The sequence below is a fragment of the Triticum aestivum genome, chromosome 4A (assembly GCF_018294505.1).
Source record: "Triticum aestivum cultivar Chinese Spring chromosome 4A, IWGSC CS RefSeq v2.1, whole genome shotgun sequence".
Classification (NCBI taxonomy): Eukaryota; Viridiplantae; Streptophyta; class Magnoliopsida; order Poales; family Poaceae; genus Triticum; species Triticum aestivum.
The window spans coordinates 600903461-600975549 of NC_057803.1; the positions used below are offsets into that span (position 1 = coordinate 600903461).

Consider the following 72089-nt stretch of genomic DNA (forward strand, 5'->3'; position numbering starts at 1 on the left):
GATGCGGCCGTGAGAAACAGCAGGAGCGGCTGCGTGCGAGAAAGCTGGGACTTGCGAGCGAGAGACCTCGAGTGCTTTGGATCGATCGTATCCTTACTTTTTTTTTTTGAGAAAGATCGTATCCTTACTAGGCTGCAGGTAGGCTTTCCTTCGATGCATAGGTCAGGTGGGCTTTCCTTCGATGCATAGGTAAAATCAAAAGTGTAAAAAACCTGGGCGGGCCATGGCCCAGTTTGGCCCCAACAAAGCTCCGCCCATGCTAGTATGGTAGCACGCCTCACTTATTGACATGCACACACATATAGAGAAACTCGTGATACTTAGTAGTGGTTGGGGCCGTCATTGCGGACCGCTTAATAGGAAGCCATGCGTGTGTTTCCCCATCTTAAGAAAAAGGGAAAAAACCTCACGCTTATCTCAAGGTAAAGGTTTAAAACATTCTCGCATCACGTGGACATCACATCCATCTCAAAAAGAAAAAGAAAAAATATAGGGAAAAATTTCTCAAAAAAAATCTCACTTACATAGTCCAAACATAATCTCCAAGATAAAAAGTCAAAAACTTTCTCAACGGGACCAACCAACATGGGCCATGTGGCATAGCTGGCTCGCCATCCTTCTAGTGCGCCTTAATGGGTTTAATTAAAATATGATTGTGACCTTTAAAAAAATGTTTGCACAATGTAAAAAAGTAATGTCATAATTTCAAATAATGTTTCATAACATTCAGAAAAATATTTCTGACATTTATAAAAAAATTCGTGTGTTCCAAATTTTTAGAAAAAAATTATACAATGTAAAAAATGTTCGAATAATATCAAAAAATGACAATGTGTAAGCTGATGGAAAACATGGTAATTCGACACGGCTGAGGGTCTGGCCCAAGCTGAAACTCAAAAAAAAAATGTTTAGCATGTATGCCAAAAAAGTACAATTTGATTAGAAAAAGTCTACAGGTATTTGGAAGAAAAAACTAAAATAAAATAATAATTTTCACCTGCAAAAAACAAACAAAAAAAAGCGCCTGTAAACGAAGAAAAGAAATACACAGAGAAGATTTTATCACAGGTTTGAACCGGCTTATACAACCTTATTAAAATCACTCTACAGTGTTGGGCCGGCCATTAGCTGCTCGCCAAAGGCGAGATGAGGGTAAGTAATGTCACCGTAAGCGAGACATAGCCCTCGCGGACGTCTGGCCCAAGATGAAACTGAAAAAAAAATGCCCTGCGCTTCGGCCGAGCGAGCCGATCCCCAAATCGGGGACAACGCCGGCCGCCGGCCATTGTTCCTTCCTTGGGGCATCCACCTACCCACGGAGATCTCTCGACGTGGCGTCGCCGCGGAGTGCCGTGCCGATGAGCTGGAGCGGGAGGCCGCCGGCGACCGGGGAGGATGCGGGATATGGCAGCGTCTCCGTCGCGGCCTCCCGCCCGAGTGCGCGCGGTGCGGAAGCCGGAGGAGGAGGAGGAAGAAGAAGCCGTTGGCCACTGTTGGCGGTAAGAGCATCAGCCGTGGTGCACTGCTTTTCTTTTGCCCCCACCTACCTATTTTGGGGTAATTCACAAGATATAAACAGGGAACATGCCCGTGCTTCCCAGAAGGCTGAGAAATGGTGCGCTTGGCTCGGTTCCTGGAGCAAACATATCGGCTCGGCCGAATAGACTGACGGCCAGGAGACCGAAGAATATCAATCATTCACTGCTGCCTGAAAGTAACATCCTCCCACTAGTATAGAGAGCTATAGCAGCAGCAAGAGCTTGTGCCTGCAAAACCGACTTCACATTCGATGCAGTTACTTGAATGAAAATTGTGCTGTGGGTATTCTTTGTGTTGCTAGAAAGAAATCACACCCAATCCTGCTATATTGGAACAGAGTAATCCTAAATACTTCTCGAGCAGGCAAAGATTGATAATTCTAGACAAAGACTGTAGGGGACAATATAGATTTCTTTTAGCGAGCCGGTGTGCGAAAATACACAGCCGGACCTGTGTCTAGGCGCACCCGAATTGGCATAATAATAATGTATAAAAAATCAACAAGTATTGTCTAGTGTATTACTCCTGTGTAAAGTTTCGCGACAAAATGACTTTCATGGTATTCGGAACAAAGAAAAACAAAACCGATACCATATTAAACTTACCATTCGCACACTTTCTACTTGCAACATTTTGTCCTTTTTTGCCAACAATACCACAAGTCATTTTGTTCTGACGTGAGTAATACACTAGACAATGCTTGTTCTGACAAAGTTTCACATTTTTTTTTATTTTCTTACTATTTTCTATTTCCAAAAATCCGCTCCAGCCAATGTGGAGCTATATTGGTATGAAGGAGTATGGAATGAGAAAAAGGAATCTGCGGCCCCGCACCAAAAAAAGCTAAAAAGAAGCAAAGCTACCAGCACCAGATTATCCAAAGGTCTTTGCTTTACCTCAGAAAAAGAGCATCAATTCAGACACAAGTAATCTATATTTATATGCCTTGAGCTTCCTTTGCCTCATCTCATCAAAGAAGAAAAGAAAGAATATATTCATTGCCACCTCTCCATCATATATTCTTGCTTGCTAGCCTGCCTTGCCTTGGAGCTAGTGGCATTCCGTTGGGTTTCTGGACTCTCCTCCTGTATATTGCTGCAGAGCATCTCCCTCCTCCCCGGTCTCCTCCAACACTTGACGGCACCAGCCTACGCCTGCAATCAGCCATCTCCGGCGTGCCCAAACAGCTCGATCAGCTGCCTCCCTGTTCGTCGGCACGTGAATCTTTCTTTCTGCATGCTCCTTCCCCTGACAAGAACGATCATTGCTTGCTAGTGGCAGTGGCTAACCGCAAACAGTTTTTTTTTTCCTTTTTCTTTTCTACATGCAGCAAGCAAAGTTGTTGGTTCCAGCGGCGCAACGCAGCTATGGAGGTGGCCGTCAGCGCAGCACGGTGGGTGGTGACCAAGGCACTTGCCCCGGTGACAGATGGCCTGCTGGAGGCGTGGGCGGCCAGCTCCGGGCTCGGCCCCAACATCGACGCCCTCAAGATGCAGCTGCTCTACGCCCAGGGGATGCTCAACAACGCCCAGGGGCGGCAGGGCAGGGACATCACCAACCCTGCTCTCAAGGGGCTGCTGCACAAGCTGAGGCAGCTGGCGTATGTCGCCGATGACCTGGGCTGCCTCCAGGACGCACTGGAAGGCACCTACCACGCAGCAGCCGGCGTGGATGACCTGGGCTGCCTCCAGGCCCTCGCCCTCAACGCTCGCCACACGGCTAGATCTGTTGCCGGCAAGATCAAGTCCATGAGCTCCTGCTCGCGTGCTGCTAGCCCACTTGATGCCCAAGAAGATATTGGTGGGAGCCGTGGATGCTCATGTGCCGGCGGATGCATGCCCAAGGTTTCCTCTGGTGCTGTTCAAGCTGCTGTTGGTAAACACTTCCCATGCTGCTACTCTTCTCCTCATACCAGTGAGTTAGTCGAATCGTCCAACGTGCCAGCTGCAAGCAAATGGCGGCTCCTCTGTGGCGCCTGCCCACCCAAGGCACCGACACAGAGAGTTCGCAACACAGAGGAAACACCAAAACTGAAGTTTGATAGGGTGGAAATGTCCAAGAGAATGGTAGACATGGTAGAGCAGCTGAAGCATGTATGTGCTATGGTCTCCACCATTCTCAATCTGGAGCTACTAAGCTTAAGCCGTATTCCTAACCCAGTCAACATTCCTATGGATCGACCCAAAACTACCCCACAAATTATAGAGCCTCAGCTATATGGGAGGGATACCCAGAAAAAGGAAATCATAGATGGCATCACTCATGGTGAATATTCTTCCAAACAACTTACTGTCCTTCCAATTGTTGGGCCGGGGGGTGTTGGGAAGACAACCTTTACACAACACATATTTGAAGAAGTGAAGAGCTGTTTCCAGGTTAGAATTTGGATATGTGTGTCTCTCAACTTCACTGCTGATAGGTTGGCACAAGAGATTTTGGAGCAGATCCCCAAAGATAACAGTAGTGAAAGCAAAAATGGTAGTAGCAAAGAAGAGCAAATTGAACAAAGGTTAAGATCAAAAAGTTTCTTACTTGTCTTGGATGATGTGTGGAAATATCATGATGATGAGTGGAAAAAACTAGTAGCTCCGTTCAAAAAGGCGGGGACAGAAGGCAATATGGTTATAGTCACAACTCGAATTCCAGGGGTAGCAGACATGGTCAGGACAGTTGACCATTCTATAGAAATGGAACATCTTGGTCCTCAAGATATGTTGTCTTTCTTTGAAGCATGTGTATTTGGTGACCAACAACAACCATGGCAAGAACATCCTGAATTACAAGATGTTGGGCACAAAATAGTGGAAAAATTGAAGGGTTTTCCTCTTGCTGCAAAAACTGTGGGTAGATTGCTCAGAAACCAGCTCACATTTGACCATTGGACAAGAGTTTTGGAAAGTAAAGAGTGGGAGTCACAAGCTAGCGATAATGACATTATGCCAGCCCTCAAGCTTAGCTATGATTATCTCCCTTTCCATCTGCAACAGTGTCTTTCCTACTGTGCATTGTTTCCTGAAGATTATGAATTTCATGCAGAAGAGTTGGTTCATCTGTGGATTGGACTTGGTATTTTACACTCATCAGATGATCAGAAGAAAAGAATTGAAGATGTTGGATTGTGTTACTTAACTGACTTGGTTAATCAGGGGTTTTTCAAAAAGAATGTATCGAGCCTTGGCAGTCCTCGTTACACCATCCATGATCTACTACTTGAGTTAGTAGTGAAGGTCTCATCATATGAGTGTCTTAGCATATCCAGCTCTAATGTGATGTCCATACAAATTCCCCCATCTGTACGTCATTTGTCTATCATTGTAGATGATGCGGACGTCAAGGACACGGTGACTTTTGAAGACTACAAGAGGGGTTTGTGTGCATTGCAAAAAAGATTTGAAGTTCAAAACCTACACACGTTGATGTTATTTGGAGAATACCATGCAAATTTTTCAAGGGTTTTTCATGGTTTATTTTTGGAAGCCAGAGCCCTTCGCACTGTCTTTTTTTCTGGAGCATCATATAATGTGGAGGATGTGTTGCCAAGCTTTTCAAAGCTTGTTCATCTTCGCTACTTAAGGATCAAGTCAGCTGGTTTTTATGATGAAGCCTTGTGCATATCTAGTGTGTCGTGCAGATTTTATCACTTGGAAGTAATTGATCTACAAGGATGGAAGGGCCGCTTCGGTTCAACAAGATAATATTAGCAACCTTGTAAAATTGTGCCATTTTGTTGTGCCCCGAGAAGAACTTCACTCTGACATATTTGAGGTGGGAAAACTAAAATTCATCAATGAGTTGAGGGCATTTAGAGTGGGACAAGAAGGTAACATGTCTGAACTGAGTCAAATAGGGAAACTGGCAAATATTGGAGGATTACTTGGCATTTACAATCTTGAAAAGGTGCAGTCAGAAGAAGAAGCAACTGAATCAAAACTGATACAAAAAAGCCACATGAAAGAGCTAATATTAGACTGGGATGTTCAGCGATCTAACAGGGATCCTAAATTTGAAGAAAATATCCTTGAAAGTCTTGTACCACACAGCAATCTTCAATGCTTAAGCATTAGAGGGCATGGAGGCACTGCCTGTCCAAGATGGCTAGGTTCAAACCTCTCAGTCAAGAATCTGGAATCTCTTTCTCTGGATGATTTGTCTTGGGGAAACCTTCCACGTATAGGAGAGGTGTGGATGGTCAATGATCTTGGTGTTGAGTATCAGGACTGCATCTTAGGCCAAACATTTCAAAATTTGAAAAGGCTAGAATTGGTTAAGATACCAAGATTGAGAAAATGGGTTGAGGACAATACTTCTCATTTGTTCCCTCAGCTAGAAGAACTCACCATTAAAGATTGCTCTGAACTCACTGAGCTGCGATCTTCCCATCATAATAGTGGTCTGCCACAGCAAGAGAAGGACATGGCTTGGTTTCCTAGACTAAAGTCTCTCAGGATAGAAGACTGCCCAAAGCTATTGTCATTTCCTCAAATCCCTTGGACTTCTAGCCCTTGCTCTGCTGTGATAAAACGGGTGGACGCTGGTCTTGAGAAGCTAGTTTACGAAAAAAAGAGCGGAGCAGACTCAAGTTGTTCGCTGGAAGTGAAGGGAAAAGATAACCGAGACAGTTTGTTTTTGAATAAGTTGGTTTTCTCTAATCTAACTTATCTGAAAAAGTTGTTCATTGAAAATTGCTCTCCTCTGCTGCTTGATAACCTCCTAATGCTAACATCTCTCGAGTTCCTCTCAATATGTGATTCAAGCAATGTATTATCCCAGGTTGAAAGTGTGAGCCATGGCGGATGCCTGCTATCTGTTAAAAAGATAAGTGTCAGACGATGTGGTTGCAATGGTAAGGAATTGGCACAACTGCTCTCACTTCTGCCGGAGCTCACCGAAATGACAATAGTGGATTGTCAGGAGATAAAATGGCTAGGTGTGGCGGGGCAATTATCAGCATCTTCTTCTTCTGCTGCTGAACAATTGAATCATGGGCAAATCGGACAGCAGCAGCAAGAGTCGAAAGGAGGAGTAGACGTAGTGCTGCTCTTGCCTCCCCAGCTACAGAAGTTAAACATCCAAGCGCTCCCAGAGCTGAGCTTGCTCTCCTATTCACTGGAAGGTGGCAACGAAGGAGGTGGGCTCCAAGGTCTCTGCTCCCTTCAGTTTTTGACAATATGGGATTGCCCCAAGTTACTCCACTCCTATTCATACTCTAATATTCCTTTTCCAACCTCCCTGCAAATATTAATTTTGAGTGGTTGTGGGGAGTTCAGAGGCAAGGGCATAGGCCCTCTCCTCGCCCAAGGCCACCTCACATCGTTAAGCATCCTTAAAACCCCCAACTTCTTCGTTGGTTCTGAGCCACTTGACAAGGAGCTTCTACCCTGCTCCTCTGCACATCAGGAGCTTGAGCTGAAGACAGATGATATTGCAAGGTTCATTCCTGCTCATATCTGCAGCCTCCTCTCTTCCTCCCTCACCACCCTAACTATTGCTTGGAACAAAGATGACGATCGCTTCACACAGCAAGCGGAGGCCCTTGAGCTCCTCACCTCCCTCCGGACGCTCGAGTTTAGATCTTGCGAGAAGCTGCAGTGCCTCCCAGCAGGTCTACATAGACTTGCCAGCCTCAAGACATTATGGATAGGGTCCTGTCAAGTCATGCGGTCGTTACCAGAGGACGGCCTCCCGAGTTCTCTGAAAAAATTGGTGATCGGCGACTGTCCTGCCATCAAGTTGCTACCCAAGGGCAGCCTCCCAAGTTCGCTGCAAGTATTAGATATATGGTACTGCCCTGCCCTGGTGTCTCTGCCCAAAAACGGCCTCCCAAGCTCTCTGCAAAAATTGGAAATCTGGAACTGCCCTGCCTTAAAGTCGCTGCCGGAGGATGGCCTCCCAAGATCTCTGCAGGTAATAACGATTAGAGGGAGTACTGCAATCAATTCGCTGCCCAAGGGTGGCCTCCCAAGATCACTGCAAGTATTGGATGTCCATTATTGTGACAATGAGGAGCTAAAGAGGAATTGCCGTAAGTTAAGAGGAACCATCCCAAAGATCATAATTTAACCTGACCAAAGGTAACAGCTGCTCATTCCTACTTCCTACTCACTAATTTCCCCTGCCTTTGCCTAACCTCTGAAGCATCCGAGTGGTTATTCTCTGTTTTGTTCAGTTCATTCAAATTGCTGCCATTCCACCTGTATAACTCACTCCCATACACACCTGTACTTTCAAAAACTATAGCATGCCCAGATCATTTGTTTTTTGGGTATGCTTTCCCTTGTTACCAGGTTATTTGAAGTTCTGAAGAATGTTTGTTTCAATATCGTGCAGGGCTCTGTGTCTTTTAGCCTTGTAGATATTCTATTTATCCATGCACATCTGGCGCACGAGGCTTGTGTGGTATCTTTCTGTGCATAAATCAGGTAACTACATTTAAATGTACGTCTTCTCCTGCTGTATGTTCAGTTCATCGAAGCAAACTGCAGTTCACTTGCATAACCACTCAAGCATTATCTGTTTTGTTCAGTTCACCGAATTTACTGCAGTTTCACTTGAATGGACCTCTTGTTTTAATGTACCCTGCACATCAGTTCTTCAACTTGTATGTTCTTCTAGCCTCTTAGAATCCAAGAACGTCTCCAAGTTGCCAATGGAAGCATTCAGGTAACAATTTGCATCTTCCATCCTGTACATAAATCTGGTCAGTATATGCAGTATCATCCCATACACCCGTTGTTCCATAAATTATAGCATGCCCAAATCATTTTGTTGGGTTTTGGTTTGCCTTCTTACCAGATTATTTAAAGTTTTAATCAATGTTTGTTTCAATCTATCATGCAGCTTTGCCTCGGAGTTGTAATTCTCTGAATTCGCACAACCACACACAGTTCTCATATCATTGATTGAGTCGCACCCTCCTCCTGTATACATGACTGGCCAGCACACGACTTGTAGTGTGTCTTTTCCTAAGTGGCAAGACTGGTGTGACTCAATTTGTGGGTAAAGATGTACACCCTTTGCAAAGGTATTGAATCTGTTTGAATATCCACTACTGCATGGGATAAAACCGATTTCGTTAGTTATTCTAAGCCTAGCCACTTTTAAGTCACTTTACAGAAGGCCATTCCGGGGCGCGCGAAAACCTATGGATAGTGCCATAATTCGCCGAGGCTACAGATGATTAGGCGCAGTCCTGGTGGTCAGTATGTGTGTTAATCCATTGTTAATTAGTTGTGTGCCTGTGACTCTGCAACCAATCATGATTCTATATACAAAGAATTGCTAATCTTGCAATTTCCGCGCTATTATGAAATATCAGGTACACGTTTCAGAGAAGTTAATGAGCAATCTAATTCCTAAGAAGGTATGAGCTCTATTTGGTTCCCTTAGGCATAGTGTTAATTCATTTTATCACTTGTTTATGCTAAAGTCGTCTTGATGTGGAGATTACACCATGATATATATATTAAGATGAGTAAAGCCAGGAATCTAATGGGTTGAGTTCTCTAGCTCCTAAAGTATTCTATTCAGAGCCTCCATATTAAAATGAACAAAACGAAAATGGTAAAACTTCTTTTGCTGTTAAAAACGAAAAATGAAAAAGAAAAGTGTTGTTACTTTCCGATAGGGCAGCACATTCCATTTCCCAGCTAGTTACCAGCCATAAGCACTTCACTAATGTCTAACAGTTGGATTTTCTCATCAACCCTGAGCCACCCATGCCAAAAACTGGGCCAGTAATCATCAGAAACTATCTGTATTCAGTCTACAGCCACTGACCATAGTGCACTCCCATATGGTTGCATTTGGTTATTTGTTGAATTCTTCACTTTGTTGTTCGTTTACTGCGCTAAGAGGTTTTCTGTAACAGAGCAACAACTCCGACACACTGCTTTCCGTATCTGGGTCGATGCAGAAGTTGGAAAGGTGGACGCGAAGCTTACTTGCTACTCCCTCATCAACTCCATCAGCCCACAAGTCAGTTCTTGTGGCTGACCTGAAATTGGCAGATTTCAAGCAGTTCCTAGCAAATAAAGGCCTGCAGGTAGGCCTCTGTACTGTGTACCTTAGTCACTCCATCCTTCATATTTTACTTTTAGAGCGGGCATCAAACCAATATATTTGGTTATATGCCCTGAAACCATTGAAATTTAGTGCTAAGAAATTCTTTCCAGGTTGAGTTTGGTGGGGCTACTCTACGGTGCGGCGAATATTTCACGGTGTGCAAGATTGGTGATTTTCCAAAAGGTAACTTACTACTGGAACTGCCATACATTTTGCAGTGATCAGTCTACAATCATGATAACCCGCCTTTCTATTTATGCCGCGCTCAGTCTATGTATAATATTAGTTGGTGTGCCTGTGACAGGTGTGATGGTGCATTGCAGGGGAGCGCGGATTCTCAGAAGATTGTGATCGAGGGCCCGTTGTGTGAGGACAAGATTCCGATTAATTTAATCCATATGAAAACATGACATCTGTGCTAGCAAGATTAAATGCACACTGTAATGTACACATGTGAGGGTGTACTCATAGAGCATGCATATCTATGAACATAAAGTACTGCAAACACATACCTTCAGTAGGGAAAGTAGGGGCAGCGGCAACATTTGCATCACCCATGGTGTGGTCCAGGAAGTAGTCGAAGTCGTGGACAGACGTAACCGAGCAGTCGCGCCAAGATGCTCTCCGAAACCTTATCGCCCTTCACCCGGTGCAGGATCACACAGGGCACAACGACGTTCCCCGAAAACCTCCCCTTCACCCGGTGCAGGATCACAAAAGGGCGAGGCTCCAGAGGCCTCGGGAGCAGCAGCAAGAGAAACAACGGTATATAGTTGGTCGGGGTAGAAGAAGTGGGAGTAAGCCCACAACTGAGTCTGTAACAGGCCAAATAAAATGCACACACGGCATATGTCTGAGCTCAGCTCTTCTCGTTCACAAAAACACGAGGCGCAAAGCAGGCGGAGGAGGAGCGTGTGTATCACTCCTCTTCTCCTGCTCTAATAGGATGTGGAGGAGAATTCCTTATATATTGTCCACACCCGGGATAGGACTAAACTCCCGACCATGTCATGAAATCACTAGTGGGCGTTTCAGACTTTCCAGGAAATAATTGATATATGGGCCTAAAGCCCATCCATATTTCAACATCAACACCTATTAGGAACACCCATTAGTCACAAATCATATTTTCAGAATTGGTTTGTAGAGCTCCAAAATCAAATATTTATCTATTTCTTTATGTATTCTCATTTCTGATATTAAAAAAACTCACTCAAAAATTATCCCAATCTTTTCGCAAAATAAAAACAAATTTTGAATTTTGAACACAAAAAAAATTGACATTGTTTTTTCCATTCCTCCATGAAACCATCACAATCACTGTATTCTTCTTTTTCCTAAAACACGCAGGAGAGCTGCATATCATTCCATTTAAGATAAATATAGAAGTACAGAGGATTGCCATACAAAAATCACTGTATTCTCAAAATGGACAATATACTTATTTGAAGAAAAAAACTTCACATTAAACAAATCATTTTCTATATTCAATATTCCAATACAGAAATCTTAAATTGAACATCGCAAATTGCCAATCCTCTACTGAACCACCAGAACCAACCATAATCTCAAATTGGACAATGTACACATCTACAAAAACTATTCTCATGTAAAAACAACCCACTCTCACCATTCAGAATTTTGATTCAAAATTTGCCAGTCTTTTTCAGCATTGCTGCTATTTTTCAGACGTGGTGGGATAGGACTAATTACATGTATGCTCTGATTCAAATTGAGGTATCCTGGCCCCTGTATTTTGCACGCACATTTCTAGCACAAGGATATATATGGAGAACAACGCACAATGAACAAATAATGAACAATATCCTATCAAAATAATTTACAACGCAAGAGCAAAAAGAAGGGACTTTACATACACGATCAGCGTCATGAAGAAGGAGAGGGGCTGCGCAGCACTATCTGTCCACCCTCGTCCTTGTCAAACACCTGCTCTATCAGGTCGTTCCAGCTCACCCGTGGCTGCTGCCTCGACGACGCTGGTGGCGGGAAGCTCTCGCTCCTCTCAGGCCGTGGGCCGTCGTCGAACGTGCCGTAGATCGACGCCATTCCCGATACCGACAGCGTGGCAGCCCTGCGCAACGCCGCCTTGTGCTCCTCCACGTGTTCCCTCGGCACCGCCGTCTCGTCCCGCTCCATCCGCTGGTTCGATGGTGCCGCCATCGCGCGCTCCTTCTCCAGCATCAGCTGTTCATGTCCACATGTCATATGAGCAATGATATGTGATATGACATTATTATTATTTACTGTTTCAGTCTGGAAATTGCTGCAGATACATGGCATGATGCGTGCTACTTGAATTTGAAGTTGAACAAAATTTCCACACCTTCCTAGACGCTTTAACAATCTTACATTTTGATGTTGACATATCTACACTCAAAACTACCTTGTACTCTAGATTGTGCACAACTTGAACCCAGTACGTGCTTCACAACACGGCCTGATCTACTCTAGATGGCATGCACTCCTTGAGAAAACAAGTGCTGGATTGCGTATTTGAAAGCTACCAAACATGCAAACTAGAATTTGGTAAAACAGAATTTTATTTTACTTCTCTGTCAGAAACACCAACATGACATAAATATGATGTGTATATACACAAGACTTACATCCAGAGCTCTCTGGCCTTCCCGCTCGATCCAAACAATGGCATGATCCATTGTGGCGTTACAGGATAGAACGACATGCTCAAATCTACCATCTACCGGCACAGCTGTTTTGACTACCGGTGGATATCTTCCGCACCTGCATGGATATCACCAAGAAACTGTGTTTAAGAAAATATCGGAAGTCTCCAATAGCAAAAACATAGTAATCATTAGTGAGAAAAATTCTGAAGAAATCAGCATCGTGTTAGATAGTTTTAGGCATTATAAAACAGTAGTGTGGGCTGTGTCATAAATAGTGTTTGAATAAGTGAATTACATACTGACAACATGAAGGTTCTCATAGGATACTAGGGAACAGAGGATTTTTTTTTTAATACCAGTAGCATAATATTCTCTCTACTTCTGACATTTGTGAGAACCTCTGTTATTGCTCATGAAGTGTTTCGTAAAGAAAGATACTCTGCAACAATGTTATATTTCAGGTCCCTAAAATAGTTTTTCTACATTCTAGATCAACAGTAAAGGGAAAACAAAGGTACCTGAAACTTTTCCTTTCCACAATGTGATATATCCGACCTGGTGCATAGAGCCTCCTTGGATCCTTTAACATAGCATCTTCAGGTATGCACGTGTCCTTTAAACATCTCAAACATAGGAGACATGGCAGACTGCCCAAGAAGAGAAGATGGCCCAATTTTAAAATTGCTTCAACCCACAAAGCTGGAAGAAAATAATCACATTGCATTCAACAAACTCGATATCATATCATAGCTAGTACAGTAAACATAAACCAGATATTAGAAACTCGAATCAAACAGCCCGGCTACATTTGAATTCATTCCTATTGATCCATGGTTTATGAGTTTGCTTGCAATTTACTGATACTGAGATATTATTTCCTTTCCTTAAGCCATTTAAAAAAAAACCTAATGGCCTCTGTATTGGTTCTGGTTTCGGCATTCGAACGCCTTGCTATTTATCCATGATTGAGGGGTGTCGTATAGATTTTTTGTATGATGTTCCTTAGTAGTTTGAGCTAACTATAACAGTGTTAATTAACCAACGTTTATGGAGACAAGAGAAATAGTGGGGAAGGGCATCAAGGTACACAAGAGTAGTACGTAATATAGTAGGGTGAGCAGGAAAAACCAATGTGTAATCTTTGGTAGTTACTATACTAGAAACCACAAGAAAATTATTATATGGGGGTAAACTCGTGCTCAGATAAGAACCAAATGCCCCTATATCACAGTGATCAGTCACATTAGAATCGTGATGTATCCCAAGCGGGGATACAGTTGCCACTTGGCACTTTGAAGGCCTAAATTAGGCAACAGAGGTAACTATAGAATCAATCGATTGATGTGTTTATCACATTCCAACACTTAGTTTTCACGTGATACAGCTATGGCTTGTCATTGGCTTGTTAATGTTCGATTGGAGTAAAAGGGAAATCCGGAAGTACTGGCTGGCCACTAGAATCACATGATGTGGAATTGTGTGCTACTAGAATCATATAACTAACAGCACCAAATACGAACATAGAATAAACCGCATTGGTGGCATGTCCATACCAGAGAATCGACTTGAAGATATCTTCTAAAGGAGTGGCCGTCCGAGGCAAGAAATCATCCTGTCATTTGCAAGAACAACAGTTATATTCAGCCTATACATACTCTATTGACCAACAAAGCAATGTTCTATCCAGATATCAGAGGCAGAGCAGTTATTCTTGTCTGACAGAAGTAGCACCCAACAAAATGCAGGTAGACATGTAACTAAGTTCTGCAACTGAACTTTTAGCAGCAAGCAAGCACCCAACAAAATTCAGACGGGCATGTAACTAACTTCTGTAATAACTGAATTTAGTAGCAAGCAAGCACACAACAAAATTCAGACAGGCATGTAACTCAATTTCTAACAGCAAGCAAGCACACAACAAAATTCAGATAGGCATGCAACTCAATTTTTAACAGCAAGCAAGCACTCAAAAAAATTCAGAGAGGCAAACTTCTGCAACTGTACTTTTAGCAGCAAGCAAGCAAGCAAATCAATCGGTCAGCAATGCAATGTCTATCTCATTCAGAAGCAGAGCAGGTATCCACAAAAATTCAGTCTGACAGCAGTCGCACTCTAACAAAATTCAGACATACTGCATGTAACCAAATTCGTACAACTGAACCTGTAACCACCAAATTCAGGCAAGCAAGCAACCAAATCAATCGGGTCCTCACTGGCTCACCTGAAGCACGACGGAGTTGATGACGTCGGCGTATCGGACGGCGAGGTTGAGCGACATACAGCGGGCGGGGGCCATGGCGTAGCACCGGGTGCGGCCCCTCTCGACCTTGCCGAGCTTGTCGAGGTTCAGCACCACAACCATGGTGAGCATGGCGGCGACCCCGGCGCCGAGCGAGTGGCCCGTGAAGGTGAGCGTGTACTCAGGGTACCGGTCGAGGAGGTCCCGGAGCAGGTCGCACTCCCTGTCGAGCACCCAGCCGGCGGCGCGGAGGAGGCCGTTGTGGACGTAGCCGCCGTCGAAGCGGCGCTTGCCGAGGCGGTTGTCGAGGAGCAGCGCGTAGTCGGACTCGCGGCCGAGGTTGAGCCCGCGCAGCGCGAGCACGATGTCGGCGTGCGCGTGGTCGAGGTAGACGAGGTAGGGCGTGACGCGGCCCCCCGTGTCGGCGTAGGTGCGGCGGCGCACGACGCAGGCCGGGTCGAGGAGGAGGGGCGGGGCGGCGAGGAGGTCGGGCGGGGCGTAGTTGGCCATGACGAGGCGGCACATGCGGGGCACGGGCGCGAAGTCGGCGGCGGCGGCGTGGCCCCAGGTGGCGCTGTCGTGGTGGCCGGAGTGGACGCACCGCTTCCACGCCCACCGCGCGCACCCCAGGCAGTAGACGCACTCCAGCAGCGGCAGCCCGCACGCCAGCGACATGCGCCGCCGCGGGGAATTCCGTCGAGCAGGTCGCGGGCGCGCGGCGGCAGAGAGATCGGGTGGGATATTCCGGCGGTGGCGATCGGATCCGGGGGGGTAGCTGGGGACGGAGAGATTTTGCGGGATTATTTTTATTACATTGGAGTAGACGTAAATACGTAGGAGTTTTTTTGAAATAATAATCGGATCCGATTTGGTTGCTGGGCAAAACAAAATTAAGATTGGGAGTCAGATGGATACAGGGTGAGAGACAGGGACTGACCAAACAATGTGGATGACAAGGCATGCCAAATATTGCAGTGGACCGTTGAGGTCGACGAAAGTCATCATCGGCGCCTCGTTGTCAAACCGGTGATACGGGCGTCTGCCATAACGATGGATAACTCGTCGCTTTCATGTGAAACATGGGATTCGGTTCTGGAGGGCGGGCAAGAGGGCTACAAAGTGTCGCGCCGACATCATGGCTTATGATTGGTTCTATGTCGACTTTTGTGTTTGAAGAGAAAAAATACATGATTTGCCCAATTGATTGAATCGTGTATGGGTTTGAGAACGGCTTTGAATTTGGATCCAGGAGTGTCGAATCAAAGTGTCCACTTTTTTAGATTATACGGCGATTGTTTGGCGGAGGAACGGAAGATTCAAAGCTCGGTTTGGAATTTGTATATGTTTGAATTTCAGAATCGGTTTTGATTTCGTGGAAATCTTGAAATGTTGTAAGAAAATGTGAAATCATTTAATCTTGATAGGCATTTGAGACTATAAATTAAATCTATGTAAAAATGATTATTTGGAGTGCATCCATTCGGTGCTAGGTACATATGCACCTGAGCATGAATAGTAAAATAGTAAAACTAAATAAATAAAATTTAAAACAAGAACTAAATAAATAAAATGGCGTCCAAGATGCTCGCATGCGTGATGTGTGTGCAAGAGGTGGTGGCAATAAAAACAAAATTTGTCCATGAAAAGAAACTTTGAAATAGTACACTCTTTGGGCTTGCTTTTGTCTGGAACTTCTGGAGTGTCCAGACATCACAAAATTTTGCCAAAAAAAGAAAACAGAATTTGTCACCCGCAAAAAAAATTCAGTTTTTTGCGAAAAAGGTTACTGTCTTTTGAATCCACTCTTCAATGGGCGTTGAATTCACTGTCCATCAGGTGTAGATGAGCGCAGGTTCAGAAGTGAATTACCAGATTATTTGTGGCTAATGGCATGGATTGAGACTCTGAGAGTGTCCTGACTGCGACGCTTCCTCCTTCAAATCATGTGATGTTTGGTGGGTGGCTCTTTCTGGCTACCTACAACACTCATGAATCCAGTAGAGCCTCCACCGAATTCTGGATGCAGTCAGATCAAATCACATGTGTATGTTAAGTATGTTCCCTTCCCTTGCCCACACAATCAATCTGCATTTTCCCTTCATTTCATTTCCAACTAAACATACTTTTTTCTTCCTCATAATATCATCCACTACTTGCAGTTGCATTTTGGAACACAAACAAAAAGAAATAAATAATAGAAACAAGGGAATAACTGTGCGTAAGGTACCTGAAACTTTTTTCATCCATCAGTCACTTTCACATGAACTGTTAGATATTGATCCAATGGTCCAAAATAGATCGCGGCATTGCTCATCGTCTTCCCCCCCCCCCCCCCCCCCCCCGCATTCTTCCTTCTTCCTCTTCCCGATGCCCCAGCCACTACTAGGGAAAATCCTAGTAGTAGTGCGGGATGAAAGCCTACCAATAGCGCGAGCATACCAGTAGCACTGAGTCCCGTGCTACTGATACGACACTACAGCTATTGCTTAGTAGTAGCGTTGGTTCGACCAGTGCTGCTGCTGCCCTACCTAGCAGTAGAGTGGGCCCAACCTGTGCTACTGCTATAATTTTCTGTATTTTTATTTTCTTCTACGTATTTGCGATGTATTTGTAAAGGTTTTACAAAGTAGTGTCATTATATGATTTTATGATCCATCCATTTGAATCTAATCCGCGTTTCTTTCACCAAATGATATAATAACTCATCATTATCATAATAACAACTCATCATGATCATAATAACAACTCATCATCATCATAACAACTCATCATCATCATAGTCATAACAACTCCTCGTCATTGTAACAACTTCTGTGATCCGCTGCGTCCGCCCCCACCCCTCCCCCTCACGCCCGTCGGACGCTACCGCATGTCGCCTCGCCGCCCTGCCCTCCTATCGACCTCCCCTCACCGCCGTTGCTCGCCGCCGCCCCGACAATCCCTCTAAGCCCCATCGCACCAATGGAGAACTTTGGCGATCCCCTGGACCCCCCACGCCTAAGATAGATAATGGGGTCGCTACTTCCCCGTAAGATATATGGTGGGGCTAGTTCTTCTGCGGCGAGCTTCTCCGGTGAGGTCCGGCCAAGAGGAAGGAAAGGAAGAAGAAGGAGAAGAAAGGAAGAAGGAAAAAAGTGACCGACGTGAGAAGAAATTTCAGGCACCTGAGAAATAGCAAATCTGTAGAAACAACAGTCACATGATCAACTTAGCATATCAGTCTCCACTTGTCCATCAACTCATCTGTTCCAGAGCTGGCTTCTCATCCACATTCCCGAATTATGCATCTGCCGAAGGGCCCTTCCACGGGGAATTAGTTCTCACTTTTAAACCTTTCAGACATGATCTTTAGCTATTTTTGACAGAGCTAGATTCCTCCTTGCTCCATACGGATGCATATAGACATATTTAGAGTCTAGATTCACTCATTTTGTTCCGTATATAGTCCGCATTGGAATATTTAATCATATATATCACTAATTATTATAAAAATCTGTTTGGAGCGTCAGAGGAAGGAAACTTCATGATGGATGAGTCCCGAACAGATGACACCCCCCAGGTCTCCGATGAGGAAAACAGCCTTCCAACAGCTCCATACTCTGAGGAGGAAGTTAGAAAGGTGGTTTTCCTAATGGAGCATAACAAAGCCCCGGGTCCGGATGGTTTTCCCGCTGAGTTTATCAGAACTTCTGGAAAGTCATCAAACGGGATCTCCTACTTTTGTTTAGCGACCTACATGTTGGCCAACTAGAATTGTTTCGCTTAAACTTCAGTGAGATTATTTTATTATCTAAGGTTAATGAGGCTGAAAGGATACAACAATATAGACCTATTTGCCTCCTTAATGTTAGTTTTAAAATATTCATGAAGGTTGCGACTATTAGGCTAAATTCGATTGCTGAACATGAGGTTCGGCCTTCACATACATCTTTTATGCAAGGCAGACACATCCTAGATGGAGTTGTTATCCTTCATGAAACAGTCCATAAATTACACCAGAAAAAGTTGATTGGGGTGGTACTCAAAATAGACTTTGAAAAGGCTTATGACAAAGTCAAGTGGCCCTTTCTTCAACAGTCTCTCGGAATGAAAGGATTTTCCGCAGAATGGTGCGCTATGATACATAGCTTCGTTTCTGAAGGTAGTGTTGCCATTAAGGTCAATGATGACGTTGGACACTATTTCCAAACGAAGAAGGGGTTGCGACAAGGTGACTCGGTATCGCCCATGATATTCAATATAATGGAGGATATGCTAGCGTTATGATTGAGCGTGCCAAGGTTGATGGCCAAATTGATGGGGTAGTAAATCATCTAGTTGATGGTGGTCTCTCTATACTTCAATATGCCAATGATACGATTCTGTTTATGGATCATGACCTCGAGAAAGCGAGAAATCTGGAACTGATTTTATCTGCATTCGAGCAACTCTCGGGTCTTAAGATCAATTTTCATAAAAGTAAATTGTTTTGCTTTGACGAGGCTCAAGACGAGGCCCACCTGTACGCTGAACTATTCGGATGCGGGTTGGGCCAATTTCCTATCACATATTTGTAAGATCCTCGAGAATAATCAATAAAGTGGCCGCATGCATCTCCCAGATGCAGAGACCGGGGGCCATTCTCCTTTTTTAAAAAAAATAAAACAACGCTTAAATTACGGTGAGCAAGCAGAAACAACATTTGCAGAACATACATTACTCAAGCTGCAACCAATGCTAATAAGTCAATTACTGAGACAGAAGAACTACATGCGAAAATAAATATGAGATCCGCTTTGATACATCCCTCCTCACAAACCGTATAAAAAGGAAATATAGACCTTTGACATTTGTACGCAGTTTTGTATGTGTATGTATATATAGTGGGTCACTCACTGAACGTATACACCGTATGGCCCAAATGCCAATACCGAACTTGGACGGCCCGGCACATTTATATTTCTTTCTTTCTTTTAAGATTCAGAAAATTACAGCGCGCATGATGGGATTCGAACACCAACACTATACCTTAAGTATCGAAGGTGATAACAACTGAGATATCCTAACTGTCGTGTCCATCTACTTCTTTCACCCTTATTATCGCAAGTTTTATTTTCAAAAAACCCTTCTTATGTCAAGTATAAGCAACAACAGCAGCAGCAGCAACAACAACAACAACAACAACAACAACAACAACAACAACAAAGCCTTTAGTCTCAAGCAAGTTGGGGTAGACTAGAGGTGAAACACATAAGATCTCACGACCAACTCATGGCTGTGGTACATGGATAGCAATCTTCCATGCATCCCCATCCATAGCTAGTTCTTTGGTGATACTCCAATCCTTCATGTCTCTCTTAACGGACCCCTCCCATATTAAATTAGGTCTACCCCGCCTTCTCTTGACATTCTCCGTACACTTTAGCCGTTTGCTATGCACTGGAGCTTCTGAAGGCCTGCGCTGAATATGCCTAAACCATCTCAAACGATGTTGGACAAACTTCTCTTCAATTGGTGCTACCCTAACTCTGTCTCATATATTATCATTCCGAACTCGATCCTTCCTCGTGTAGCCACACATCCATCTCAACATACGCATCTCCGCCACACTTAGTTGTTGAACATGTCGTCTTTTAGTCGGCCAACACTCAACGCCATACAACATTGCGGGTCGAACCGCCGTCCTGTAGAACTTGCCTTTTAGCTTTTGTGGCATTCTCTTGTCACAGAGAATGCCAGAAGCTTGGCGCCACTTCATCCATCCGGCTTTGATTCGATAGTTCACATCTTTATCAATAACCCCATCCTCCTGCAGCATTGACGCCAAATGTCGAGCGTTGTCCCTCTGAGGTACCACCTTCCCATCAAGGCTAACCTCCTCCTCCTCATACCTAGTAGTACTGAAACTGCACATCATGTACTTTGTTTTAGTTCTACTAAGCCTAAACCCTTTCGATTCCGAGGTTTGTCTCCATAACTCTAACTTCCTATTTACCCCCGTCCGACCATCGTCAACTAGCACGACATCATCTGCAAAGAGCATACACCATGGAATATCTCCTTGTGACCTCATCCATCACTAAGGCAAAAAGATAAGGGCTCAAAGTCGACATCAGTTGTTCGCACACTTGTCACAACATTATCGTACATGTCCTTGATGAGGGTAATGTACTTTGCTGGGACTCTGTGATTCTCCAAGGCCCACCACATGACATTCCGTGGTATTTTATCATAGACCTTCTCCAAGTCAATGAGCACCATATGCAAGTCCTTCTTTTGCTCCCTATATCTCTCCATAAGTTGTCGTAACCAAGAAAATGGCTTCCATGGTCGACCTCCCAGGCATGAACCAAACTGATATTGGTCACGCTTGTCATTCTTCTTAAACGGTGCTCAACGACTCTCTCCCATAGCTTCATTGTATGGCTCATTAGCTTAATTCCACGGTAATTAGTACAACTCTGAACATCCCCCCTGTTCTTAAAGATTGGTACTAATATACTCCATCTCCATTCTTCTGGCATCTTGTTTGCCCGAAAAATAAGGTTGAAAAGCTTGGTTAGCCATACTATCCCTATGTCCCCGAGGCCTTTCCATGCCCCAATGGGGATATAATCAGGGCCCATCGCCTTGCCTCCTTTGATCCTTTTTAAAGCCTCCTTGACCTCAGACTCCTGAATTCGCCGCATAAAAGACATGCTGGTCTCATCAAAGGACTCGTCCAGTTCAATGGTAGAACTCTCATTCTCCCCATTGAACAGCTTATCGAAGTACTCCCGCCATCTTTGCTTAATCTCCTCGTCCTTCACCAAGAGTTGCTCTACTCCATCCTTGATGCATTTGACTTGGCCAATATCCCTCGTCTTCCTCTCTCGGATCTTGGCCATCTTATAGATGTCCCTTTTGCTTTCCTTTGTGCCTAACCATTGGTAGAGGTCCTCATATGCCCGGCCCCTTGCTTCATTGACAGCTCGCTTTGCGGTCTTCTTCGCCATCTTATACTTCTCTATGTTGTCTGCACTCATATCCAGGTATAGGCGTCTGAAGCAATCTTTCTTCTCTTTAATCGCCTTCTGGACATCATCATTCCACCACCAGGTATCCTTATCTTCACTTCTTCTTCCCCTGGACACTCCAAACTCCTCTGAGGCCACCTTATGAATGCAACTCGCCATCTTCATCCACACATTGTCCGCATCCCATCCTTCCTCCCAAGGGCCCTCCTTAATGACCCTCTCCTTGAATGCCTAAGCTACCGCCCCCTTGAGCTTCCACCACTTCGTGCTAGCGACTTTGGCACGCTTATCCCGCTGGATACGTATCCAAAAGTGGAAGTCACCAACCACCAGCTTATGCTGGGGTACAACACTCTCTCCAGGTATCACCTTACAGTCTAGGCACACACACACACACACACACCTATTTTCTCTTCTCTAGAGGATGAAATCGATCTGGCTAGAGTGTTGGCCACTACTAAAAGTCACCAGATGGGATTCTCTCTCTCTAAAGAGGGTGTTAGATACAATCATGTCGTAGGCTAGAGCAAATCTTAAGACACCTTCTCCTTCTTGATTCCTGATGCCATAGCCAAAGCCCTATAAGACTAATAGAAAAACATGCGTTGTTTCTCTGTTTGGTCTACTAGGAATCTTAATCCGTCTGATCTTTCTGTTCGGTCGTTTTTGCTCTTTTTTGTTTATATTTTTTCCATTTTTCTTTTATTTTCATAATTCTCAAACTTTTAAAAAATTCATTAAGGTTTTCCATTTCCATGAACTTATTTTCAAATCCGGAACCTTTTAAAATTTGTAAATTTTTTATAATTCATGAAATTTATTTTCATATTAGTGAACTTATTTTCAAATTCACGATTTTTTAGATTTTCTGAAAAACAATCACATTTTATTTATTTTTCAAATTCATGAACTTTTATAAATATGTGAACCTTTTTAAATTTCATAAAAATATCAAATTCGTGATTATTTTTTCAATTTTTGTTTTTTTATCAAATTGATGAACTTTTAAAAATTTCATGAACTTTTTTCAAAATTTGTGAACATATTTTGGAATTTCATGACCTTATTTTTACATTCACGAACTTTTCTCATATTCATGAATTTTATCAACTTTTTACGAATATTTTTGAAATATCATGAACCTTTTCCTATTTATGATCTTTTTTAATGAACCTTTTCCAAACTTGTGACCTTTTTTCAAATTCATGAATTTTTTTAGTTAAATTTTATTTTAAATTCATGCACTTTTTTTAGTTTGTGATTCTATTCAAAATTCATGATTTTTTTTGAAATTCATGAGAACATGAAACTTTTTACAGTGGTCAATCCATGTGCTCATATGCTCACCGGCGCCCGCTTATCTGCTCGGCCGCTCGCGTGTGAGAGCCGGTTTGCTAGGCCGGCCCAAAAACCATACCGTGTGAGCGTTGAATGGCATACATGGGCAGAAAGCGCTGATTAGGAGCTCCATATGTTCGGTGAGTAACATCAAATAGACGACGCCATGCACAGGAGGTCGGCCGACTGGGCCTGCCCTTGGAGCTAGCGTTCAACTGCGAATGCGCACTGTAGCGCTCCACAAAACTCAGGGGCGAAGAATTGGACACATGATCTCCTGATGTGGAAGAACATACTACAACCAATTCACGTAGCGAGCATTTAATGTTTTATAGCACTGCAAAACCTTAAGGACATCACCGATGCAAAATATTTTTTAAAACTTCGAATGCAAAACAATTTTGTGAAAACAAACACTTTTTAGATTTGCAAACAAATTTAAAAAACCAAGCATTTTTAGAAAACGAAAACATTTTCTACAATCATGTTCAAAAATAGACCATGTTCAATGGATTCGGTTAGGCTAGAAGGGTCCGTTTGAGAGCATAGTTTTTTCAAATTCCATCAAATGACCCCATATTTTTTCCTATGAACTTATATGACCAATTAAAGGCCCCATGCCAAGTTGTTTTAGTTTTCAAGAAAATTTGTATTTTCTGGAGTGTTCTCAGTAAAAAAAAAAGGCAGATAAATGAACGGACATGTCACAACTTGCATATGGTGTTGGAAATCGTTCAAACCTGGCAGGGATGCCTTCAATGGGCATTCCCGCCTGCTTCCAAAACTTGGCGTTATTTCAAGAATGGCCAAAACTATATCATGTTCGACGGAAGGTGTTTGAGCAGGCCAGAAGGCTCCGTCTGGGAGCACGTTGTTTCTTGGCGCCATTGAAATGGCCCCCCAAATTTTTTCCGTGGCCTTTTATGACAAAATTAGGGCCATGTCAAGTTGTTTGGATTTTTGATAAGTTTTGCATTTTCTGGAGTTTTCTCGGCAAAAAAGGCTCATAAATTGCCCGACATGTCGCAACTTGCATATGGTGTCAAAAATCATTCAAACCTAGCATGGATTCCTACCAAGGGCATGCCCACCTTCGTGCAAAAGTCGGCTTCATTTCAAGGATGTCCAAAACTAGACTGTGTTCAACGGATGGTGTCCGGGTAGGCCAGAACGCTCCGCTTGAGAGCATATTTGTATCTCGACATCCTTTAAATGGCCAAAGTTTTTTCCGCAAACTTGTATGACTACAAAGCACCATGCCAAGTTGTTTGAGTTTTTCACAAGTTTTCCATTTTCTAGAGTTTTCCCAGTGTAAAAGGCCGACAAATGGCCAGATGTGTCGTAATGTGCATATGGTGTCCGAAGTCATCCAAACCAGACAAGGACACCTAACATGGGCATGCCCACAAGCTTGCAAATTTTGCGGCAGTCCTGAGATTTCCAAAAAATTAGCAAGTTCAACGGAGAGTGTTTGAGTAGGCAAGAAGGTCTGATTGGGAGCACCTCATCAAATGTGTTGCTTTCAAATTTGTTATGATCTAACGTGTTTGCTTGGTGTAAACTGAACACTGAACCGAATAAGCTAGTTAATCAAATGAAAAACAAAGATAAAAATAAGAAGAAATAAAGCAAAATAAAAAATAAATCAAAGAAAAAGAAGGCCAAACAAAAGCAATAGAAGAGGAAAACCAGGCTGAGAAACTGCACAACAAGAAGAATAAAATAAGTAATTAGGCACAACAATAGAGCTGCCCTAGTTGGTTATAGCCGGAGGAAGTAATCCAAGAGGTTTGGAGTTCTATTCTTACTTTATGCACTTATTTTATGAAGGGTAAAACAAGAAGAAAATTAAATTGGCCAGGCCCAAGACGGAGGGGTGTGTGTGCCGGTTTGTGTGGACTAGCTGACGCTCGCTAGATTCGGCCATCGACTGCGGGCCAGTAGGGAACCTCTCTCTCTCATGCCCACTCGCTCGCTCACGAGGTTTTTTGTTTGCTATTTCCTACCGTACATTTTTTTGAAGAACACTCATTAAGAAAGGGGATGGTGTTTAATTACAAGAAGACTTTTCAAAGGTTAACTATTGACTTTAATATAATTTAAAAAAATAGGAATTCAAGAAAGTTCACACAAAAAATTCAAAAAGCTCATTGGATTCAAAGAAAATTCATTGATTTGAAAAGAAGATCATCAATTTTGAAAAAGAGTTCACAAAATACAAAAAAGTTCATTCATTTTGAAAGCATTCGTGCAATTTTTGGGAAAAAGTTCACCAATTTTGAAAACAAATTCACAAATTTGAAAAAGTTCATCAATTTTTTTAAATCGCTTATTAGAGAGATAGTTCACGAATTTTAAAAATCATCAATTTCGGGAAAAATTTCACTGATTTTGAAGAAAATTTCACGATTTTTTTTAAATCATTGTTTAAAAAAATCATGAATTTTAAAAAGTTCGCGCATTTAATAAGAAAAAAAAGGAAACAAAAAAAGAAAATGAAAAAAGAAAGAGAAAAAGGAAATTAAACAGGAAACGGTGTGTTTTTCCCAGTGTTGTATTTTAAGGGTTGAAAAACAAATGTAGCACATGAGGTTTGATTGCCCAATTCGTTAGCACGACTGTGATAAATCTGGAAGGAGCAGGGTTCGAATCCTGTGGGACACATTTTTTTTTTGCGGTTCTAAAAATTGTTAAACAGTATACAGTGAGTGAAAAAAAATAAGACCATCATGCCCTTTATTATGAAGAGGTGTGGGTTAATCTGAGCTGTCCTTGTGTTTAGGGGGTGTACCGAGGCAGAAGTGTAGGCAGGGATCAAGGTCAAGGATCATCAGTTGTCGGCGCATGGCGCCGTGGATGCCTTGATGTTCCTTTTTTTTTTGAAAAGGAGGATTACCTTGGCATCTGCATATGCCTGGGTGTTCCCGACGTCCCAAATCTTCCAGAGGATGAGTAGAACCGTGTGGCAAGGTGGATGGCGTCCAAGTACCTCCCGACACCTTCTATTGTGAGTGGTTTTATGGCAACTCGATTGCCTGCTTGTACAGACAAGGTCATCAATTTGTGTGGCTTGTCATGCAAGGATCGCTAAGGTACATAGTTTTTGGGACCCAGAAAGTGGAGGTGACACCACAAGAGGACTTACATTTGGTGGTGTTTCTTGAATACCCAGGCTTGGGCTCTAAGGTGAAAACACTACAGGTCTGACCCTAGTGGATCATACATGGCAATGACAATGTTTTTTGCACTGTTAGATTGTAATAGGCATTGCTTGGAGTTCACTTGGACATGTATTTCAGGATGAAACCCCAAGATTTGACCTTCAATGGTTGGATCCGACAATAGCGACGTGTATGTGTGTTGCTTTGGGAGTATCTTTCTTGTAATGCCTGTGTTGGCAAGATATGGTTGGGCTGATGGTTGTTTTTGTACTTTGCTGATGTAGCTTGATTGCTTCTGGGTTTTTTTCTTTACCCTTCGCCAAGGCATACATTAGTCTGGTGGGAGTTTGCTTTTTCCAGGAGTGATCCTTTGTATTTGTGTGTTGATATTGGTAATGTGCATGTCATGCAAAAGTCAGATGTGTGTTCATCGTGCTTGTATCCCATTGATGTTTCATTACGTGTAGTTTTATGGCAACTCGATTGCCTGCTTGTGCGGACAAGGTCATCAAATTCCGTGGCTTCTCATGCATGGGTCGCTAAGGTACATAGTTTTTGAGACCCAGAAAGTGGAGGCGACATCACAAGAGGACCTACATTTAGTGGTGCTTCTTAAATACCCAGGCTTGGGCTCTAAGTTGGAAACACTACATGTCTGACCCTAGTCGATCATACATGGCAATAAAAATGTTTTTTGCACTGTTACATTGTAATAGGCATTGCTTGGAGTTCACTTGGACATGTTTTTCAGGATGAAACCCCAAGATCCGACCTTCAATCGTTGGATCCGACAATGGCGACATGTATGTGTGTTGCCTTGGGAGTATCTTTCTTGTAATGCCTGTGTTGGAAAGAGATGGTTGGGCTGATGATTGTTTTTGTACTTTTGTCGATGTAGCTTGATTGCTTCTGGGTTTTTTTCTTTACCCTTCGCCAAGGCATACATTAGTCTTGTGGGAGTTTGCTCTTTCCAGGAGTGATCCTTTGTATTTCTGTCTTGATATTGATAATGTGCTTGTCATGCAGAAGTCAGATGTGTGTTCATCGTGCTTGTATCCCATTGATGTTTCATTACGTGTCAATAAAAAATGCCCCTTATCACAACAAAATAAAAACTTTCAATGTGGTTATAATATTCCTTGACAGGGTTGTAATTCAACCATGTCGAGTACATCATACATTTTATATGTGGCTACTGCGATAGATGACTATAAAGTTGACGTACACTAAAGACGATTAAGAAACATAAAAAAATATAGAGAAGAGAATATGATAAAGGAAACCATTAAAGAACACACTAAATGGTGACATGCTCAATCGAGGAAGGAAATAATGACTGGCCATATAAAATATCACATGTATTGTATGGATAATTGGATATGCATGACATTTAGCGATAGAATTAATAACGTACAAAGAAATGAAAAATAATCAATTTCTTTGGCGTTATATAAACACTAGCACAAGGGGCATAGCTGCTACGACATATTCGCAAGAACAATAGCAGGACAAAGAAAACTAGCTAACTACTCTAGTTTTCCTTATGGCTCTTGTGAAGAACAACGTGCAGACTATGTGCCTGGTCGCTCTTCTTGTAATGTCTACCACTTTCTTGCCCTCTCATGTAGAAGGAAGGGTGATAGGTATGTTTCTTTCGTCTTCTTTTCCCTTCATATTTGAATGTTACTAACTGACAAGTTGTTATCGTGATCCCCGTCCCCTATGTGTAGATACCAAGGAGACGATCCTCACTTCGTGTTTACTTTGGAAAAGCTGCACAATCGATTTATGCAAGCAAAACTGTTCAATACGTGGATATGCTAAGAGTGAAAGCAGTTGTGTATCATACAACAAAGCTAACTACTGCTGCTGTGCGACGAAGTGAACGACACCGCTATGATGGATACCATCCATCACCCCCTGCTACATCAAATTATTTCATGCGAATAGCAAAAAAAGACCATTGGATGTAATTGATGTACCTGATTCAATAAACTTTAAATTTTACTAGTAGTTGGTTAATGTATAACTGTCAAGTGTGAGCAAGTGGCGAGTTTTCGTTTTGCTGGAATTGTTATGTATCGGAGTTGAACACCTAAAACACTAATTTACGCTCTAGTGACTTTAAAAATTGTGAGGTTTAGAGGATGGTCGATGGAGCACAAGGACTTAGGGGACAATTGATTTTCTTCTCTAAGGATACCATTAAGACTGTAGTTGAGTTCCAAAAATGCATCGACGACCACCCCCACCTCTATTAGGATCAATGGTATGGAGAATTATAAAATAATGAGATGGAAATATTATCTATCTCCTTATCATACATTCGCCAGTTTGCTGTTTTAGTTACATGCTCCCAAATCTTAAAGGTCATTGATTAGATGAACATCTAATAGATACAGCCGGGATGTGGTATGCATCTCATAAAACATTGGGAGCGAAGTATTAATGAGTTATCAATAACATCGTGGATATACATGTTATGCAAGGATACTAGTTAAAGCCTACTAGCATACTCAGTTAAGGTTTATCTGTCCAAGGCCTATGACTGTGTCAATTGGGTCTTCCTAGAGAAGGCCCTACTCAAATGAGGCTTCTCTCAATTCTGGATCTCCCAAGTTATGGCATGTGTATCTTCGGTTAAGTATTCAGTTAAATTCAATGGCAAGTTATTGCAAAGGTTTACCCCTTCCAGGGGGCTTCGGTAAGGTGATCCATTATCCCCCTTTCTGTTCCTCTTTGTTGCTGGTGCTTGCTACTCTTTGAGTTTGTGTTGATTTTTTCCTTGAAGAGGAAAAGGTGATGCAGCAAAGTAGACATAAGTATTTCCCTTAGTTAAGAACCAAGGTATCATCCCAATAGGAGGAAAACACAAGTCTCCAATAATTGCACCTGCACAAACAAACAAATACTTGCACCCAACCTGATAAAGGGGTTGTCAATCCCTTCACGGTTACTTGCAAGGATGAGATCTGATAGTGATGGATATAAAAGATGAGCAAAAATACGAGATAAAATAAAAGTAAATAAATTGTAGCAAGGCATTTTTGTGTTGTTGAGTTTTTAGATTTGAAAATAATATGATAAAAGATAGATCCGGGGGCCATAGTTTTCACTAGAGGCTTCTCTCTTGGAAGAAAACATACGGTGGGTAAACAATTTAATGTCGATCAATTGATAGAAAAGCGCATAGTTATGACGATATCTAAGGCAATGATGATGTATATAGGCATCACGTCCGAGATAAGTAGACCGACTCCTACCTGCATCTACTATTATATTACACCACACATCGACCACTATCTAGCATGCATCTAGTGTATTAAGTTAACAAGAACGGAGTAACGCCTTAAGCAAGATGACATGATGTAGAGGGATATATCCAATCAATATGAACAAACCCCATGTTTTTATCCTTAATGGAAACAATACAAATACGTTTCATGTCCCTTTCTATCACTGGGATTGAGCACGCAAGATTGAACCCATTACAAAGCACCTCTCCCATTGTAGGAAAAATCAATCTAGTTGGCCAAACCAAATCAATAGATCGGAAAGAAATACCAAGCTATATAAATCATGCATAAAAGAGCTCAGGGAAGACTCAAATAATATTCATAGATAATCTGATCATAAACCCACAATTCATCGGATCTCAACAAACACACCGCAAAAGAAGATTACATCGAATTGATCTCCAAAAACATCAAGGAGAACATTGTATTGAAGATCAAAGAGAGAGAAGAAGTCATCTACTCCCTCCGTTCCTTTATGCAAGGTGTATTACTTTTGGCATGGTGACCAAGGCACAAAATTAGAGACATGTTAGGATGAAATTATCCTTGGTAAATTTGTTATTTAGTGGCAAGTAAATCAGTTAGTCCCGGAAAGCAATAGATACATGCAATCGATAGAGATATATTTTCCTTCTTTTGCTACAAGGAGAGATACAGACAATCAGGAGAGAGATACTTTCCATTCCTCTGGAGGGCTAACAAGGGAATTATGAGGCATTAGATGAAATGCACCGTACATTCTAGAATTTTATCAAAAAACAAATACACCTTATATAAAGGAACAGAGGGAGTATCTACTAGCTATGGACCCGTAGGTCTGTGATAAACTACTCACACATCATCAGAAGGGCAGCAAAGTTGATGTAGAAGGCCTCCGTGATTGAATCCCCCTTCGAAAGAGTACCAAAAAGGTCTCCAGATGGGATGTCACGAAGATAGAAGCTTGCAGCGGCGAAGAAGTGTTTCTCAAAAAGTTTTGTTCCATTTGGACTTCATTTGGTATTGATTTTCTGTAAAAACAAAAGAAGGAGAAAAACCGCAAATGGCACGAGGTTAATAAGTTAGTCCTCAAAAATGATATAGAATAACATAATAATGCATAAAAATATCCAAGATTAATAATATAATAGCATGGAGCAATAAAAAATTATAGATACGTTGGAGATGTATCAATACTCTGTCGGCTTTGATTAATAAATCCATGGTGGAGGATGGTTTGAAAGGGTGAACATTTGTAGAGTTGCTCCGGAAATCTCCCACCAGTTATTTGCGGATGATTGACTTTTGTTTTTTGAAGCTTTAGAACAACAGGCAAATCAGGTGAAGGTTTTATTGAACACTTACGCGGCCGCCACGGGCTAATTAATAAACCCCTCAAAGTGCTCCATCCTTTTCTCGGATCATTGCCTGCCAACAATTGCTTCGGAGGTAAAGCGTGTGTTGGAGATTACACAGGAGGTTTTTGAGCCTAAATATTAGGGCCTACCTGTGCCAGAAGGGAGAATGCATAAGGGAAAATTTGAACCGTTCAAGAAAGGTTATAAAAAAGATTAGTTGACTGGAGTGAACAATATATGTCATCAAGTAACAAGGAGATTTTAATCAAGTATGTTGCGCAAGCTATTCCAGCATATGTGATGAGTGTCTTTAAGCTTCCTGCTTCAGTGTGCGATGAGTTAACACGCTTGATACGTCAATATTGGTGGGGTGTTGAGAAGGGGAAGCATAAAATGGCCTGGTTTAGTTGGGACAAGATGAGACTACCGAAATTCATGGGTGGTATGGGTTTTCGCGATATGAGGGCCTTCAATCAGGCGTTGCTGGCCAAACAAGCTTGGCGTCTTGTGGATACACCAGAGAGTTTGTGTGCGAGGCTACTATAAAGGCGAAATATTCCTTCTGGGAACTTGCTGGACTCGGTGTTCTCCAATAACAGTTCAACGGTTTGGAAAGGAATATTGCACGGTCTTGATCTACTTTAAAAAGGTGTTATCTGGCGAGTGGGGAATGGAGCGCTCATATGTACCTGGAGGGATCCTTTGATTCCGCGGTCGTCCTCCTTCCGCCTTGAACAGGGTCTCAAACCTTTTGGATGAGAACGATGTGTGGCAAGTGGATTGGTTATGAGAGAACTTCTGGCCGATGGATATTGATTACATTATGAAAATAAGGACATCTCCAAGGCAGCATTGTGACTTTGTGTCGTGGTTCCCAAAGAAGAGTGGTCAATTGTCGGTCAAGAGCGCTTATAAGCTAGCCACATATGATCACAGTATAGCTATTGCAGGAGGAGCATCATGTTCAGCGCCAAATGGGGTGAGATCAATATGGAATAGTGTGTGGAAATTATTGGTGCCACAGAAAATGAAAATTTTGTCTTGGAAGGTAGTGTCCGGCGCCTTGCCGACGGCACAATGCAAAAAGTACAGACACCTGTCCAAGCACTCTTTGTGCCCTTTATGCAGGGTGGAGGAGGAGGATAAGTTTCAGACGCTGGTCACTTGTTATAATGCGCGCCTCATTTGGTTGAGGATGAGATCTAGGTGGCCTCTTCCACCCAATGAGTTCCTAGTTAATAATGGCAAGGAGTGGCTGTTGCTTTTGCTTACCAATTGTTCATAGGAGGTCCGGGATATGGTGATTATGTTGATCTGGCGTATTTGACAACTGAGGACAGATCATACACACGGCAAGGAAATTCCGCCAGTAGATGTTACAGTGGACATCCTAGACAGCTATTACAAGTCCATCAAGCTCGGAAGGGAAAAAAACTGGCTTCTTCTAGATACAAATCAGGGCAGCGAGAGAGGAGAAGCATGCCCCCTCCACCGCGGCTCCCGGCGACACCCACCCCCGTCCCGACGCCGGCGGATGCTGCTCCCGGTCTAGTGCTGGGCTCCTGGTTCATGCCCCTGCCACCTCCTCCTGCTGGTGCCCTGCCCCGTTCCCCTGCGCAGCTCGCGCAGCTAGCGCCTCCGACGCGTTCCTCGTCGGCCCCAGATCCAGATCCATGTCGGGGTGGTCGGGGTCGGGTCAGCCCTGCTGCCTCCGTGGAGTTCGTCCCGGACTCGCAGCCAGTCGGGGAGTCTCCGCGCCACGCCCTGGTCGGCTCCAGGCCGGCCTCTTCCGCTGCGCTTTCAACGCGCATTCAAGATGGAGTCCCTCTTTACTGCGGTGGTGGGGGGCAGCTGGCCTCCCCCCGCCCTGCCGCGGGCGCGCCTTCAATGCTGGCTGCTGGCTCTGGTGGCACGGGGCGCGAGATAGAGGCGACCGGCGGCTGGACGCTGGTCACGTCGCGTAAAGGGCTGCGCCGGCCGGACTTGCCTGCTCCGGCATTCAAGCCGCCGCCCATCCCGCGTTGGCTCTTCGGGCGCTGCTGCAGGTGCCTGGTCAAGGGCCATAGAGCTTCAAGCTGCCGAGACCCGCTTCGCTGCTCCCACTGCCTGCAGAACGGGCATAAATCGCGGGGCTGCCGTAACAGTTGGAGGCCGCTGTGCTCTCTTGACTGCCCCGTCCTGCCACCCCCTCCTCTGCCTCGCCCCGCTGCAACCTCTGCTCAAGCTCCTACCCGCCCAGGCCGAGGGTGGGAATCCAGAGTGCCGGCCATGCCCGGTGTTGTGCCGCTGCCGCCTTTGTTGCCGTCCGCCCCCTTGGCCATGGCGCTGCGGCCTGGGGATGCCTCGCTCAGGCCGGCCGAAGACCTCGTCGTCGTCCCGGCGACGCCCGAGATGCAAGCGGAGTCGGCCGTCCTCTCCACCAACACGGCGGTTGCCTGGCTCGAGGGTGACCGTCAGGATGTCTCCTGCCAGCAGGTGGCGGCGGACGTCGCCAGGGCCTTGGGGGCTCGCAAGGAGGACGTCGAGGTGGTCAAGCACTACCTGGAGAGGTCCCTCATCCGCTTCATGCACCAACACCACTGCGCTGATGCCGTGTCCCGCGACTACCTGCCTGGCTCGGGATTTCGCATCTTTGCGCGGCAATGGAGGCTGGAGGCTCATGCTGACAATGAAGACATGCTGCTGCACGTCCGGCTATGCCTGGAGGGGGTGCCCCTGCATGCCTAGAACGAGTACGTGGCCACATTCCTCATCGGTCGTCGCTGCTCTCTGGACTACATCGAGCCCCGCTCCCGTCGCAAGGAGGACACCCGCGACCTGTCGCTCTGGGCTTGGACTGCCGACCCCAGCGCCATCCCGAAGGTGAAGTGGCTCACCCTGCCCGCCCGCGGGCACCGGCGTCGTGGGCGTGGCGGGCTTCGCCACCGCGTCATCATCCACCTGGACCTCCTTGAAGACCATTCCAAGGCCGGAGAAGATGACGACAACCCGCCGCCGCCGGACGTCGAGGAGTTCACTTGGTATAGAAAGTTCGTCGACGGCACCTACGTCCCGTCGGACAGGCGCGCTGCTCCGGCTCGTGATGATCGACGCAATGACCGGCGTGATGATGAAGACCGCGATGGGCGCCGTGGCCGTGATGGTGCCCGCACTCGGGAGGGCTGGGGCGCCAGGGTGCATCGTTCCCTTTCCCGCAACACGCGTGACCGCCAACGGGAGGCTAGCCAAGATCGCTCTAGGGACCGGTCGGGTGGCCGTCGTCACGCGGCGGAGCTCTCCGGCCTTCTCCTGCCGGCTTCTGTTCAGGCTGTGGTCGCCGGCTCGGGGCTCCTGCATGACTCCGGATCGGGTGGCAGTGCCCTTGATCGTGCCGGTGAGCTCCTGCCCGTTCTGGAGGGGGAGCGTGCTGGGAACCGTGGGCGTTCCACCACTCGGCACGGCTCTCCCCGTGGTGATCGGAGGCGCTCGCTGGAGGTTCCCGCTTCGCCGGCATCCCCGCCCCGCTCCCCAACTTCAGTGCTGTCGTCCAACCCGCGTTCCAAAAGGGCTGGAGCGCAGAGTTCGCCGTTGCTGCATGTCGACCCTGTCATGTTGGCTCTCTGCTCGCCTAGGATGCTGCTGGAGCCACTGCCCTCTCCTGCAAGGCCCCAGGGCTTCGAGGTGTCGCCCACGCCGCCGCTGCTCTGTGATGGTTCCGTGCAGCGGACCCCTTCTCCGGTGCCTGTTGGCGTGGCCCCGGTTGGGGAGGGGGCTGTGGCACCTCTCTTCATGGGCCGTCAGCCGGGCATCCTTGCCTCGCCTGGTTCATCGCCTCCCAGGCCACCGGCGGCTCGCAGGAAGACACTGGCTGGAGTGCGGATTTCCTGCAAGGGTGGCCTTTCCCTTCAGCGCATCAGGCGCTCTGGTGGCCCGGTGATTGCTTTGGTGGCCAAAACTGCTGAGCGGCTGGTCGCTTGCAGCCTGGGTATTACTAAGGATGGCAAGGATGTGACAGAGGCCACTCTAGACGACTTCACCGCCAAGTTCAAGGAGCAGCTACCCCCAGAGGTGATTGTGGCCATGCGTGATTTCTTCCGCCTCGACGACAAGGCCGTCAATGATGTTGAAGATGCCCTGATCGACCACGGCAGCGAAGGGGCCCTGGAGATTGCTTCGGCTCAGGATGACGCGGTGCTCCAGGGAAGTGTGGGCCTTGATGCAGTCTGATCTGCTTGTTTGCCCTGGATGCTGCCATGTTCGTATGTTACCAAATATGCCTAGTTGGCCCAGAGGGGTCTGTATCTTTTCTTCTATGTTGTGTCTGTACTCTGAACCTTGTTGTGTGCACATGGATGGATGTTGTGCCTCCAGTCTTCAAAGTCAAATGCGACTGTCATCTTCAAGCTTGCGATGTTTTTTCACAGACTTATGCTCTTATGGTTCTGCTCAACCATGTGTGTTCCTGCCGTCTCCATGTTAAGTCAGCCCATCAACACACTATGTTGAAATGTTAGGGGATTAAACTGTCCGACAAGGCGGGCAACTGTTAGTGCTACGATTGCGTCTTCCTCCTGCCAAATTGTGTGTCTGCAAGAGACAAAACTGGATAATGTTGATGTGTTTACTGCTGCCTTTCTCGGTGGTAACAGGCTGCGGAATTTTGCGCAACGTCCGGCTGTAGGGACAAGGGGTGGATTGTTGCTGCTATGGGATGACAGTGTTCTCGAGGTCTCCGACATTTCTTTCTCGGCTTATTGCCTTTCGGCTTCGGTCCGAGTCCTCGAGAATGAGGTGTGTTTCAAGCTGACTAATGTCTACGGGCCTACAGACTATGCGTGCAAGGAGGCCTTCTTTGCTGAGCTATGCTCTTGCAAGCCACTTCCGGGTTTGGGATGGCTTGTGCTTGGGGACTTCAACCAAATATATCGTGCTAGGGACAAGAACAAGCGAAACATCAACCGAAGGAGGATTAAGCGATTTCGGGACACTCTGCAGTCATGTGAGCTCAAGGAGATCCATCTGCAGAATAGGCGGTTCACGTGGAGCAACGAGAGGGAAAACCCAACCCTTTGCAAGCTGGACTCCTTCTTCTGCAATGCGACCTGGGACTTGTCCTTCAACACTCATGTGCTTCATACCCTCTCGTCATCCCTTTCCGATCACTGCCCTCTACTGCTCGCCGACGACAGAGGGCCTAAGCGACCTCGGTCCTTCAAGTTTGAAAACCTCTGGGTGTCCCTGCCTGGTTTTGATGAGGTGGTCTCGAAGGCTTGGGCCGAGCGGGTGCGACACACTAAGCCATACCAGATTCTGTATCAAAAGCTCAAGAAAACCGCGTTGCGTCTCTCTGAGTGGAGTAAGAAGCTTTTCTCCAAGGCGAAGGTCCAGTTCCATGCGGCTCAGCTGGTGATCCTTCACCTTGACATTGCACAGGAGGGGAGACCCCTATCCCCTGAGGAGCGGGACCTCCGCTCAAGACTGAAGAGAAGGGTTATTAGCTTGTCGGTGCTCCAGAGGGCTCGAAAGAGTCAGTGTGCAAGGGTTGCAAATTTGAAAGATGGTGATGCTAACACCAAAATTTTCCATCGGCGCATTAATGCTAGGCGGCGAAAGAACCACATTCATCGGATCCAGCACGAGCATGGTTGGGTAACCGAGCACACAGAAAAAGAGAAGATCATTCATGACCACTTCCATGAGGTGATGGGGAGAAGGGGTTCGAGTGACAAAGACTTTAACTGGGAAGAGCTAGGCGTTTATCCCCATGATTTGCACGGCCTTGATGCCACCATTTCTGAGGAGGAGGTTTGGGAGGCCATCGAGGTCATGCCTTCTGATAAAGCACCTGGCCCTGACGGCTTCACGGGACTGTTCTTCAAGAGATGTTGGGGGGTCATCAGGCATGCAGTCATGAGGGTGGTCCAACGCTTTGACGCCCTTCACATCGACGAGCTCCACTGGCTAAACTCTGCCAACGTTGTTCTCTTGCCCAAGAACGATGGGGCTGAGGGCATTTCTGACTATAGGCCCATTAGCCTCATTCACTCCATTGCCAAAATCACCGCCAAAGTTCTCTCGCTCTGGCTTGCCCCACTTATAAATGGTATTGTCTCGAACGCCCAAAGCGCTTTCATCAAGCGGCGCAGCATCCATGACAACTTCTTGTACGTGAGGAACTTCGCGCGGAGGTTACATAAGTGCAAAACTCCTGCCCTCCTCTTCAAGCTTGACATCAAGAAGGCTTTTGACTCTGTGAAGTGGGGATATTTCCTGGAGCTTCTTCAACGGCTTGGGTTTCCCACCAGATTTCGTGCTTAGGTTGCTGCTCTTCTCTCGACATCATCCTCCCGCATCCTTCTCAACAGTCTGCCAGGGCCGCCCATCAAGCACGGCAGCGGGTTTCGGCAGGGGGATCCCCTCTCCCCCCTGCTCTTTGTCATTGCGATCGACCTGCTTCAGAAAATCCTTAATTTGGCAACAGCAAAAGGTCTCCTTCGCAAGGTCCGGGGACGGGGGGCCGAGATGCGTACTTCGCTTTATGCTGATGATGCGGCCGTCTTTGTGGCTCCTTTCAAGAAGGACAGTGACAACCTTGCAGCGATCTTGAGAGGCTTTGGCGAGGTTACGGGCCTCTGTTGCAACTTTCAGAAGAGCTCGGTCATGCCAATTAGGTGTGCCCACATTCATCTTGAGCCCATCCTTGGGAGCTTGCCGGCCACCCGTGCGTCATTCCCGGTCAAATACTTAGGCCTCCCGCTCTCGGTCTGGCAGCTCAAGCGGGTGGATTTTCAGTATCTCGAAGACAAGGCGGCCGGCAAGTTGGTTACTTGGGAAGGCCAAAACATCACAACTATGGGGCGCACGACCCTTGTCAAATCAGTCCTTTGCTCCCAAGCGGTGTTCTCAGTCACACCGCTCATCGTGCCTCAAAGTACTCTTCATAGTCTGACCAAGATTGAACGGGCTTTCCTCTGGTCAGGTGCTGACAAGACTACGGGAGCCAAGTGCAAAGTGAGATGGGACACAGTTTGTAGGCCCAAGGAGTATGGTGGCCTGGGGGTGCTTAACTCTGAAAAATTTGCGCGTGCCCTTCGCCTTAGGTGGCCTTGGTTTGAATGGAAGGAGCCCCACAGATTATGGGTTGGTTTTGGCAACCCTTGTACGGAGGATGATCTAAGTTTCTTTTATGCCTCCACCACCATTACGTTGGGTAATGGAGCCAAAACGCCTTTCTGGGATTCTCCTTGGCTCCTTGGCCGTAAGCCCAAGGAGATCGCCCCACACATCTATGAGGCCTCCAGGAGAAAGAACTGGAAGGTTAGGGAGGCTATTAGAGGGAACGCTTGGATCTTCAAAATCAGCTACAACACCGTCGTCACCGGTGACCACATTCGAGAGTTTTTTACTCTTTGGATGCTTTTGGATGACGTCCATCTTGATGAGCATCGGGACGACGACATCACCTGGAAGCATTCCAATGATGGGATGTACTCGACAACCAGTGCTTATAAAGCTCAATTTCTTGGGTTAACCTTGTCACCAATGGATCGTATGGTCTGGAAAGTTTGGGCTCCTCCGAAGATCAAATTCTTTGCTTGGTTGGCTATTCAAGATAGGATCTGGACTGCGGACCGCCTGGAGAGGCGCGGGTGGGCCAACTGCGGCCTGTGTCCTCTTTGCTCTAGGGAGCAGGAAACGGGTGCTCATCTTCTCTTCAAGTGCCGCTTCACTATTCGGCTTTGGAGGTCTCTCGCGACCAAGCTTGGTCTTCATCACATTGACACCTCCGGGTGGCATCTTCATGGCTCCGTCCTGGATTGGTGGGAGGATGGTACTGGGAGCCACGTCCCCAACAGGAGTGCCTTGGCCTCCCTAACCCTCCTCGTCTCCTGGACCATCTGGAATGAACGTAATGCTAGGGTGTTCCGACACAAAAGTGCTCCGCCGCCTATTCTTCTTAACACAATCCCGGAGGAGGCCAAGCTTTGGGTTACAGCCGGTGCGAAGAAACTAGGGCTTGTTGTATATCATGAGTAGTCCGCATGTCGTGTTTAAGGTGGTTGCTGTAAAACTCTAATCTACTCTCTCTTATTTAATCGATGAGGTAAATCTTTTGCCTCCGTTTCGAAAAAAAAAGCTCGGAAGGCGTTTTAGTACAGAGGAGATAATCAAAGGCAAAATGCCAGTTTCAGCTACCGAGTCATGTATTGTACGTACAGCGAGCCCCCCTTTGATCCGTGGTCGGGCAATGTCGATCTTTCTGTTGATGGGTCCTTTAGTGACTCAGACGGAACAGCTGCTGCTGCTATGATACTCCGGGCTGAAACGGGCAAAATCTTGTTTGCCGCGTACCGGTATATTTTTCATTGCAATGATTCACTGGAAGCGGAGATTCATGCTCTCATCCAAAGGATGGCGTTACACTAGTAGAAAACGGACCATTAGTACCGGTTTGTAAGGGCCTTTAGTGCCGGTTATGGAACCGGCACTAAAGGCCCCCCTTTAGTACCGGTTCGGCATGAATCGGCGCTAAAGTGCCACCACGTGGCACCAACCGGTACTAAAGGTTTTTTTTTGAAATTTTTTTTGAAAATTTTGAATTTTTTTTTGTTTTTTAATTTTTCTGAATTATTTGATGATTTAGTCTTTAATCACCTCTCTTAACTGCTCAAGTGTGGATCACTCATTCCAAATCATCTAACTTCCCGACCAGTCACCCATCCCTCTCACTACTCCAGCCCGAGCACGCTTAACTTTCATGTTCTATTCTCCTTCGTTTCCGAGTCTGCACTTGTTGTTTTCCTGACAATAGTAAGATGTCAATCCTATTAACCTTCAGGAATTTTGCTTGAGCATGAAGTGACACATTTCATTGTTTGAGTTTGAAACTATTGTTTTAAAAAACAATAATTATTTAGTAACACTAATATTTCTTGAATAATTAGTTTGACCACAGTTTGACCACAGTTTGACCAGATTTGACCAAAATTGAAATAACTAAAATAATTATTTAGTAACACTAATATTCTAGAATAATTAGTTTGACCATTGTTTGACCACAGTTTGCCCACTGTTTGAATTTTTTCAATTTTTTTCACTCTAGATCTTAAAAGCCCCTTAACTTTTTTTCTATTAGGTTTTTGAGGATTCTGAAAATGTTTAACGGGGTGTTAAATTCGGATGTAACTTTTCGAGTAGATGATTTTTCATATAAAAAACTTTTTCATCCGAGTTAGTATGCAAAAGTTATGCCCATTTTTACAAATTTCAGAGAGATTTTGCAAATAAAGTCAAAATTCACATTTGCAAATTTTCCCAACAACTAGACCACATATCACATGAGAAACTTATTTTCTTTTACTTTTTTGACATTTTCATTATTTTCTTTTATTTTTTTAAACTGAAAAGGCGATTCAGGGGGGGTAGAGTTTGAAAATGGGACCTTTAGTACCGATTCGTGGCACGAACCGGTACTATAGGTTAGACCCCTTTAGTACTGGTTCGTGACACGAACCGGTACTAAAGGTGATCGTGGGCCCCGGCCTGACGCCAGCCTGCCACCACCCCTTTAGTACCGGTTCGTGCCACGAACCGGTACTAAAGGTTCAACACGAACCGGCATTAATGCAAATCCGTTCGAACCGGCACTAATGGTACCATTAGTACCGGCTCAAATACAAACCGGCACTAATGTGCTTCACGTTTGACCCTTTTTCTACTAGTGTTAGCTATTCAACATACAGCGCTACCGGTGGTAGTTCAATCGGACTCGTCTGAAGCTTTGTCAGTCTTATCTAGCAATAGTCTAATGAAGTCAACTTATGGTCAGTTAGTTCTCGAGATCAAGGAGTTAATGAGTAATAGGGAGTTTGTACCACAGAAAACTCACCGTAGTCCGAATAGTGTTGCAGATTGGTTGGACAATTATAGCTGCTCCGAGAGGGTCATGGCTGCGTGGTTACGTTCGGTTGCACCTTGTATCAAGGACTTGTGGCCTCTTGATTATAACACTGTGAACTTGCAATAAAAACTCCCTTTACGCTGCAAAAAAAAGAAACCTACTAGCATACTAGGCCATAGAGGCACACGTTGCTGCGCCCACCCATAAACAACTCAAACATAGGAGACATTGCAGACTGCCCAAGTAGAGAAGATGACCCTATTTTTAAAATTGCTTTAACCCACAAAGCCGGAAAACAATAATCACGGGAGCAGCTATGCAATGAGTGAGGGAGGTCTCGCCTCAATAGCCCTGGCGAATAATCACATTGCATATTTCCCAACAAGAGAAGGTGGCCCGGAGGAGGCCGTTGAAGCGGGGGTTGCCGAGGCGGAGGCCTAGTCCAAGTTGAGCGGAGGCGAAGGGGTCCAACTAGAAGCTCGGTGGACAGGCAAACGCGATAGAGGTGCGTTTATAAAAGTGTGTGCGATACCAGACTACATAGCACACATAACGTTTGCAAACAACGTGTGCAATTCATCACACATGGTTCCTTTTCATAAACGTGGTGCAATCATAGATTACGGTGCACACACATATTTTCAAGAAAACGTGCACAAGGCATCATACACGGTTGGACTTTTAAAACAGTGTACAATGGTAGGGTACATCGCACACACCTTTTTTGTAATAACCGTTTGTGAAGCGTCACACACGTTTATGTTTTTAAAACTGTGTAGAATCATAGTGTACATCGCACACACATCTTTTGCAAGAAACTGTTTGTACGACATCACATGCAATTGAATTTCTTAAGTGTGTGTGATATTACGACATCACACACATTTTTCTCATATAAGTGATCTTTTGTTAAATTAGGGCATCCAGTAAATTCATCGAAGAGATGATAATCAACCTCTTCGCTCCAGCCTCGTGTGAACTATCATTTATGGTTTCTCTGCCTCTCGCCTGCTTCGCCACCGGTCCATGTCGTCTCTTATGGTTCTTAGACCATGGAGACATAGTGGACCCCGATCCTTGCCAACTGGAGGGCTCCGTTTTTAGGTGTTTTTCAGAGTTTTCTTAGGGTTTGTGCATACTCGAGAAGACGAGGCCGTGGCGGCTTATTGAAAATGGAATAAGGTTCTCCCCAACTAGCCTCCCTTTTGGCGATGCTTCTAATGTTGTTGGAGGGCCCGTGGAGGTGTGTCGCCGGCATATCTCGTGGGATCTGGTCGGCATCTTCTGTGAATCCACCTAGATCTGATCTTCGTTTGTCTATACTTGTGTGTCTACAGGTTGGATCGTTTCGATCTACTTCTCTTCATTGGTGGCAGTTGTTGTTTTGGTGCGCTGGTCCTATATATGAGACGTTAGCATGACGACTTTCCGACTTTCTAGTACAACAATGTTTGCCCAACTCCGATGAGGGAGGGACGATAACGTCGGCACTCCTCCGGCTTGCTCCAGTGTAATTTTACTTTTGTTGTTCTTTATACTATCTTAACATTTGATGTGGATCAGAATTATTCTCACAAAAGAAAAGAAAAGACGATAATGTTATTATTTTGAAATGATGAAAAACGTAAAAAATGTGTACATGCATTCTCCAGAGAGATGATGTCATACAGACTACACACCTGGAATTTATGAGATCTAAATGTGTTAGTGAGACCGATCAACATATTTCAGGTATTGTCTATTCTACTTTGTTTCCCATTTCAATTGTGTGCCTTTTTCTGGCGATAAAAGCAATTTAGTCATGGCTGCATTGATAGATTATACAATGACAAATGAACGTTTATATATCTAGAAGTTGTTGGATTCTTACCAAGGATGAAAAAAATATTCGTTGTTATGACAGATAAGAAGACCCAAAATATCTTAATGACTTGTCAAAAAAGTCATCAAAACGGTCTAAATATGTAATCAATGTTTTCTGCAAAAGAATTACTCAATACATAGTGGCTTTACAAAAAATTATGGACCAAGTTGTTTTGTGCAAATCTAACCGCAAATGTGATAGTTTCATGCAATTAACTCATAAATATGCTATCACTTTGAGAAATACAAAATCAGTCACTATATTTGTTTGCAGGTTAGCAAGGAGGTTGTTTCCAACGTACAAGTAGTTTTTCTTATGCAGTGGCTAATATGAAAGTTGGTTCCACATCCACAACATGGCCGCCACCATGCCATTGTCGACAACTCATTCTACATGTCCAATTACACGCCATCACCCCCGCTGCTATTGCCCCAACGTGTGTTATACCACAACCCAGTTTCTTGACCCGACCAATTCAGATTCATGGAAACCGACACTAACATTTGTTTGCTAGTAATTTTTTCCCAGTTGTAACGCACAGACATTTGTGTTAGTTTTATAAAAATCTAAACATATGAGCTCAAATCTCATTTTGTTTTTCTCTTGGAAGTCCAATGCACGTGTACTCTATCTATCTCTATCACAATCAGAGTTTTGAATTTCGGCCAGGCCCGATATGTCTTTTTCGGTCAATATTTTTTGACCGCTTTGATTTTTTTTGCCTAGCCCAACTTCTCAAGCCTTCCCATTACGGCTTGGCTGATCTCAAACATTACTATTTGTAATCCTCAGAGTTATGTTGGACAGTTAAACATTTGTTCCTCCTAATTTTAAAATTTAATCAAATTTGGTCAAAATCTGGCCATTTTGTTTCAAAATTCAAATTTGGTTCTACTATTTTGTACGAGTACAACAACTATTTTTGTTGTGAAATGGGCGTATTTCGGCCATCTCGCTCGGAGGCATAAAATCATAGACCGAAAACCAAAACCTTGACCACACACGGTGGTTCAGATCAAAACAAAACCAAAATGCACGTACATGGTATATCGAAGGAACATCTTCACTATCTCCAGTATAATAATGGGCAACAGTAATACCATACACACACATTTTTCATCATACAAAAAAAGAGGGACAAAGATCACAAACACACCCAGCTCAACACACCACCACTAAGAAGACCCATTCACCAACAGATTCCAGTGTCCGGAAAGAATCACACTGCGAGTGGCAAGTGACCGCCATCGTAGGCCTGACGCTCCGTCTTCCTCCTCTTCAAGACGATGCTCCAGGTGATCACCTCCAGCACCACGGCGATGCCGCCCAGGATGCCGATCGCGATGATGTAGCCCACCTTCCACTTGTGCTCCACGTCCAGGATGGTCATGCCCTTGAAGATGTTGACGACGCCCAGGATGATGATGTCAGCACTAATCTTGATCACGGCCTCATGCAGCGACCTGGCCGAGTCACGTTCGTGCGTGAGTAGTGGCCGAGATTCCATCTACATGCATGGCTGGTTAGTTAGTGGGCTAGCTACAAGGCTGGGCGTGAGCAATTCTAGTATGCATGCTAGCTGAGTTGGTTAGTGCATGGAGGTGTGGTGTCGCGGTAGCCTTGGTTACGTGAGTGGTTGGTGGTGTTGTGTAGAGAGGAGATGAGCTAGAGAGAGAGAGATGTAGCCTCTCGGAGTGTATGTGTGCTCGCCGTGGGGTTGTGGGTGTGGGTTCGAGTTCATGCTCGAGGAAGAAGCCGTTCGTGCGGCAGGCGTATGTGCGCCGGAAAAACACCACCGTGTCCTGTGTCTTCTCTTTCTTCAACCTTCGTTCGTGAGAGAGAGAGAGGGAGCTGGGCACCGGTGCAAAGAGCAAGCTAGGGCTCGGCACCAACAATTGGTATCAGAACTGGTTCATCTTGGGCGTCGTTCTCCTTGCCGGAGGCGTGCTGGCGGTGGCAGAGTTCGCCGGCGGCTGCGCGATGCTCCGGGTTGTGTGTCGGTCTATGGAGGTGCGTGCCGGTGAGGAGGCCGTGGTGGCTGCGGTGGCACGGTGAGAAGGTCGCGGAGGACCTGCGTGGTGGCGGCTTCAACGACACAGAACGGCATGGCAGCATGAAGGTGCTGTGCTGCGGTTGAGGCCACAGCGGTGCAGGGAAATAAGCCGTGGCGGCGAGCCGGGCGCGACCGGTGCGTGTTATGGGTGCGCACTGGACGCGGCGGGCGCGCGTACAAGTATGCAGTTGACGTTGGGAGGAGGTGTATGTCACCGTTGTGCTCGAGTCGCTGGCGGCTGCCACGGCGGACGCGGAGGCGGCGCGTGGTGAGCGTCTGGTGCAGTCGGACTCGTCGGGAACGTCGGGTGCGCGCGGGACGTGCGGGGTGCAGAGGGGCGCCAGACGTGTGTCACCGACGGAGAAGGAGCTCGGCGTGTGTCGCCGGAGTCGTGACGGAGCACGGTGCGACCGGCGTTGTTGTGCCAGGTCGGGTCCGTGGGCTAGGTCACGCTCATGACGACGACAACGACAGCAGCTGCAACAACTTTGATGATAGCGAGCCAGTCAAGATTAGGAGGGAAATTGTCAGCACTAATCTTGATCACGGCCTCATGCAGCGACCTGGCCGAGTCACGTTCGTGCATGAGTAGCGGCCGGAATTCCATCTACATACATGGCTGGTTAATTAGTGGGCTAGCTACAAGGCTGGGCGTGAGCGATTCTAGTATACATGCTAGCTGAGTTGGTTAGTGCATGGAGGTGTGGCGTCGCGGTAGTTAGTAAGTGCCGTTGTGCAGCGTGAGCTTTCTGAACATCTGGACGCGGCTGTCGGCACTGACCACGGCAGCGAGGTCGGATGTTGGCACTACCGGAACAGGGCCATACCCCGACGGCCAAAACAATGCCGACGGCCGTCGTCGGCTTCCTGGGAGATATGCCGACAGCCTGGTTCTGGCCGTCGGCGTACAAAGGCCGTCGGGTTACGCAGAGATAAGCCGACGGCACACATCGGCATAGAATGGCCGTCGGCCTAGCTACATATACGCCGACAGCTCCCGTCGGCTTACATAGGCCATCGGCATACACGTGGGGCCCGGCCACCCCCTGGCTAACGGCGTCAGAGCTATGCCGACGGCCTGGACGGGGGGCCGTCGGCATAGGTCCGCAGGCCACGTCATTGATCCAGGCCGCACCATGCAGAGCCTATGCCGACGGCTGCCGTCGGCATATCTGCCACGTCAGTGATCCGCGGCACGCTGGTCGGATCTATGCCAACGGCTAGGCCGTCGGCATAGTTAGATTTTTTTCGGTACATTTTTTTTAATGCTTTTTTATGTATTATTATATCAACTAACATGTAACATGTTAAATATAAACATACATATGAATATATATGTAGTTTGTATTTTTTTCATATATTATGAATATATATATATATATAGTTTGTATTTTTTCGAGCACGTTAATAATGTGCGGTCATGTTCTTTTAAATATAGATCCTTATATTTTATTAAAATCAAAAACAGCTATGCCGACAGAAGTTTTGTGGCAGTTGCAAACGCCCGACACCCGTCTCCATAGAGTGACCCCCCTCACATCCGCGGTGTGCCCCCCCTCATGGACGGCGCCGCCGCCGGCACCTGGAGGGGGGAAACGGACGCGTCGGGTCTACACGGAGTGGATGTAGCTGTGGTTTTGGCCCGGATGTTGCTCCCGGGTGTCCCTCTGGGCCGACCTAACACAACCGGGTGGAGAGGTCCACTGGTCAAAGCCCGTCCGTGGGAAGTCAAAAGGCTAGATCTCGTGGTCAACCGCTCCAGGATTAGGCGGGACGGGGGCCCTGGGGGGGTAGCAATGCCACCGGAGCGTCCTACCGGGCCCTCATACATGCGGGGTGGTGTTGTGGCATGTCCAAAGAGGCGGCACCTGGAGGGGGAAAACGGACGCATCGGGTCTACACGGAGGGGATGTAGCTGTCGGTTTGGCCCGGATGTTGCTCCCAGGTGTCCCTCTGAGATGACCTGACACAACTGGGTGGAGAGGTCCACTGTTCAAAGCTCGTCCGTGGAAAGTCAAAGGGTTAGATCTCGTGGTCAACCGCTCCAGGGTTAGGCGGGACGCGGGCCCTAGGGGATGGGGGGTAGCAATGCCACCGGAGCGTCGCACCGGCCCCTCATACATGCAGGGTGGTGTGGTGGCATGTCTGAAGAGGCGGCACGCGTCTCCGGGGTTCGGCCCCCTCACGGACGGCGCCATCGCCGGCACCTGGAGGGGGAAAACGGACGCGTCGGGTCTCACGGAGGGGATCTTGCTGTGGGCCTGGCCCGGATGTTGCTCCAAAGTGTTCCTATGGGCTGACCTAACACAACCGGGTGGAGAGGTCCACTGGTCAAATCCCGTCCGTGCAAAGTCAAACGGCTAGATCCCGTGGTCAAACGCTACAGGGTTAGGCGGGACGGGGGCCCTGGGGGGTAGCAATGCCACCGGAGCGTCGCACCGGGCCCTCATACATGCGGGGTGGTGTGGTGGCATGTCCGAAGAGGCGGCACGCGTCTCCGGGGTGTGGCCCCCCTCACGGACGGCAATGACACGGTAGTAGACGTTCTGCGGTAACGATGCAGCGTGAATATTATTAAATACTTGGAGCGCGATAAAATCATGAGTTTTTTACACAACGTGGGCACATGTGCTATAGGACTGATGGTAATTTTTCATAATTTTTTGTGATGGAGAAGTATCTGAACACTTCCCTCTACGTGGAATTGCTCTTCGCACGTCTACGACTGTGGCCGGCGGCCTCCGGGGGCTAGCATACCGTCAAATCTTGCGTAGGCGGCCTCTCACAAGTCTCGAAGTGTTGAGGCGGTTGCAAACGCCCAGCACGCGTCTCCGGGGTGTGCCCCCCCCCTCTCACGGACGGCGCCGCCGCCGGCACCTGGAGGGGGAAAACGGACGCGTCGGGTCTACACGGAGGGGATCTTGCTGTGGGCCTGGCCCGGATGTTGCTCCAAAGTGTTCCTATGGGCTGACCTAACACAACCGGGTGGAGAGGTCCACTGGTCAAATCCCGTCCGTGCAAAGTCAAAGGGCTAGATCCCGTGGTCAAACGCTACAGGGTTAGGCGGGACGGGGGCCCTGGGGGGTAGCAATGCCACCGGAGCGTCGCACCGGGCCCTCATACATGCGGGGTGGTGTGGTGGCATGTCCGAAGAGGCGGCACGCGTCTCCGGGGTGTGGCCCCCCTCACGGACGGCAATGACACGGTAGTAGACGTTCTGCGGTAACGATGCAGCGTGAATATTATTAAATACTTGGAGCGCGATAAAATCATGAGTTTTTTACACAACGTGGGCACATGTGCTATAGGACTGATGGTAATTTTTCATAATTTTTTGTGATGGAGAAGTATCTGAACACTTCCCTCTACGCGGATTGCTCTTCGCACGTCTACGACTGTGGCCGGCGGCCTCCGGGGGCTAGCATACCGTCAAATCTTGCGTAGGCGGCCTCTCACAAGTCTCGAAGTGTTGAGGCGGTTGCAAACGCCCAGCACGCGTCTCCGGGGTGTGCCCCCCCCCTCTCACGGACGGCGCCGCCGCCGGCACCTGGAGGGGGAAAACGGACGCGTCGGGTCTACACGGAGGGGATCTTGCTGTGGGCCTGGCCCGGATGTTGCTCCAAAGTGTTCCTATGGGCTGACCTAACACAACCGGGTGGAGAGGTCCACTGGTCAAATCCCGTCCGTGCAAAGTCAAAGGGCTAGATCCCGTGGTCAAACGCTACAGGGTTAGGCGGGACGGGGGCCCTGGGGGGTAGCAATGCCACCGGAGCGTCGCACCGGGCCCTCATACATGCGGGGTGGTGTGGTGGCATGTCCGAAGAGGCGGCACGCGTCTCCGGGGTGTGGCCCCCCTCACGGACGGCAATGACACGGTAGTAGACGTTCTGCGGTAACGATGCAGCGTGAATATTATTAAATACTTGGAGCGCGATAAAATCATGAGTTTTTTACACAACGTGGGCACATGTGCTATAGGACTGATGGTAATTTTTCATAATTTTTTGTGATGGAGAAGTATCTGAACACTTCCCTCTACGCGGATTGCTCTTCGCACGTCTACGACTGTGGCCGGCGGCCTCCGGGGGCTAGCATACCGTCAAATCTTGCGTAGGCGGCCTCTCACAAGTCTCGAAGTGTTGAGGCGGTTGCAAACGCCCAGCACGCGTCTCCGGGGTGTGCCCCCCCCTCTCACGGACGGCGCCGCCGCCGGCACCTGGAGGGGGAAAACGGACGCGTCGGGTCTACACGGAGGGGATCTTGCTGTGGGCCTGGCCCGGATGTTGCTCCAAAGTGTTCCTATGGGCTGACCTAACACAACCGGGTGGAGAGGTCCACTGGTCAAATCCCGTCCGTGCAAAGTCAAAGGGCTAGATCCCGTGGTCAAACGCTACAGGGTTAGGCGGGACGGGGGCCCTGGGGGTAGCAATGCCACCGGAGCGTCGCACCGGGCCCTCATACATGCGGGGTGGTGTGGTGGCATGTCCGAAGAGGCGGCACGCGTCTCCGGGGTGTGGCCCCCCTCACGGACGGCAATGACACGGTAGTAGACGTTCTGCGGTAACGATGCAGCGTGAATATTATTAAATACTTGGAGCGCGATAAAATCATGAGTTTTTTACACAACATGGGCACATGTGCTATAGGACTGATGGTAATTTTTCATAATTTTTTGTGACGGAGAAGTATCTGAACACTTCCCTTTACGCGGATTGCTCTTCGCACGTCTACGACTGTGGCCGGCGGCCTCCGGGGGCTAGCATACCGTCAAATCTTGCGTAGGCGGCCTCTCACAAGTCTCGAAGTGTTGAGGCAGTTGCAAACGCCCAGCACGCGTCTCCGGGGTGTGCCCCCCCCTCTCACGGACGGCGCCGCCGCCGGCACCTGGAGGGGGAAAACGGACGCGTCGGGTCTACACGGAGGGGATCTTGCTGTGGGCCTGGCCCGGATGTTGCTCCAAAGTGTTCCTATGGGCTGACCTAACACAACCGGGTGGAGAGGTCCACTGGTCAAATCCCGTCCGTGCAAAGTCAAAGGGCTAGATCCCGTGGTCAAACGCTACAGGGTTAGGCGGGACGGGGGCCCTGGGGGGTAGCAATGCCACCGGAGCGTCGCACCGGGCCCTCATACATGCGGGGTGGTGTGGTGGCATGTCCGAAGAGGCGGCACGCGTCTCCGGGGTGTGGCCCCCCTCACGGACGGCAATGACACGGTAGTAGACGTTCTGCGGTAACGATGCAGCGTGAATATTATTAAATACTTGGAGCGCGATAAAATCATGAGTTTTTTACACAACGTGGGCACATGTGCTATAGGACTGATGGTAATTTTTCATAATTTTTTGTGATGGAGAAGTATCTGAACACTTCCCTCTACGCGGATTGCTCTTCGCACGTCTACGACTGTGGCCGGCGGCCTCCGGGGGCTAGCATACCGTCAAATCTTGCGTAGGCGGCCTCTCACAAGTCTCGAAGTGTTGAGGCGGTTGCAAACGCCCAGCACGCGTCTCCGGGGTGTGCCCCCCCTCTCACGGACGGCGCCGCCGCCGGCACCTGGAGGGGGAAAACGGACGCGTCGGGTCTACACGGAGGGGATCTTGCTGTGGGCCTGGCCCGGATGTTGCTCCAAAGTGTTCCTATGGGCTGACCTAACACAACCGGGTGGAGAGGTCCACTGGTCAAATCCCGTCCGTGCAAAGTCAAAGGGCTAGATCCCGTGGTCAAACGCTACAGGGTTAGGCGGGACGGGGGCCCTGGGGGTAGCAATGCCACCGGAGCGTCGCACCGGGCCCTCATACATGCGGGGTGGTGTGGTGGCATGTCCGAAGAGGCGGCACGCGTCTCCGGGGTGTGGCCCCCCTCACGGACGGCAATGACACGGTAGTAGACGTTCTGCGGTAACGATGCAGCGTGAATATTATTAAATACTTGGAGCGCGATAAAATCATGAGTTTTTTACACAACGTGGGCACATGTGCTATAGGACTGATGGTAATTTTTCATAATTTTTTGTGATGGAGAAGTATCTGAACACTTCCCTCTACGCGGATTGCTCTTCGCACGTCTACGACTGTGGCCGGCGGCCTCCGGGGGCTAGCATACCGTCAAATCTTGCGTAGGCGGCCTCTCACAAGTCTCGAAGTGTTGAGGCGGTTGCAAACGCCCAGCACGCGTCTCCGGGGTGTGCCCCCCCCTCTCACGGACGGCGCCGCCGCCGGCACCTGGAGGGGGAAAACGGACGCGTCGGGTCTACACGGAGGGGATCTTGCTGTGGGCCTGGCCCGGATGTTGCTCCAAAGTGTTCCTATGGGCTGACCTAACACAACCGGGTGGAGAGGTCCACTGGTCAAATCCCGTCCGTGCAAAGTCAAAGGGCTAGATCCCGTGGTCAAACGCTACAGGGTTAGGCGGGACGGGGGCCCTGGGGGTAGCAATGCCACCGGAGCGTCGCACCGGGCCCTCATACATGCGGGGTGGTGTGGTGGCATGTCCGAAGAGGCGGCACGCGTCTCCGGGGTGTGGCCCCCCTCACGGACGGCAATGACACGGTAGTAGACGTTCTGCGGTAACGATGCAGCGTGAATATTATTAAATACTTGGAGCGCGATAAAATCATGAGTTTTTTACACAACGTGGGCACATGTGCTATAGGACTGATGGTAATTTTTCATAATTTTTTGTGATGGAGAAGTATCTGAACACTTCCCTCTACGCGGATTGCTCTTCGCACGTCTACGACTGTGGCCGGCGGCCTCCGGGGGCTAGCATACCGTCAAATCTTGCGTAGGCGGCCTCTCACAAGTCTCGAAGTGTTGAGGCGGTTGCAAACGCCCAGCACGCGTCTCCGGGGTGTGCCCCCCCCTCTCACGGACGGCGCCGCCGCCGGCACCTGGAGGGGGAAAACGGACGCGTCGGGTCTACACGGAGGGGATCTTGCTGTGGGCCTGGCCCGGATGTTGCTCCAAAGTGTTCCTATGGGCTGACCTAACACAACCGGGTGGAGAGGTCCACTGGTCAAATCCCGTCCGTGCAAAGTCAAAGGGCTAGATCCCGTGGTCAAACGCTACAGGGTTAGGCGGGACGGGGGCCCTGGGGGGTAGCAATGCCACCGGAGCGTCGCACCGGGCCCTCATACATGCGGGGTGGTGTGGTGGCATGTCCGAAGAGGCGGCACGCGTCTCCGGGGTGTGGCCCCCCTCACGGACGGCAATGACACGGTAGTAGACGTTCTGCGGTAACGATGCAGCGTGAATATTATTAAATACTTGGAGCGCGATAAAATCATGAGTTTTTTACACAACGTGGGCACATGTGCTATAGGACTGATGGTAATTTTTCATAATTTTTTGTGATGGAGAAGTATCTGAACACTTCCCTCTACGCGGATTGCTCTTCGCACGTCTACGACTGTGGCCGGCGGCCTCCGGGGGCTAGCATACCGTCAAATCTTGCGTAGGCGGCCTCTCACAAGTCTCGAAGTGTTGAGGCGGTTGCAAACGCCCAGCACGCGTCTCCGGGGTGTGCCCCCCCCTCTCACGGACGGCGCCGCCGCCGGCACCTGGAGGGGGAAAACGGACGCGTCGGGTCTACACGGAGGGGATCTTGCTGTGGGCCTGGCCCGGATGTTGCTCCAAAGTGTTCCTATGGGCTGACCTAACACAACCGGGTGGAGAGGTCCACTGGTCAAATCCCGTCCGTGCAAAGTCAAAGGGCTAGATCCCGTGGTCAAACGCTACAGGGTTAGGCGGGACGGGGGCCCTGGGGGTAGCAATGCCACCGGAGCGTCGCACCGGGCCCTCATACATGCGGGGTGGTGTGGTGGCATGTCCGAAGAGGCGGCACGCGTCTCCGGGGTGTGGCCCCCCTCACGGACGGCAATGACACGGTAGTAGACGTTCTGCGGTAACGATGCAGCGTGAATATTATTAAATACTTGGAGCGCGATAAAATCATGAGTTTTTTACACAACGTGGGCACATGTGCTATAGGACTGATGGTAATTTTTCATAATTTTTTGTGATGGAGAAGTATCTGAACACTTCCCTCTACGCGGATTGCTCTTCGCACGTCTACGACTGTGGCCGGCGGCCTCCGGGGGCTAGCATACCGTCAAATCTTGCGTAGGCGGCCTCTCACAAGTCTCGAAGTGTTGAGGCGGTTGCAAACGCCCAGCACGCGTCTCCGGGGTGTGCCCCCCCCTCTCACGGACGGCGCCGCCGCCGGCACCTGGAGGGGGAAAACGGACGCGTCGGGTCTACACGGAGGGGATCTTGCTGTGGGCCTGGCCCGGATGTTGCTCCAAAGTGTTCCTATGGGCTGACCTAACACAACCGGGTGGAGAGGTCCACTGGTCAAATCCCGTCCGTGCAAAGTCAAAGGGCTAGATCCCGTGGTCAAACGCTACAGGGTTAGGCGGGACGGGGGCCCTGGGGGGTAGCAATGCCACCGGAGCGTCGCACCGGGCCCTCATACATGCGGGGTGGTGTGGTGGCATGTCCGAAGAGGCGGCACGCGTCTCCGGGGTGTGGCCCCCCCTCACGGACGGCAATGACACGGTAGTAGACGTTCTGCGGTAACGATGCAGCGTGAATATTATTAAATACTTGGAGCGCGATAAAATCATGAGTTTTTTACACAACGTGGGCACATGTGCTATAGGACTGATGGTAATTTTTCATAATTTTTTGTGATGGAGAAGTATCTGAACACTTCCCTCTACGCGGATTGCTCTTCGCACGTCTACGACTGTGGCCGGCGGCCTCCGGGGGCTAGCATACCGTCAAATCTTGCGTAGGCGGCCTCTCACAAGTCTCGAAGTGTTGAGGCGGTTGCAAACGCCCAGCACGCGTCTCCGGGGTGTGCCCCCCCCTCTCACGGACGGCGCCGCCGCCGGCACCTGGAGGGGGAAAACGGACGCGTCGGGTCTACACGGAGGGGATCTTGCTGTGGGCCTGGCCCGGATGTTGCTCCAAAGTGTTCCTATGGGCTGACCTAACACAACCGGGTGGAGAGGTCCACTGGTCAAATCCCGTCCGTGCAAAGTCAAAGGGCTAGATCCCGTGGTCAAACGCTACAGGGTTAGGCGGGACGGGGGCCCTGGGGGGTAGCAATGCCACCGGAGCGTCGCACCGGGCCCTCATACATGCGGGGTGGTGTGGTGGCATGTCCGAAGAGGCGGCACACGTCTCTGGGGTGTGGCCCCCCTCACGGACGGCAATGACACGGTAGTAGACGTTCTGCGGTAACGATGCAGTGTGAATATTATTAAATATTTGGAGCGCGATAAAATCATGAGTAGGCGGCCTCTCACAAGTCTCGAATTCGGCGTCCCACCACCCTCCCCGTCGACCAGGCCACGGCCTTGGCGGACGAAGCTGCTCGAATTCGGCGCCTCCCCTCCCCTCCCTCTGTGTGGTTCCGGGAGAGGAGAGGGCCGAGCGGTTTAAAAAAAATAAAAATCTATATGAAATAATAACACATAAAAAAGGAAAACTATAACTATAAAAAATTTAAAAATCTATATGAAATAAAAAAGAATAAATATATAACTATAAGAAAACATTAAAATAAAAAAGAATAAATATATAACATTGAAAATAATATACACTAAAAATATATTTGAAGATAGTTAATAATATATGCCACGTGTGTAATTAACATGTATACGGCTAGTTTGTAATTAACATGTAAAAAAAAGAAATACACCTATGCCTACGGCATAGCCGTCGGCATATATGCCATGTGGCATGACTAATGTATGCCGACGGTTAAGCCGTCGGCATAGGCGCCTTATCCACTCCCCGCTCACCCCCTCCACTCGTTCGTCGCTCCACTCGTTCGTCCCCGACCCGCGCTAGCTAGCTAGCTGCTGCCGCCGCCGCCACCCGCCGCTGCTCCCCGCCGCCCGCCCGCTGCAGCTCCACCCGCGCCACTCTCCCCTCCCTCACCCGTCCCCCCTCCCCGCCGCTCCATCCCCTCCCCTTCCCTCCCCTTCTCGCTCCACCGCCGCCACGCATCTGCCGCCCGCCCGCCCGTCGCCGCTCCACCCCTCCCCTCCCTTCCTCGCGCCTTGCCTCCACCCCAGCCTCGGTCGGCGGCGCGTTGCCTCCACGAACCGGGCAGGCCCCCGCCTCGGCCCCTCCCCGAGCACGCCTGGCCACGGCTCCGGCCAGCGGTCCGCGTCCCTGCCTGGCCGGCCCTGGTGCTAGCTCCGGTCGGCGGCGGGCTCTGCTTCTCCGGCCGACCACGACCAGCCCCGTCCCTCCCGGCCCCTCCATCGCCGTGATGCTCCTCTGCCCGGTGAGCTATGCTCTTTTTTTTTCATTTTTCCTACTATGACATTCATAGTTTCATATTAATTTGCTGCAAATAACTACTATGTATGGACATGTGTAACTTATCTTCATAAAGACAAGTGATGTAATTGTTAGCATTGTTCTCTTCTAGATTTTATGTCCATAAGCCTAATATTTGTACCAATATGATATGTAATGGATTATGACAATATATGCATGTGAGATTAATGGATGGTGTATTCGGCCACTAAGTCTATTCACATATGCATGCAAAAGAAATTTTTGAGTTGCTGTTTGTGTCATGTTCTTTGAGTTGTTGACGTCTAGAGATGGCATGGATAGGAGGTGAAGTTGTGTCTAAATCCTTGCTATGTGACATTTAGTTTCTAAAATAGTTGTGTGAGATGTGCTCCAAAATTGACATATGATGAGTGGTTATTTAATCATGATGATCTTGCTAAAAAAAATTGAAGGACAAAATTTTACACTTGACGAAATATGATTTTTTTCATAGTTTAAACTGTCAATGCTTAACCTATTTTTTTGCACTTGGTCGAATTAACAGGATTTGTGGTGTTCCATCTTCGTGGAGTGACCGTCGACGTTGGAGGTGTTTGTCCACGATCGTCCCTCCTTTGATCGACTACATCCTCTACATCGGAGGGTGAGCAACAATTCCACAACCTCGTCCACTTTTTTTCCATGTCACTAGATTGAATTTTCACATCAAGTCGCGTAACCTAGGTCTCCCGTCCGAAAGGGTTGCATCGATAAATATGCATTCAATTGCATATTTATCACCGCAGCTCTTTCGGATTGTCCAGCGCTTTCCACGGACAGCCCGAGGATGTGTAGATTGGGTACGTTGTTCATGCTCTACCCCGTTCTGAGACAGGATTTCGGCGGCGCCTCCCTGTTGTTCTCCGGATGCACATTCTCTTGACATTTTGCCGAGACGTGTATTTGGAGAACAGCGGGGAGGTGCTGCCGAAATTTTGTCTTGGAATGGGGTAGAGCATGGACCGTACTCAATCTACACATTCTCGGGTGGGATTAGGACCCATCTTTACCTATTAGAGATGTAGGTGGATTACTCGTCAACCTTGTAAAAAATAAAATATTGATGTTGGTAATTTAAATGAATCCTTAATTTTGTTGTGTGGCTTCCAATAAAGCAGAGATGGCAGATAATCAGTGGATGTATAGTGGGTTTATCCGTCGGAATCAAGTAACAACAGAGTGGGTCGAGAAAACTGATGTGTTTTTGAAAGAGATATTCCGTAGTCCAATGAGGATGGTGCCAGAATGCCCATGTGCCAGATGTGGGAGACATATCCGCAGAGATAAGAGTGAGATGACTAAGCACCTTCGCACGCATGGATTTATGCCCAACTTTAATATGCCGATAAACTTTGCCCAGCGGGACCATGGTAGAGAGGATGTGATACGACAACGCGTCACTGGTTATGAGGACGATGGGGTTAGAGACATGCTAGATGATGTCTTTGCTGCACAGCCGACACCTCCGTCACATTCAGCGAATGAACCGGAGGAGCCGGAGGAAACCGCAAAGGCCTTCCTGGAAATCTTGGCCTCGTCAAAGAAACCTCTCTATGAGGGTGCCAAGCTGTCTGTGCTGGATGCCATCTCGCAACTGATGGCAGTGAAGGCTGAGTACGGCTGTAGCCGAGGTTGCTACCGGACCCGAACGATGATGATTACTACAACATAAACCCCATGACATACGAGGGACTGTTCTATCAAGAGGAACATGATGACGTGGTCCGAAACAACGAGGATGATGACTTGGGTTATGTTGACCTGGACCCAAACGACGACGACGCACGGATTGATGGTGAGGCAGTTGTGAATCAAAGAGACATAATTATGCTTGAAAAGTTAAATGAAGACGCTGACGATGAGGAAGAGCCTCCACCTCCGTCCGACAACGAAGAAGATATGCGTGATAGTGATGATGAGACCGCTCCACAAATAGATTACAATAGTGATGATTCATATGGATTCTAGAAAATGTAAGTTCTTTTAATGATCATTAAAATAGTATGCTTAATGTGCTCTTCTGGTACTAATGTTTTTCCTGTATGCTTGTTTAATTGATATCCTTACTAATTGTTTATTCTCTTCTCAATGCAAGTTTGCTAATCATGGGCAAGTCCAGCGGTGCCAGTTTCCTCAGTAAATTTAAAGGACTTACTCGGAGTGGACGAGCCCACAAGGTTCCCTCCCGACTACGCGAGGATGACACCTCACAGGGAGGTGGAGGGGTCGGGGGAGGAGACCCTAGAGGAGGGGGCGGTGGGGGGAGAGCCCCTAGAGGAGGAGGAGGTGGGGGGAGAGGCAGCCCGGGCAAAAAACTCCGGGCCGTGTCCGAAATAGGAGGGTCTTCTTCGATGCCCTCCCATACAGAGGCACCTTCAGAGTCTGAGGAGGAGGAGTATGTTCCTGATGGCGAGGAGGAGGAGGCCGAGGAGGAGGGTGAGGAGGAGGAGGCCAAGGAGGAGGGTGAGGAGGAGGAGGCCGAGGAGGAGGGTGAGGAGGAGGGCGAGGAGGGTGGAGGGGAGGTTGATCCCGAGTTGTGGGGTGACTTGCCACCGGGTGCTCCGCAGGGGTGGCTGCGTGGTAATGCCGGACTACCTACACCACCTTCTATCGAGGAGCACAAGTGGCTCATTGAACCTGTGGGGACAGAGTAAGTGCCTCTCAATCATATTTTCAACACATGACAACATTTTCTTATTGTACACATGGCAATCATTTGATTCTTTTGCAGAAACTGGATCCTTCGCGGAAATGGCCGTAAACCGAATGGCCTTATCACTGTCCTGTTGAAGCACTTTTGGCCTGGCCTATTCTTCCCGCGGCCAGACAGGGACCCGCAGCTGCGGGTTTTGGCCACGAGCTGGGCCCACTACGAGGCTTGCAGCAACGCGGAGTACGGGACGACCGCTAAGGCCGTGATCACCAAATTTTGGGTAGGTTCTCTTCTGAATCACTTGTCTTCAGTTTCGTTCATAGTTTATCATTGGATCACTCAACTCATGCCTTGTTTGCTTCTGGTTTATGCAGCAACTCTATAGAGTTCTTGACGAGCACAAGGCCAGAGCCGACGTGGTCTTGCTTGCGGCCGCAAAGAAGAAAGCTCGTCAGTTGCAGTACGAGGTGCGCTGGGTTGCCGTCTCGCAGTACTACCACTACTACCTGCACCAAAAGATGACCAAAAGTCAAGCGCAGAAGCAGCGACTTACCTTGAACAGGGAGCAGTTCATGATGGTAACTATTACTAACTTTTCATTGTTTCAAGCAGTCAACTCTATGTTTCGTGCTCACATGTCATGCTTCCAAAATTTGCATAGGTTGTTCCTCGTTGGTGCTATGGAAGGCATGACGGATGGGCGAGTTTGGTGGATAGGTGGCTCGGCGCCGATGCAGAGTTTGCTGCCAAGAGCATCAAGGGCCGGGCTAACCGTGGAGCCGACGGGACACACGGCCAAGGAAACAGGAACCACTGGAGCTTCAAGGCCATGAAGGTATATCTATGTGCATGATGCATTTTTGTTCTTCTTTACCGTCATGTTCTTATGTATGGCTAACTTCTATTTGACGTTGTAGGAGGACAAGTTGAAGAGGCCGCTCTCAGACATGGAGTCGTGGAAGCTGGCCCGCGAGCGGAGTCGTCGCAAGGAGGGCGAGAGCCAGTACTACGGCAAGACCGAGGAGCACCTGGGGTCTTACATTCATCACTATCAGGAGTTGCATCCGGATGTTCCTGTTGCCGAGGTCGCCCAGTCTCAGATCGACGACACGGCGGTGGTGGCCATCCAGGGGAAGAAGAATGGCCGGTATCCGTGTTTCGACGGCTTGATCACTCCTTCGATCTCGTACACACAGCTTCGGGCTAGCAACCCGAGCCAGTTACAGAGTACGGGGCGTTCACAGACTCCTTTAGCCCGCCAGCATGCTGTAAGTACTTCCTCTTTATCTTTTTCTATCTAGCATTCTCAGTTTATTTTCAGCATTGCTCACTTAGAAACAATCTAAATTATGTAGGCATATAAGGAGTTTGTCGAGCATAGGAATCTCGAGGTGCGGGAGTACTTGAAACGAGTGAAGGCAAACGATGATTACAACCGTCAGATGATGACGGTTAGTTCTGCCCTCTTAAAACCAAGCTAAATTTTTGCACTTTCATTCCTTCTGATCTTCTAGTTTGCTTGTTTAACTAACATTCAGGCTATGTTGGCGGCTTGGAGTAACGGCACGGGTCCACCACAAATGGGACCCCCACCACCACCTACGGGAGAACCCCCACACGTGCCCACGTTCGATGAATGGGTGGCACTAGGCAGTGATGGTCCGGTTAGTACATTTGCCTAACTACTGACAAACTAGTTCTCGTTCATTCAACACTATCATATCATATTTACTGTTAGAATCTTTTCTGAAACATGTAGGGGACCGGTGGCTCGACTCCTGCTCCGTCGACCCCAGTCACTCCGATCTGGCAGAGTGGTGGTGGTCGCGATGGCAGTTTTGGCGGAGGTGGTGTTGGTTTTGGCGGAGGTGGTGTTGGTTTTGGCGGAGGTGGTGGTTTTGGCGGAGGTGGTGGTTTTGGCGGAGGTGGTCTTGCTTGATGATTCCGTGCATGTGGCCGTCGTGCCATGCCTTTCATATTCCTACTTTTATGATGTTTCATGTCTTGCACTACTTTTATGTTCATGAACTTGAGTCGGTGATGATCTTTAGATGATGTGATGAACTTGAGTATGTTTAGATGATGATGGTGAACTTGAGTATGTTTAGATGATGAACTGTCATATTTCTGCATAATTTCGTATTGTTCTGTTTTGAAATGCTGTCAAATGAATTGGAAAAGAGAAAACAGGGAAAATAATAATAATAAAAAACTATGCCTACGGCAAAGCCATCGGCATATATAAGCCCAGGAGTCACCAGGGCTCGCCACGTGGCGGATCTATGCCGATGGCTTTGCCGTAGGCATAGATGAAAATCTATGCCGAGGGCAAAGCCGTAGGCATACCTCTGCTGCCAGGAGTAACCAAAAGATGACACGTGGCAGGGCTATGCCTATGGCAAAGCCGTCGACATAGATTCATCTATGCCTACGGCTTTGCCGTAGGCATAGCCCTGCCACGTGGCATCGCATGATTCGTCCGTGTTTTTGACGGCGCCGTCCGTTGCCGTCAGACGAAAAAGACCGCCGGCGGCTATACTATGCCGACGGCTGACGCTAGGCCGTCGGCATAGGCCCCTATGCCGACGGTCTGACAAGACTACGCTGACGGCATCTACGCCGACGGGTCTATGCCGACGGCAGCCGTAGGCATAGACCTATGCCGACGGCTTGGGGGCCTATGCCGACGGCCCTTGGCCGTAGGCATAGACCGCGAGTCCGGTAGTGTGGGTAGGCGATGGGCCCCGACGATCCAAGCGAAATCCCTTGGATGTCATACGTCTGGACGCCGTAGACGCCGCCCTTGGGCGCTGCGACAAGCGCCTGTGTGCCTTCCATGCCGTGGCCGATGGGGTTCAATACCCAGGAGACCCAGCCGCTCGACGAGGGCGGCGCGGCAACGAACGCCACGAACAGCGAGGATGCCACATCGTCGTATGTCCAGTGCAGCGATGCGCCTAGGGTGGGCAGGTCGCTGCACGCCGCGTACACGCGGTTGTGGAGGAACTTGTCGGCCGTGCACGCGGCCGCGCCCACGCGCGCCATCAGCAGCACCACCAGGACCCGCAGGATGGACATGGCTCTCCAACGACGGGGATGTCCGGTTAATGGGGTTTCACTCACATGGAGGGGTAGCTTGCGCTTTCTTTCGGCCGCGTTTACTACTATACTAGTGGCTGGGGCCCCCAATGGCGGGCCTCCTGAATGCGTGCTTGTGGCGCCCCTGCCTTGCTCAAGCGCCTCATTGCGCCTCACATGAAGCTATTTTCACAGTTTACACACATTAGCTCTCCAGAACTAATGGTCATTAGCCTCCACTAGTAGAAAATAGGGCTTTGGTCCAGACCGGGTCAGGCCATTAGTTCCGGTTCAGTCCAGAACCGGGACCAATTCCCCCATTGGTCCCGGTTCGTGAGCCCAGGGGGCCGGCCGGGCCACGTGGGCCATTGGTCCCGGTTGGTGGGATGAACCGGGACCAATGGGCCTCGCTCCTGGCCCACAACCATTGGTCCCGGTTCGTGCCTCAAACCGGGACTAAAGATTAGACCTTTAGTCCCGGTTTGAGGCACGAACCGGGACTAATGGGGTTGAGACCTTTAGTCCCGGTTCTTGCCACGAACCGGTACTAAAGGTCCCATTTTCAAACTCTACCCCCCTCTCATGGATCGCCTTTTCAGTTTAAAATAAAATAAAAGAAAATGATGGAAATGTCAAAAAATAAAAGAAAATAAGTTTCCCATGTGATATGTGGTCTAGTTGTTGGGAAAATTTGTAAATGTGAATTTTGACTTTATTTGCAAAATCTCTCTGAAATTTGTAAAAATGGGCATAACTTTTGCATACTAACTCGGATGAAAAAGTTTTTTATATGAAAAATCATCTACTCGAAAAGTTACATCCGAATTTAACACCCCGTTAAACATTTTCAAAATCCTCAAAAACCTAATAGAAAAAAGTTACGGGGCTTTTAAGATCTAGAGTGAAAAAAATCGAAAAAAATTCAAACAGTGGGCAAACTGTGGTCAAACAATGGTCAAACTAATTATTCTAGAATATTAGTGTTACTAAATAATTATTTCTGTTATTTCAATTTTGGTCAAATCTGGTCAAACTGTGGTCAAACAATGGTCAAACTAATTATTTAAGAAATATTAGTGTTACTAAATAATTATTGTTTTTTAAAACAATAGTTTCAAAATAAACTATGAAATGTGTCACTTCATGCTCAAGCAAAATTCCTGGAGGTTAATAGGATTGACATCTTAGTATTGTCAGTGAGGGAGTCTTGGATTAGGGGGTGTTCGGGTAGCCGGACTATACCTTCGGCCGGACTCCTGAACTATGAAGATACAAGATTGAAGACTTCGTCCCGTGTCCGGATGGGACTTTCCTTGGCGTGGAAGGCAAGCTTGGCGATGCGGATATTCAAGATCTCCTACCATTATAACCGACTCTATGTAACCCTAACCCTATCCGGTGTCTATAAACACCGGAGGGTTGTAATCCGTAGGCAATCAACTCCATACACAACAATTATACCATAGGCTAGCTTCTAGGGTTTAGCCTCCTTGATCTCGTGGTAGATCTACTCTTGTACTACCCATATCTTTAATATTAATCAAGCAGGAGTAGGGTTTTACCTCCATCGAGAGGGCCCGAACCTGGGTAAAACAAAGTGTCCCTGTCTCCTATTACCATCCGACCTAGACGCACAGTTCGGGACCCCCTACCCGAGATCCGCCGGTTTTGACACCGACATTGGTGCTTTCATTGAGAGTTCCGCTGTGTGATCGACAAAAGGATCGATGGCTCGCCTGCAGATCAGCTGCGACTTCGGCATCTTCGTCACCAGCACGACTGGTCACCTTGGTTCGACCAAGAATTGCGCCCCTTTGTTCGGATCGCCATGTCCGGACGAGGGCCTTCATCAAACATCAACTCCGATCTCTATCAAGATCATGGAGGAATCATCTGTGGAGCTCGGGGGCTCAACATCAACATTGCCCTCAAGCGACCGTGCTGTTTTTCTGGACGGCGAACTCGTATCTGCCGCCACCACCTCCTCGAGTATCGCTTTGACGATCTCTTTGGTGGAATTGTGCGGAATTGAGTCTATAACAACCCTGGAAAATTTCGTTGAGTTCCGATGGAGGAATCTCTAGCAATCCACGATATACTGGAGCCCTGTGAAATCTGGACGGGAATTTGGATGAGTTTAGGGCGTGGTGTCCAGCTTCTAGCTCGGATGTCCTTTGGAAGATCCAACCGTTGATCGGTTGCGGAATTCCTATATCTACCACCTCTCAAAATTTCAGCTCGATCCGACCGTCCAAACTCCGGGAACCTTCCGATTAGTGCATTACTTTTCGGATCTATTTTCTGCGCGAAAACGAATCCGACCCGAGTTCATCTTTTTTATGAACAGGATTTCGGACATCCCTTTTGAAGGAAGTTTTGTATGGGGTATTGTGTTTTGTTCCCGAACACATCCCAATAACTTTAAGATCTTTTGAACATGATCTTCAACATCATGCTGGTGTCAAATCAGTCCGGCAATATTGCTCCACGGTCGCCGACCTGCGCTAGACACGTCGTCACTTTGTTGAGCCGAACTCAACTTCTTCGGATCATCATCTCGGCAAGCCGAACAAGAGTCCGACATTGCGAAGGATAAATCATCACCAACATCGCCGCCCCACGGATTACACGGAGCGGGCATACCGGCATCACCGCACGGTCGCTTCATCAAGCCGGCATCGACCACGTCACGACCTACATCGGCAGGGCCGCACTATTGCTTCTTCAAGCTGGTGTCCATCATGCCGACCTACTTCGACTCATCGAATGACATCGAGGCTTCACCATCTCTTCATCAACCTACTCCGGTAATGGGTGTGCGGATCGAGTCCCAATTTTGGGAATCACCTTCCTTCGGATTGCTACAACAAATAAACCAGGTGCTATTAATCCTAGTATTTTTTGCTTGTTTGGGTTCAATTTTTCCCAAAGAAATATTACTCTGGTTTGTCCATCATATGTACACAGGTCTATCAAATGGTGGCCTTATTAACGAAGGTCGCATGGTGGTCCGGTCAGTCTCCGTACATAGTCCGACGAATGCCGCATCCGGAACTCGGACCGACCTGTGAATTCAGGCTTTGCCACGCCTTTACCGCATCACGCCGACGCCCTGCATCGACATTGACTTCGACGTCGGGCCATATTTCTTTTATTACTCACTTTGCATAAATTATTTATTATGCAACATTTTTTATCATTATTACTATTATCTCCGGTTTGCACTATTTTTTGTGCACAGGAAAATGATCCGGGGACTTCGGCGTCACTCTGCCGGTCTGCATTGACCGTGCTATGTCACCACTTCGGCGTGTCGAGCTCTCCGCTCCGCCACCTCAGGACCAGCTTGGGGGATGGAACCTTGCCCCGCATCAAGTTCGGACCGCGTCATCAATACCGACCACATTAACCAGCTAAGTCATTTTCATGCTCAAAGCTTTAATTTCTAACTTGTGTTCGGCTCGACCAAGCATTATACTTTTTTGGAAAAAAGTTGCTTGTAAAAAATTTCCTTGTCCAAATTTTGTTTGTGACACACAAATTCAAGGACCCAATTCACTTGGGGGCTTCCTTCATGAAGCTTTTCCACTTGCATATGATTATACTTGTACGACTTCGTTCCTTGTTTGTGTACTATGCCACAATATGCACCACATTGACTTAAGCGATTTGCAAGCTGGGTTGCCTCGCTTCTGTGTTTACCCCTACGTTCCCGATTGTTCGGCTAGGGAGTAAAGAGAGCACCTCTGTGATTGTCACGATCGGGTCGCCCGAGCCGGACCTCAGACTGGGTGAAGCCGAAAGCTAGCGCTCTTATAGTTATTCAATGATGGTCGGCGCACAACGGAACTCATGAGTACAAAAAATCTATTGCACAAGTCTCATAATAACAATGAGCACCGCAGAAAGGTATCGGTGGGGGTACTATTTTCTTCGAAGATGCTTCTTACACTTCACGGTAATATAGCATAAGTTCCCTGAGCGCGCTTTGTCTGTTACAGCCTTATGGCCTGATTGTCTGGTTATTGGAAACACAGTCGATATTCTCGACCGATAGAGTACATAACACTTTTCGGTCCTTTACCGAAGAGGGAGAAGCTGACGGTCGGTTAAGACGCGTTTAAAGTTCGGTTGAACATAGATATGATATAAGTACTTTGGTACATGCAATCATTCTTATACCCAAGTCACTTGGGGGCTCTTAAGTTTATTTGAGCCATTTTATAATAAGTGTTCTTCTTCTCAGTCGTTGCAAAGTTCTATTACTATTATTTATCACTCCTTTTTTCGACGCGAGTGTGCGGTCACTAGCCGGGGAGCCTAATTTCTCTCTCAAAGCCGCTAGAGTTTAGTTTGCTAAACTGGCATAAGGAGAAGTACTCCGCCCTCGGGATAGGAGGTTGAAGCCGTAGGCTGACCCGCTCGAAGTCTTGAGATAGGATGTGTCATGTTAAAGAACGACAGAAGCACTTCTTTTTTCTAAGACCAATTTTCGGATTGGCACCGAACACTTGATCTTGTTCGGACGTCATGTTTTTACTGACGTTTCTTGGTTTTCCAAGCTTTTTGGCACTTTTAAACCATTTGTGCTTTTCCAGCATTAGTCTCGCAGTGCAACGCCGGACACCTTTAGGGATTCGGCAAAAACATTCTCAGATATTGCTATATATGCATCGGTTTCGAATTGTGTCTTCGGTCAATAGTTGGGTTGCCCGGCTCCTGCACTTGCTTCCTATGTTCCATTTTGTTCGGCTAGGCGTGCAAAGAGAGAACCACTGTGATTGTGCTTCCAGCTCACATGGTTAAGCACCTTAGTGGAGAAAGCCGAAAACTGACTGTCACAATAAGCGTAAACTGGTCAGCGATCCGATGACTATGACGGGCCATTCATAACATTGGCCGAAGTGTTTACGGCTTGACCTCAACTGTCGCCGAACACTACCGGGGGCCATTAACTGACCTCCCAAACTAAATCCTCAATATTTTGCTCTTACATTAGAGCTGAGGTTTAATGATCATGCTTAGCATGACAACCCAAAGAAAGGAACCGATAGCGGGACTATTTTTTTGGAAGACATTTCTTCTGTTAAACAGTAATATAACTCTCTGCGTACCTTTGTTTATAAAATCGTATGGCCAGATTGCCTTGTTTGTTGTAAATCTTTGCCCTCATAAAGACTTTATAAAGTAGGACAAACACTCCTCGGCTACTGGCCGAGGAGGTGGAAGCCGATGGTCGGTCAACAAAGTTTTGTATAATGCGGATCTGAGCATTAGTGACGTAAAGTACTTGGATACATAGAGTCATTACACATAATTTGTGATTTTACTATGGATATTGATCCTTAATTCGGCCACCCGTGCCCGCATTAAGGCTCGGGGGCTACTGGGCTTCGGGCTTATTATTTACAAATACTAAAGGGGCACATCGATTCCCTGATCTGGTGTTGCCACCGGACCAGTGTCTCGGGGGCTACTGCATTGCTTGTCCAATGCAGAAAATTTTATGTGCAATATAGTTTCCCAGGAGATTTTGATCCTCAGGTTGGTCGGCCACACCCAACCTGAGTCTCGAGGACTGAGCACGCCGCTTTTAGTGTCCCGAAGTATTCCGCCGAGCTTGGACTTGATCCTCAGACCGATTTTGCAAATCAACCTGAGTCTCAGCGGCTACTGGAATCAGCGGTCTTACGTTATCCTTCAGTTGCATCTCGGGTTTTAGACCGATGCACACCGTGAGGGCTACTGGCTATATATCTCGGCAGAGAATAAATTGCGTCAATAAAAAAAATATTCACAAAAATCGGCCCACATTCGGGATGGTGCACCACCTCGGAAGCAGCCCGGCATAAAGCTCGGGCGCTAGTGGCTGGCTCCATAGAGGGCATTTCCGGCATTAAGCTCGACTAAACTCCTTCAAAACTTTTTTGAACCAAGGTGATTTACGACACCTCGGATACAGTCCGGCGTTGGAGCTCGGATACATAGTCCGGCGTTGGAGCTCGGATACATTCCGGCGTTAGAGCTGGGAAGTGCGGACTTGGGCACTGGAGCTCGAGTGCGCGGAAAATGGATAGGCAAAGGAGGAAGAAGGCGCATGTGAAAGGATGGATTCTTATCCCCTTATATGGGCGGACGCAACTACGTGTCCCCACCAGCCTGGTAAAACTCGCTTATCTCCAAGCGCCGTAATCAATGACGCGGTTGGGTTACCCACGTCCGTATTGATGAGAATCCCGTAAAGGGGGTACACGATCTCTGCTTTGACAAGACGTGCCAAGGAAACCGCCTCGCAAGACATGCTGAGGTGGAAAAGTAAAAACGATTCGAGTAAAGGACTTGGCCGTAGTGTGATGACGCGCTGCGGAATACGTCGGCAGATTTGATTTGTGTCAATATTATTCTCTTTATGGCAATATGTGGAAACTTATTTTGCAGAACCGGACACTACTCTTGGTGTTTACAATCTTCTATGAAGGACTTGGAGGAGGAACCCGCCTTGCAATGCCGAAGACAATTTGCGCGCCGGACTCGTCGTCATTGAAGCCTGGTTCAGGGGCTACTGAGGGAGTCCTGGATTAGGGGGTGTTCGGGTAGCCGGACTATACCTTCGGCCGGACTCCTGGACTATGAAGATACAAGATTGAAGACTTCGTCCCGTGTCCGGATGGGACTTTCCTTGGCGTGGAAGGCAAGCTTGGCGATGCGGATATTCAAGATCTCCTACCATTATAACCGACTCTATGTAACCCTAACCCTATCCGGTGTCTATAGACACCGGAGGGTTGTAGTCCGTAGGCAATCAACTCCATACACAACAATTATACCGTAGGCTAGCTTCTAGGGTTTAGCCTCCTTGATCTCGTGGTAGATCTACTCTTGTACTACCCATATCTTCAATATTAATCAAGCAGGAGTAGGGTTTTACCTCCATCGAGAGGGCCCGAACCTGGGTAAAACAAAGTGTCCCCTGTCTCCTGTTACCATCCGACCTAGACGCACAGTTCGGGACCCCCTACCCGAGATCCGCCGGTTTTGACACCGACAGTCAGGAAAACAACAAGTGCAGACTTGGAGCGAGGGAGAATAGAACCCGAAAGTTAAGCGTGCTCAGGCTGGGGGAGTGGGAGGATGGGTGACCGTTCAGGAAGTTAGATGATTTGGAATGATGAGGGGTGATTAGAGGATAAATTAAGAAGTGATGAGGGGTGATGATTACAGACTAGAGGTTAAAATAATTCAGAAATTTGAAAATAAAAAAAATTCAATTTTTTTTTAAAAAATTTCAAAAGAAAATCATAAAATTTCCTTTAGTCCCGGTTGGTGTTACCAACCGGGACTATAGGTGGAGCTCCACGTGGCCGCGCCCTTTAGTCCCGGTTCTGGATTGGACCGGGACTAAAGGGATAGGCATTAGTACCGACCCTTTAGTCCCGGTTCCAGGGACTAAAGGCCCTTATGAACCGGGACTGAAGGCCCTTTTTCTACTAGTGCTCAAGTTTTCTTTACAAGTACAAAGAATCACTATTAGTTGGCAAAGCACCACGATGTTTCAGTATAAGAGATCCACAGATACCAGAGATGCAAAAGTAGAAGCAGGCATACATGAGAAATGAGGGCTGATAATACATAGCCCACACAAATTCAGACCACACTGGTGTGATTATGAGGCTGCACCTTTCTGACTCATGGTTGCCTCGGCTGTGTTACAACCACGTACGTGTCGTCAATGCTTACGTCGGTCATTCACCCATAGAAACAACTTACGCCCACACCGAACGACAATTTGAGAATATCTTAATTCATTTTTTATTATTTTATTGTTGTTCTTTTGCAGTGTGTTACTGGAATTAGAAGGTATCGGAGAAGGCTTGCGATCTGTAAAGCCAAACCACTTCAACACGTTCTCAACGTAGTGAGGTTACATCAAAACGATGTATCGTTCGTATGTATCGTTGCTACTAAGAATAAAATAATGGGATCTATCTCTACATAGATAGATTTTGTCTACATCATGTCATTGTTCTTATTGCATTACTCCGTTTCTTCATGAATTATACATTAAATGCATGCTCGATAGCGGTCGATGTGTGGAGTAATAGTAATAGATGCAGGCAGGAGTCGGTCTACTAATATTCGACGAGATGCCTATGTAATGATCATTGCCTGGATATCGTCATAATTATTTAAGGTTCTATCAATTGTCCAATAGTAATTTATTCACCCACCGCTTTGCTATTTTTCTTGAGAGAAGCCACTAGTGAAATCTACGACTCCGGGTCTTCTTTCTCATATATTTGCCTTTGCGATCTACTTTTATTTGTTTTTATTTTCAGATCTATTAATCCAAAAACCCAAGAATACTTTGTTGCACTTTATTTTATTTGCGATCTATTTATCCAATCTATTACAACTTTCTCCCTCAGGCATCAATTTCTGACACTGTTAATCGAAAGGGATTGACAACCCCTTTTAACACGTCAGATTGCGAGGATTTGTTATCTGTGTGCAGGAGCTGTTTACGTCGTGTTGCTTGGTTCTCCTACTGGTTCGATAACCTTGGTTTCATATCTGAGAAAAATACCTACCGCCGCTGTACTGCATTATCCCTTCCTCTTTGGGGAAATACCGACGTAGCTTCAAGCGACATCAGCTATTTCGCTGAAACGGGTGCACCCTCACGGCGTCTGATACATGTGACTGTGACACATGTCTATGATGGAGATCGCATGGTACTGGTGGTGATAGTGCGTAGGGTATGACAAACGGACTGGCTGCATGCATGTGCTGATGTCAGCCCAATTCTTTCCGTCTCAATTTTTTTAAAGCTACATCTTTTTAACAGAGCGTCAGAACGAAGATCCATTTTCACCATTAGGCTTCTGGCGACGAGCTCTTCAAAACTAGATCCCATATGGATATGTTTCAATAATTTTTTTCAAAAGCAACTTTGGCTCTAGATGAGGCAACTTTAGTGCTAAACAAAAGAATTTCCTTGCATCATGTGCACTAGTTAATTTACCTAGCAAGTACATTGTAGACAAACATATAAACCTTGCCAGACAAAATTTGACCATATATAGGTAATTGAGCATCATCCGTAAGCAACTTTGGCATTACATGGAGGCAACTTTCAACACTACATATACATGATCCCATTATCACTTATCCACGTTTTGTAAAAAGTGGATTTTTCATGGTTGTCTACCATGAGTATGAAGTTTCCTATAGCATCACCAATATGTAACTAAGCAATATTGGAGGCAACTAAGCATCATCGGTAGGAAACTTGATAGTGTTTGTAGGCAATTTAGAAAAACAATGATAAGCAACTTCACAATATTGTAGGCAACTAATTTGCAAAGTTAGGCAACTAAGAAGCAATGGTATGCAACAAATTACCAATGCCAGGCAACTAAGCATCAATGGTGGGCACACTAGTAAAAAAATAGGGCATCAGTCCCGGTTCTAGAGGTCTTTTAGTCCCGGTTCTGCAACCGGGACAAAATGATCGAGACTAATACCCTCCACTTTTAGTCCCGGTCGTGTTACGAACCGGGACTAAAGTGGCTCCAGGTGGCCGCTATGGGGCGCCCAGGCATGAGGACCTTTAGTCTCGGTTGGTAACACCGACCGAGACTAAAAGGCAGACACGCGTCAGCAGCTGCCAAGCGCTGGGTTTTTTTTGAAGGGAGGGGTTTAGGGGGTCTGGGTGTTTAGGGGTTTCACATTATGTTAGCTAGCTACTATATATAGAGGGAAGTGACCTCTCTTTCTCCGTGCTTGGTCAACGCTAGCTACTACATATAGAGAGAACTCGACGCTAGCTAGTAAGCAATGAAGGAACCATTAATTACACAACATCGTCATGATCAATATATAGAAAGAAGTGACCTCTCTTTCTCTGTGCTTGTTGGTCGAACAACAAGTTTCCGTATATCTATTCGACGCTACTACATATAGTACACGTCGATGAATATATACGATGTAACATCTCTTACAATCCCTAACATCATCTACCAAAAATCACATTGCAATTCCTGATGGTATTCTCTGTCTTCAGCTATGACGTGGTCAACAAAGAATCCCGCCAATTCCTCTTGAGTTGCTCTCATCTGATCATTAGGTAGGAGTTCGTTCCGCTTCTCCTAGTTCTAATTTAAAAAAGGGGGTCAATACATATATATGAATGAAACTCAACACACAATTGATGGTAATAAAATAAAATTGTGAATATTCTTTACGTACTTCGAATTGTTTTTCAGAGTAGCCCCGCTTAGAGGTCAAGTGGCGCATGAACTCGCAAACGTAGTATCCACATAAATTATTCCCGCCTGCCTGCCACAAGTACTTTACGACAATAGATTTCAATCAAACTGATAATCAAGCATGATAATGGTATTGATGAAACTAGAATCAATGAGAGATGTGCGGCACTAGCTAGTACTACTTACTTTGGGCTGTGTAAATGGAGCAATGCTACACCTATGAAGATATTCTACGTAAGTTAACGGGTAGACTTATGTGGAGGATTACTATTGGATCTAAGGGGAGGATGGGGCTCACCCCCCTGAAAATCAGGGGGGGAGATAACTAGCGAGAAGGATTTATGTACAACTTTCGTAACTTCAGGTAGGTGTAGAATTATTGGTGTAAATCGCAGCTCCGTCTTCTCTAGACCCGGAACCATTCCGGTGAACTTTTTTCAAACCCTGCCCGGCAAAGAAAATGATTACTTGATATCAGGAATCGAAAGAACGTTTTCTATATGATGCGATAATGATTGAACTTACTTCTGGAGCATTTCACTCATGTCCGCCCACAGCTTAGGCTCTTTACGTCTCAAGTCTAAGACAGTTACTACTCCCACGTCATGCTTAACGGATAGTAGAATAAAGTAGAAGCTGCACATGCATAACTCATCAATTACACTTAACCTTGAGTAAGCGAAACTGAATATGCACAAGACAGTAACACTCACCTGAAGTTATAAGGAAAGAGTATTTTCCTTTTTTTTATGTCGAAGGAACGCGTTTAGCAAGTTTTTCTCAGTATCTTTGACTCTGTTTTGTACCATAGAATCTCTATAAAGATTTATATTTGGGGACCGAGGGAGTAGAAACAACAGTTACATGAACTTAGCATAGCAGTCTGCACTTGTCCATCGACTCATCTGTTCCAGAGCCGGCTTCTCATCCACCTTCCCGGCTTCTGCACCGAACCAACTACGCACAGAGAGCAGTAGCGACGGAGTCAAGAATTCTCCTTGCCAGCAACTATGAAAACACCTTAGTGCAGTAAATCAGACGATAAAGCCAAGAATTCTCCTTGCCAGCAACTATGAAATCCTCCTGACTAATCTCTTCTCAGCCGAAGGGCCCTTCTACAGGGATTTAGCTCTCACTCTTTATAACATTGCACTCATAGTCTTTAGCTGTTTTTTAACAGAGCCAAATTCCTCCTTTCTCCATTTCCGTAGTATCAATGTCTTTAACCTCACCAAGTGCTTCATAGACATGCTCCAAACTCCAATTAATCGGCACCCAATACTCCTCTATGGTACTCTCCATGCCTACTACATGCATTTTTTAAT

At 47.2% G+C, this 72089-nt stretch overlaps 1 protein-coding gene, 1 long non-coding RNA gene and 1 pseudogene across 2 annotated transcripts; 2 read left to right on the forward strand and 1 right to left on the reverse strand.

The window, feature by feature from the left end:
* Positions 1–2874: 2874 nt before the first annotated feature.
* On the forward strand, positions 2875–10631 carry LOC123087409 (putative disease resistance protein At3g14460; annotated as a pseudogene).
* Positions 10632–11399: 768 nt separating this feature from the next.
* On the reverse strand, positions 11400–15376 carry LOC123087410 (uncharacterized). The gene is made up of 5 exons (XM_044509414.1): positions 14470–15376; positions 13802–13860; positions 12767–12895; positions 12228–12363; positions 11400–11805 (listed from the first exon to the last, which is right to left on the reverse strand). Exons 1-5 carry the CDS (start codon positions 15160–15162, stop codon positions 11488–11490), a joined length of 1335 nt encoding a protein of 444 aa, XP_044365349.1. The 5' UTR covers positions 15163–15376; the 3' UTR covers positions 11400–11487.
* A 12100-nt stretch (positions 15377–27476) lies between these two features.
* Positions 27477–27991, forward strand: LOC123082513 (uncharacterized). The gene is made up of 2 exons (XR_006439040.1): positions 27477–27624; positions 27712–27991. It is a non-coding gene; the product is annotated as an uncharacterized lncRNA (long non-coding RNA).
* The last annotated feature ends 44098 nt before the right edge of the window (positions 27992–72089 follow it).

Bases quoted from the DNA above. Each gene is read 5' to 3' on its own strand.
- LOC123087410 (XM_044509414.1), bottom strand. From the start codon at position 15,162: ATGTCGCTGGCGTGCGGGCTGCCGCTGCTGGAGTGCGTCTACTGCCTG. The intron at 13,861-14,469 runs GTGAGCCAGTGA...TGCAAATGACAG, and splicing joins TCAACTCCGTCGTGCTTCAG to GATGATTTCTTGCCTCGGAC. The intron at 11,806-12,227 runs GTAAGTCTTGTG...GGACATGAACAG, and splicing joins AAGGCCAGAGAGCTCTGGAT to CTGATGCTGGAGAAGGAGCG.